This window comes from Nicotiana tabacum, chromosome 23 (assembly GCF_000715075.1).
Source record: "Nicotiana tabacum cultivar K326 chromosome 23, ASM71507v2, whole genome shotgun sequence".
Taxonomy (NCBI): Eukaryota; Viridiplantae; Streptophyta; class Magnoliopsida; order Solanales; family Solanaceae; genus Nicotiana; species Nicotiana tabacum.
In genome coordinates this window covers 70,576,139-70,648,227 of record NC_134102.1, presented here as the reverse complement: position 1 = coordinate 70,648,227, position 72,089 = coordinate 70,576,139, and the positions used below count along the sequence as shown (strand labels likewise).

At 37.3% G+C, this 72,089-nt stretch overlaps 5 protein-coding genes across 11 annotated transcripts in view; 3 read left to right on the top strand and 2 right to left on the bottom strand.

Annotated features, from left to right (window-relative positions):
* Positions 1–23,657: 23,657 nt before the first annotated feature.
* Positions 23,658–24,839, bottom strand: LOC142177209 (uncharacterized). Its single transcript, XM_075245675.1, has one exon. The coding sequence runs from the start codon at positions 24,837–24,839 to the stop codon at positions 23,658–23,660; it is 1,182 nt and encodes a 393-aa protein (XP_075101776.1).
* Positions 24,840–36,817: 11,978 nt separating this feature from the next.
* Positions 36,818–43,061, top strand: LOC107815418 (uncharacterized). The gene is made up of 4 exons (XM_016640990.2): positions 36,818–37,042; positions 40,538–40,689; positions 40,856–41,149; positions 42,190–43,061. The coding sequence occupies exons 2-4, from the start codon at positions 40,549–40,551 to the stop codon at positions 42,823–42,825; spliced, it is 1,071 nt and encodes a 356-aa protein (XP_016496476.2). The 5' UTR covers positions 36,818–37,042; positions 40,538–40,548; the 3' UTR covers positions 42,826–43,061.
* A 402-nt stretch (positions 43,062–43,463) lies between these two features.
* Positions 43,464–49,706, top strand: LOC107815419 (uncharacterized). 4 transcript variants are annotated; one of them, XM_016640991.2, is made up of 6 exons: positions 43,464–43,602; positions 45,096–45,182; positions 45,282–45,377; positions 48,168–48,271; positions 48,351–48,487; positions 49,197–49,706. In XM_016640991.2, the coding sequence occupies exons 2-6, from the start codon at positions 45,123–45,125 to the stop codon at positions 49,277–49,279; spliced, it is 480 nt and encodes a 159-aa protein (XP_016496477.1). In that variant the 5' UTR covers positions 43,464–43,602; positions 45,096–45,122; the 3' UTR covers positions 49,280–49,706. The 4 variants fall into 4 exon arrangements, with proteins under 4 accessions (XP_016496477.1, XP_016496479.1, XP_016496480.1 ...); XM_016640993.2 differs by having other exon boundaries at positions 43,558–43,602; positions 45,093–45,182; XM_016640994.2 differs by lacking the exon at positions 43,464–43,602 and adding an exon at positions 43,686–44,051.
* A 372-nt stretch (positions 49,707–50,078) lies between these two features.
* Positions 50,079–54,382, bottom strand: LOC107764144 (replication protein A 70 kDa DNA-binding subunit A-like). Of its 3 annotated transcripts, none has more exons than XR_012706129.1 (3): positions 53,767–54,381; positions 50,402–52,893; positions 50,079–50,322 (listed from the first exon to the last, which is right to left on the bottom strand). XR_012706129.1 is itself a non-coding variant. In XM_075246783.1 (3 exons), the coding sequence occupies exons 1-2, from the start codon at positions 54,051–54,053 to the stop codon at positions 50,454–50,456; spliced, it is 2,727 nt and encodes a 908-aa protein (XP_075102884.1). In that variant the 5' UTR covers positions 54,054–54,382; the 3' UTR covers positions 50,079–50,322; positions 50,420–50,453. The 3 variants fall into 3 exon arrangements, 2 of the variants coding, with proteins under 2 accessions (XP_075102884.1, XP_075102883.1); XM_075246783.1 differs by having other exon boundaries at positions 50,420–52,893; positions 53,767–54,382; XM_075246782.1 differs by having other exon boundaries at positions 50,079–52,893.
* Positions 54,383–69,503: 15,121 nt separating this feature from the next.
* LOC107764143 (uncharacterized) overlaps positions 69,504–72,089 on the top strand; it is a 7,821-nt gene continuing 5,235 nt past the window's right edge. Inside the window, exons 1-3 of one of the 2 annotated variants that reach the window (XM_016582682.2) lie at positions 69,504–69,802; positions 71,023–71,238; positions 71,339–72,089. The exon at positions 71,339–72,089 is cut by the window's right edge and continues 353 nt beyond it. In XM_016582682.2, coding sequence (XP_016438168.2) covers positions 69,569–69,802; positions 71,023–71,238; positions 71,339–72,089 — 1,201 coding nt within the window. In that variant the 5' untranslated portion in view covers positions 69,504–69,568. The remainder of the gene's footprint in view (positions 69,803–71,022; positions 71,239–71,338) is intronic. The other variant, XM_016582681.2, reaches the window with a different exon arrangement.

The window sequence follows — 72,089 nt, the reverse complement described above, 5'->3', positions numbered from 1 at the left end:
ATAAAATTATATATGAATTTTTCCTTTTATATAAAAAAAAAAAAAGACCCCTCATTGAAATTTTGATTTAGGCCTCCATATTTATTGAGTCGCCCCGACGACATCCTAAGTTATAATCATAATTGAGTTATGGAATGGAAAACGTAGAGTTAACAGTGTGTCGTAGCTGCAAAGCTATTGATTTGGCACAACTAATTAAAAACGTATTCACTTTCCTGTACCCGATTAGTAGTTGTATGAGGTTTTTGATAATAGTTTTACTTGGGAAGTTGGCCAAATATTCAGACTCATCCTCCGTGTTACCTTGTATACTTCCTAGCTATATATCAGTAAATATAAACTATGATTATTAACCAAAATCATTGCAAAGGCGAATCAGAAAGTCGAAGTAGCACAGCAATTAAGCTAAACATGTATATATAGAATCAGTATTGTCTCCATATTTCTGCCAAGCTAATCTATTGACCTAGGGCTCCTTATTAACTGAACAGCTTTTAGCATTTTTTATACCTAATAAAAAACAATTTCTTTCTCACGAATAGAGAAATGAATAGAGTATTTGGGGAAAGAGAGTAAAAAGAGAGTGATGGTGAAGAGTGGGGTCCACAGCTTCATGTGTCGAACAATAGCTAGCCTCACTCAAGTATGACGTGGTGTGCCTCGCACAACATAAAACATTTTCCCCAAAAAGAGAGTTATAGAAAATGAAAGAATTACAAGTAGAGAAAATGACAAAAATGGTTTGTCATGTTTGAGGTTATGCTTAAAATAGTCCCTAAAGTATACATTAAATAGTTTTGATCCTTTAAATTTGTCAAAAGCTAACACTTTCAAGTCTCAAATATATAATTATTTATGTTCATTAGATCTAATGGAAACGGTGGGGGAAAAAAGAATTATCCAAAAATACTAAAAAACTCTCATCAAACTCTAAAATATGCAACACAAAAACTACACTAGACGCTAAAATGATCTAAAATGAAATAGCAAAAATTATGCCTCAAAAAGTTGTTCAAGTCTTTCATGCTCTAAAAATAAATCAAAAATATCAGAAATTACAAAAATTGTATCCTAAATATGAGTTCCTACTAATTTTCTCTTTTTTTTTCATACTCCCTTCGTCCCATTTCATACGAAGGTGTTTGACCGAGCATGGAATTTAAGAAATAAAAGAAATTTTTTTGAAACTTGTGGTCTAAAATAAATCATAGAAATTTATGTGGATAGAAATTATTTTAAGGGTAAAAAGATAAATTTAAAGTTGAATTGTTACTGTAACAACTAAATTTCGTTCCTGAAAAATAAAAATCAAGACAAAATATACAACGACAAATATTATACTTCATCCGTTTCAAATTAGATGAGGTATTTTCCTTTTTAGTTTGTTCCAAAATAAATGACACATTTCTAAATTTAAAAATAATTCAACTTTAAACTCTTCATTTTACCCATTTTACCCTTAATGAGAACCTTTTATAACCACACAAATGTCATGGCCCCACGAAATTTTTACCCCTTAACCTTTGAAACCACAAGTTTCAAAAGTTATTTTTTTTTTCTTAAACTCCTTGCCGAATCAAATTACCTCATCTAAATTGAAACAGAGGGAATATTCGATTTCAAGTGATGGGGTTATAATATCTAGAATATCTCAAATCTAAAGAGATGTAGTCCTCTCATTCTTCTCCTCACAAACGATGGTTCAAGAGCATGATCTTGAACTTGACGGATTTAAGATTTGTGGTGCGTCATGAACTATGTGAAGATCGTTACGAACCAGGATTTGGTGTTGGGTTATCACGAATGGAAGATTTGAAGACGCCCGTCTATGATTTAAGTTTGCCTTTGGGATTTGACCATAGACGAAGATTGCAGATGTGGAGAGAGACCTTGATGTTATTCTTCAGAGCTTCTTTAGCCTTTCCTCCTACTTACCGGATGTACTTCTAGCCTTCCTCCTGCTTTCTAGGTGCCCTTTAACCTTCTCCTTTGAACCCATTATATAGGTGTGGGTGGAATAGCTTCCAAAAAAATCCTAGTATGCCATTGGGCTTGAGGCTTATGGGCCGATCTATTTGATAGAAGAATGGGCTAGTCTAATTTTATTGGACTTTTATTTCAATCAATTTAATTAAATTTAAATAATTGACTCAATCATACTAGCCCATAATATTTGTTTGGCCTAATATATATCAAATTTATGTTAAAATCTAAATTTTGTATGGATTTAAATTAATAAATATTTTATTGTTTACAAATGCCCCTTCTTCAGGACTTATCGCGATGTAGACTTGTCGAAATCAAAGAGAAGACTTGAAGCACCAAAGAAGACAATGTCCTTTTATGAATCACTTAACCAAACAGTCCGATGTACCAAAGTGAACCATCTTATTTTTCTCTCCATTTCAGAGAAGAATTTAGTTGCATCAATCTCCGTCGGTAAATACCATGATAATCATTTGGCATCTTGAATGCTAACTTGCGATGTGAATTAGCCATCAATGTGAAATTAAGCAGTAGTATTACCAAACTCCTAAAATAACCCGGTTGTCGCATAAGTAATTTTAGTCCAAAACAAACTTGGTTGACTTCCCTTTTTATGAAAACAAAGAGATGGACTTAAATTTATTATGTCAAACCCATTTTATGTAGGACCAAGTAAAGACTAGATAAGATACTTACCTCAAAGAAACTAAACTGATACTCTAAAATGGCCTTCTCGTATGAAACAACCTTCGGACGAATCAAATCTAGCCAAAATAACTTAATATCATAAATAAAAATCATAGAAAACAATTACAGATAATAAAACTTCAATTTTTAATGAAAACTAAAAAGCCAACCCAAAAAGTCAATCTCGGACCCGCACATCGGAACCGATAAAATCCACAAATTTCGATAACCCATTCAATTACGAATCCAACCATACTAATTTCATCCAATTCCGACTCCGAATCGATGTTCAAAACTTAATTATTCTCTTTGGAAACATTTTTGATAAAAAAACCCCCCAATTCTCCAATCAAAATATGGATTAATTCAAAAATAAACTTCTGTAATTATATTAAAATACAAAAATTATAGTTAGATACTGACTCCCGTGAAAAGACGAGAAGAACACCGCAAAAATCACCTCAATCGGAGCTCTAGAACTCAAGATATGCTCAAAATACCAAAAGAACGCGGTCTGATTTTTATACGTAGGGATTTTCCCTTTTGCGATAAAATATCCGCACCTGCGCATTTCGAACTGTCATTTCCGCTTTTGCGGACCATTTGTCGTACCTGCGGGGTCGCAGATGCGGACCCAACTTCGCATCTGCGAAGCACCACCACCGATTCTCTTCTCTAACACTAAAATGAACATAACTCCCTCATACGATATTCAAATTCGACAATTCTTTTTGCAATGACTTCATAATTCCGATACGGATCTAGTGATTCAATCAAAATAGAATTTGGAGCTTATTTGGTTAATGTGGTACCATTTATGCTTGAAGAAACGAAGCCGAAACATAAAAAACGAGCGCAACACAACCCAAACCTATCTGAAACTTACCCGTGCCCCTCGGGACTCTGTCCCAACGTACCAATAAGTCCAAAAATATAACGCGGACCTGCTCGATACCTCAAATAACATCAAACAATATAAAAACTAGGAGTCGCATCTGAAATCGAACTTAATGAACTTTTGAACTTTCAATTTCTACAACTCGTGCCGAATCATATCAAATCAACCTCGAATGAAGTCAAATTTTGCATGCAAGTTATAAATGACACAATAGAGCTATACCAACTCGTGGAATTAAAATCTGGACCCGATATCAACAAAGTCAACTCCCGGCCAAACCTCTTAACCTTCAAAACCTTCAATTTCCCAATTTTCGCCAAAATGCATCAAATCAACCTACGGACCTCCGAATCTAAATCCAAATCCAAATCCGGACACACACCTAAGTCCAAAATCACCATACGAAGATATTGGAGTCATCAAGATACCATTCTGAAGTCTTCTTCACAAAAGTCAAATTCTGGTCCACTCTTTTCACTTAAACTTCTAAAACAAGAATTGTTCTTCCATATCAATCCCGAATCATCCGAAAAATCGAACTCGACCATACACGCAAGTAATAATACATAACATGAAGCTACTCGAGAATTTAAGCCACCGAACGGGATGCTAATTCTCAAAATGACCGGTCGAATCGTTACATTCTGCCCCTCTTAAACAAACGTTCGTCCTCGAACGTGCCAAGAACCCTTCCTAAGTCATCAAATCACTGAATGTACTCACCATACATGTACTCGGGGGTTGTTCCTGCGTCACCCCTAATCCACATAGGCCCGACAATACCATCTCAACTGAAAATTATTCCTTTTACCCGCACTAATAAAGCTTAGAACCAAATTTTTACCATCTGATCATTTTCCAAAGACTCGATTCCCACATCAACACACGATATCAGCCTCAACCAGCTGCAAAAACTCATGCCTACACCCACGAGATAAAACCACACGACGTAACACATCACACATATGCCCATAACAACATCTCTGACCATCATCACTGTATATAATCAAATCCAACACCGGCAATTAACCTCATATCAACTATAACCCTGTTCCAAACCTTCACAACAGTGACGACAATGCAAGAAACATGAAGATCCCATGACCATTCACTCAAATCAACAAGGCACACCTAACACCACCTAGGCACATATCTCGCAAGCTAAAACCCAATAAACACAACGCGAATATGACTAAATATGCAAAGAGAAACACATGAGAGAACTATCAAATAAGACCGACAGGCACAACTCCCTATCAGTACCATGCTACGAATCAATTCCACCAGGGAGAATCAAAACACATGAACTAATCACAATGATCTCATCCTAATATAACTCCACCGCGGCAACCCGGTTCAAACATATCATACCACATGAACACGTGAGGATCTTATCCTTAACTCTAAATCGCAAGTAAATTACACATCACACCAATCAAAAACTTCCACTAACTCAATTGTGCAAATAAAATCCAAGAGAGATCTGCTGGCGTCCGCAAACCCTGGAGTCCCCTTCTAGCCATTGCATTTTACTGTTTCTTTCCTTTCAAAAATAGTTGTATTTCTTTCAGACATTTACTTGTAGAAAAATCTTAGAAGTTCGTGAATTGTGACTCCAGATCCGGGTAGTAGTAGTATATATATATATATTGAGGCTATTATATATTTCTGCACTCATTTTTAAACTCGTTTTAGCTTATTTGTTGTTATTTACTGAAATGTATAAGAAGTGGCTTAATGATTCTCTAACGTTGGCTTGCCTAACAAGTGAAATGTTAGGCGCCATCACTGCCCCGACGGTGAAAATTCCGGGTTGTGACACCACGTAAGACTCAATGCCTAAGGGTTAATTCCCCCACTCAAGGTTAGGCAAGATACATATCTTTTTGAAGTTAGGCCGATATTCCAAAATAGCTTTCTCGCGTGAATTGGCCTCCGGACGGCTCCAATCTTTATTGAGCCTTCCTTACATTACTACGAGATTACAGAAATCCTAGAAACTTCAATCTATTTAGATTCATAACAAAAGTGAACCATAATTAGGAAGATATTCATGGTTACAGCTCATTTGAGCATTTTATCAAACACTAGGTGTGCAAATTTGGTTACAAGGTTCTTCTACAAGATTTCCTTCACTCCACAACCCAATCCTTAATTATTTGAGCTCAACAATCTTCCCACAAACCTTATTGGTACAAGCATATATGCATAATACTCTTACACCCAAGAATCATACTCCCAATCACCCATCTTTTACCCCAAACTCAAAATTGAAGACTAGGGGTTTGAATCTTACCTCTTAGATGAAGATCTTGTGATTAGCTTCCTTGATTCTTGAAGATTGGTGGAAGATTGGATGATTAGAATGTTAGGTTCCCTCCTTCTCTCTCTGAAATGCTCTTACCTCTCTCTAAAACCCTCAGAAAAGCACCACAAAATAAGACCCAAAGGCAATTTATCAAAATGGAGTCAGGTTATGAAAATAGAAAATTAACCCTCCGGAATCAGGTCTGCGGTCGCATAATGGACCGCACAATTGGTATGTGGGTCGCACAATGCAGCACAAAACTGATGCCCAGAAATGGGCTTCACTGGACAGGTTTGCGACCAGTTTTGCGGTCGCATATGGTTATATGATCACAGAATTGGCCACAGAATCGCATTCTACCAGCCTTTGGTAATTTGGTCATAACTTCTTGTAGGAGTGTCCAAATGATGAACGGTTTGAAACGTTAGAAACTAGACTCGAAGATCTTTCATTTGATAGGTAGATAATCACATAACTACTTATATATATGTATATATTCTTGTTCTTTGTTCTTGTGCGTACCCATTTAAAACTTTAGTCTATCATGAAATTTCCAGCTTGACTTGGACTTAGGGCTATCCTTAGACCCCACATCACTTATAATATGCCTCGTACACTTATTATCATATCCAATTGATATACATCATATTAATAGTTTTTGTCTGCACACAAAATAATATAATTAGCGTACATCAACTTTCTTAATAGCGCTTAAGTACTTTAAATTTTTTCGGGGTGTTACATTCTCCCCCACTTAAGACATTCGTCCTCGAATGTTTTAAAAGTCACTTTTAGTAATAGAGTTACCATCCTTTTACCTCCAACCATTATGCATAGGCACTTATGACTACATGGGTCTTATACTTCCTATCCAAAATCTCAACTTACTTATGGCCCTTAAAATTTGGCTATCTTTACAAATTCTTAAAAATTTCGGCAGAGTTTCCCCTGTAACTAGGCCTATCCACCTGTCAGAGAATCCCAGAAATCAATCCTAAACAACACATCCACAACTCGACAAAGCATCATAATATATATCAACATCACTAATCTCAACATTACTGGCATTATATTATCAAGAGTGATATTTGGACATAAATTGCACATTTTTAAATCATAACACCTAGAAAGTACCTTTCAAATCAAAACCAATTTCTATACAATCAAGCGAAAATATTTTCTTTCCATAACACTTTCGGCCTTCAAGGTGACCTTCTCGGCTTAAAAACTTTGCCATAGCACATTAACGTAGGCAATCCCAACTTTCGGACTTATCTAACAAGGATGACAATTAGGTACCTCTCATAAGCTAACTATCCATTAACTTCACATCCACTAGCTTCCACTGGAACGATAGACAAAGAATTTTCCAACCACCTTCTTAGATATAGACACATGAAACACCGGGTACATGGAGGGCCATGATGGGGGAAACATCATGCTCATAGTTTGGCCCATTTCCTTCAGATTTCATAAGGCCTAATTTCCCATATTAACACACTGTGTTAGTCTCAAGCGGTTGTAGTAATTTCGTGCCTACACACACATTATACATATGCCCATAATTATATCTCTGGTCATAATAACTGTTCATAATTAATTCCAGCATCCTCAATTAATCTTATATTAACCAAAATCTCGTTTCAAATTTTTCACAACACTGACAACAACACGTGAGGTATGAAGACCTCATAATTATTTATCCGAATTAACGAGTCACATTTAACGCCACCTGGGCACCCATCGCATAGGCTAAAATTCAATATTTACAGCACGAATATGGCTAAATATGCACAGAAAATACATACAAAATTATCAAATAAGCCTAACATGCATGACTCCCTATTAATACTATAGTACAAATTTAATTTCACAAAGGGAGAATTTAAACTCATAATTTTTTCACCAGAAGGACCTCGTCCTTATATAACTTCCACCGTGGCTTGTAGCCCACTTTAAATATTTCACATAATATAAAAATGCGAGGATCTCGTCCTCAACTCCGAATCACAAGTATTTTGCACATTGTGCCAACTGAGATTTCCATTCCCTTTCTTTCTTCTTTTTTTTTAATAAATTTCGTAAATAATTTTCACAACACATAATGAACCCCCATACCAATAGGGCATATAATTCATAAAATTGAGACCAATTATTCCAAAATCACATCAAAACCCACTGTAGTGAGTAATAGAAAGTCACTTTTTGACTTATAGCCCTTGATCGTGTACAAAAATAAAAATGATAGACACGGTCTAACATCATCAAATCTCCCAATAGGGATAAACATATAAGTGTGTCACAAAATTACGAAGCTCACCCATAAGCGGAGTATAATATGAGGACTCGCCTCAATATTTAGAACCGAATCAAATTAAGGAAAATATCCCTTTATAACAAATCGGGATCGTACCTGTAACGACACTATTTGGTGTGGTAGCCTCATCCCCTAATTGGTTGTGCACGTGGAGTATTAACTGGAATAACGCATGTAGCCTGAGTGTTCTGATGAAATCCACCCCTCCCAAGTCTGGGGCAATCTCTCATGATGTGCCTAGTATCACCACACTCATAACAACCCCTCTGAGGTCGCGGATGATCATACTGAGTCTGTGCCGGATAACTGGAATAACCACTATAAGAACCTCGTGCAGGTGGTGTACTATAAGAACTTACTGGAGCACCCCGATTAATCTGATATATGGGTTGAGCTGGCCGACTGCTCGAGTCTCCGCCATAATGGGTCATAGATGAAGAGTAAAATCCATTGAACCCTCCAGAGCTTCGAGACCTTTTGGTCTCTTTAGATTTATTTTCCTCACTTTAAACATGTTCTAACATCCTGGAAATCTCTACAACTTGCTGAAATGGAATGTCAGTTTGCAATTCTCGAGCCATGCTTATTTTAAAATCATAATCGAGCCCTTCAATGAATCTGCGGACTCGCTCTCTGACTGTAGGAACTAAGATAGGTGCGTGTCGGGCTAACTCACTGAACCTGATAGCATATTCTGACACCGTCATGGTGCCCTGACGCAACCATTCAAACTCTGTGCGCCATGCATCCCGTACAGTCTGGGGAACAAACTCTTTCAAAAATATTTTCGAAAATTGAGCCCAAGTTAGTGGTGTTGCATCGGCTGGTCTGCCCTCTTCATAAGCTTGCCACCATCGATACACTGCTCCTGACAATTGAAATGTAGTAAAGGCAACTCCGCTCACCTCCACAATACCCATAGTATGGAGAATACGATGATATTTTTCTAGAAATACCTGGGGATCCTCAGTAGTTGTGCCATTGAAGGTAGGTGGACTATACCTCTTAAATCTCTCAAGTCTCTTTTATTCTTCTTCTGATGCCTCTGGCCTGACCTTAGGCTGAACTAGAATAACATGATGTACCGGTAGTATACCCGAAACCTGACCAATGTGAACCTGCTGTTCTGAAGCACGGGCGGTAGGATTTTGAGTTACTCCCCTAATCTGTGCAATATTGGTGCAACAGAGATCAATCCCGCCTGAATTAATGTACCAAACATATTCAAGAATTGTGCTAAAGCCTCCTGAAGTCCGGGGGTAACAACAGGTGCTTCTGGTACTTGTCCCCCAACTGGAGCTACTGGCGGCTCCTCAACTACTGCTCTGACAGGTGCTCTAGTCGCGGCACGTGCCCTTCCTCAGCCTCTACATCAGCCCCGACCTCTTGCGTCCATAGCAGTATGCGCGAGTGTCTACTCAGCTGACCCGGTAGCACGTGTCCTCACCATCTGTGAGAGAATTAGAGATGCAAAGGCTCAAATGCCAAATTCAACAAATTTCGCACGACAAGAATGAAAGAAGTGGAAATTTCCTAACAGTTTTGTAGCCTCTCGAAGATAAGTACAGATGTCTCTGTACCGATCCGCAAGACTCTACTAAACTCGTTCGTGACTCGTAGAACCTATGAACCTAGAGCTCTGATACCAACTTGTCATGACCCAAAATCCTACCATATGCGTCGTGATGGCACCTAGTCTCTAAGACTAGGTAAGCCGACTATAACAACAATTCAAGCCATTTGTTTTTTTTGAAACATATAATTTAATACAAGTGTCAAAACCAACAGCGGAAATATTCAACAAACTCCCAAGACTGGTAATACTAAGTCACAAATTCTAACTGGATATATGAAATGATCTCAAGGATCGAATATACAACACTGTTCGAATAATAATTAACAGTACAATGAAATGGAAAGATTTCAAGGGACTGCGATGATCAAGCAGCTCTACCTTGAATCCTTGCGATCAACCCAGTAACTCTGCCCGAGTCTGATATCTCCGATATCTGGCTCTACACAAAAATATACAGAAGTATAGTATGAGTGCACCACGGTCGGTGCCCAATAAGTATCAAGACTAACCTCGGTGAAGTAGTGACGAAGTACAGTTAAGACACTTACTAGTCAAATAACCTGTGCAATATAGCAGTATACAATGGTACAGGAAAACAACTAGCAATAATAGCAACAAAATCAACCGGGGATATAAACAGCAAGGCAACAAGAACACCATAATTATTACTCAAACGAATAAGAAACACAAGTACAACCAATTAAACATGTCCTTCAAATATAAATCTTTCACATATAATTCTTTCGAATAAACACCTTCCGAATATATTTCTTTCAAATAAATATATTTCGAATATACTTCTTTCAAATAAATGTCTTTCGAATATACTTCTTTCAAATAAAATTCACTCAGTAACACCTCATTTCATAATCATAAAACACGGGTCTTAGCCCACTTTCATATTTTCGTAACATGGGTCTCAACCCACTGGTGGTACTAGTGGTTGTCCATCCTGCCTGGTAGTACGAGTCCTCACCATCTGTGAGAGAATGAAACAACAGATGTTTAGTTACCAGAATCAACAGATTTGCACGATAAGAATTCAAGAATATGGAATTTTCCTAAAGGTTCCGCAGCCTCTCGAAGATAAGTACACACGTCTCCGTATCGATCTGCAAGACTCTACTAAACCTGCTCATGACTCGTGAAACCTATGTAACATAGGCTCTGATACCAACTTGTCACGACCCCAAAACCTAACGTGTCGTGATGGCACCTATCGGTGGTACTAGGAAAGCCGGTCTTCCCAAAAATACTTCCAAACTAAATATAAAAGTAAAGCAAAGCTTTCCATATCAGAAATTTTTCATAAAGTCAAAGTTAAACTCAAATATGAAACAAAGTGCGAAAAATGAGCCCCAAACATCGGGGTGTCACCAAGTCATGAGCATCTAGAAAACCAAACTAATACAACCATTGTCTAAGTACCAATACAAGATAGAAAGAAACATAGAAGGAGAGACAAGGTCATGCGGACGCTGGCAGCTACCTCGTAGCCTTTGGTACTCGATCACGCCCGAACTCAACGACCTATGTAATCAAACACACCTGGATCTACACATAAAGTGCAGGGTGTAGCATGAGTACAACCAACTCAGCAAGTAACATAAATAAATAAGGAACTGAGAAGCAGTGACGATATATACCGTATAGTTCATTTTCAATAATTCCCGCAAAGAATAGACATACTATCAAATCCGGCAGTTTAAGTCAAATCAATTTTATATAGTTAAAGTGAAGGTACTCCGAATATAGAATCCTTCAGGAATTTCACAACAATGACAGATAGAACTAAGTGCATCAACAAATGAAAAATAAGTACAGCCTCTCAGGGTAACAATCACTCCAACTCTCAACACTCGACACTCAACTCTCAGCCCTCAATGCACACGCTCAATAGGTACATGCGCTCACTGGGGGTGTTCAGACTCATGAGGGGATCCTACAGCCCAAGTGCTATAATCTACATGGATAACTCACGTGTTGCACGGATAACTCACGTGCTATAATATCATATCTGGATCCGCACGGACAACTCACGTGTTACATGGATAACTCACGTGCCATAGTATAAACTATAAGGATCCGCACGGACAACTCACGTACCATAGAACGATAACTCACAACCAGGCCCTCGGCCTTACTCAGTCATGAACCTCACTAGTCTCACAGCTCTCAATAAAGAAAGGGAAAACAGCCCCAAATCAAAGTGTTACAGTATATCATCAGGGAAAAATAACAGAGACTGAGGTAAACATGTACAAGAATCACTATGACTGAATATAACTACCATGAGCAGGAATATAGCCCAAGCATGATTTATAACATAAAAACAGTCAAGTTCTAGTAGAGAGGAATGCATATAAACACAATTAAAGGCTATTAGACTTCATAGTCTCCCGAGACTGATCAAGTCTCAATCCCTCATGCGTACACCCACACGCCCATCACCTAGCATGGTTACCACCTCCAAACAGTCACAATATACCAAACTCCGAGTTTCATACCCTCAAGACTAGATTTAAAGTTGTTACTTACCTCAACAACGTAGAACTCCTACTCCGAAATGCCCTTTCCTCTCGAACCGGCCTCCAAATGACCCGAATCTAGCCACAAGTAATAAAATACGATCAATATGAGCTCAAGAATGAATCCTATAAGGAAAATACCAAATTATGGGCCAAATCGCGAAATTCACTCAAACCCGGCCCCCGGGCCCACGTCTCTAAATTCGATAAAAGTTATAAAATCCGAAAGCTCATTCACTCCCGAGTCTACCCATACTAAATTCATCTAAATCCGACCTCATTTGGTCCCTCAAATCCCTAAATTACTCTCTTCAAAATCCCAAGCCCTAACCCCTTATTTCGCTTCAAAACTCCTACTAATTAGGTGAGAAAACAACGAAAAAATACCATAGCTAGGAGTATTAGAACTCAAGCAACTTACCTCAGTGAATATCCTTGAATCCCCTTCAAAAATCACTCCAAAAGCTCCAAGCTCCGACTTGAAAATGGTGGAAATGAACAAAAATTCGCTGAGTCTTCTATCTATAGGTTCTGCCCAGGTTTTCGCACATGCGGCTCAAAATGCGCACCTGTGGAGCCTCTTTTGCGCACAAATCTCCACATCTGTGGAAAATCACTTAAGTGCCCATCTCCGCACCTGCGCTCCCTAGAAAAGACCTCGCACCTGCGGCCACTGCCAGCCCTCCTCATGTCCGCATCTGTGACTCAGCCTCACATCTGTGGGCTCGCAGATGTGACTACTTCTATGCACCTCCATGTTCGCATCTGTGGCTTACCAAGCGCACCAGCGACCTTGCGCCTGCGGCTCCCCCTCCGCAGGTGCAGAAATACCAGAAGCAGCAACTTCAGCTGCATTTTTCCAATTTCAAACAATCAGTTAACCACCAGGAATCACCCCGAGCCCCTCGGGACCTCAACCAACTATACCAACAAGTTATATAACAACATACAAACTTAGTCGAGCCTTCGAATCACTCAAAATAACATCAAAATACCAAATTACCCTCGGATTCAAGCCTAAGAACTTTTAAACTTCTGAATTCCACAAACGACGCCGAAACCTACCAAACCACGTCCGAATGACCTCAAATTTTAGACACACATCACAAATGATACCACTAACCTACTTCAATTTCCATAAATCCATTCTGACCCTGATATCCAATTTTTCATTGCCGACCGAAATCGCCAAATTTCCAACTTTCGCCAATTCAAGCCTAATTCTACTACGGACCTCCAAATCACATTTCGGACGTGCTCCTAAGTCCAAAATCACCTAACAAAGCTAATGGAACCATCAGAATTCAATTCCGAGATCGTTTACATATAAATCAATATCCGGTTGACTTTTCTAACTTAAGTTTCTAAATAAGAGACTAAGTATCACAATCCACTCTGAAACCACTTCGGACCCGAACCAACTAACCCGGTATATCATACCATAGCTGAAAAGCACAAAAGGAAGCAGAAATGGGGAAAACATGGCTATAACTCTCGAAACGACCGGCCGGATCATTACAGATTAAGACTTGTTTGCCTATTTGCTTCGTGTTTAAATGTTCGGGTACAATATATATGTGAGGTGACGAGTACTTATGCGTTGTTATTGGGTTAAAGCATGCGGGTGAGACTTGTTTCTTGTAATTTACATCCTTCTTTGATTATGATATCCATGCTTAGACTAGTTTATTACTTAATTGATCGTTCTTTCCGCATTTATAAATTATTTGTGATAATTGAGTATTTTTGGAAGTTGAGGTTTGGTATTGTGGAATCGTTGTTTATGTAAGATTTATTATTGCTTATTCTATCTCCCCAAATGTTATATATTCATTGCTACATGGTAAGGGAGAGTGTTAAAGCACAAAGGATGATGACGTGCCAATAATTATTTCATTTATTGATTAGTTCATAGTAAGGAAGAGAGTTAAAGCACGAAGGGTAATGTCATGCTGTATTTATCGTTTTATGATGAAATTGAGAGTTAAAGCACGAAGTGTGATGCCATGACGTATTTATCGTTTTATGATAAAATTGAGAGTAAAAACACGAAGGGTGATGTCGTGCTGTATTTATCATTTTATGGAGAGATTGGGAGTAAAAGCACGAAGGGTGATGCCACGCCATTATTGTTGTTCTATAGTGAGGTTGAGTGTAAATGGGTGATGTCGTGCAGTCTTTATTCATTATGTTATCCGTTTCCATTGGTTGGTGATTTACTTGACAGTTTTATGTTGTTATTTCTGTTATAGCTATCGTATCATGTTCCCCTTCGCGTGCCCCCTCCCAATAGTACATGTTTAATATTTATTGTTGTTATGTTGTATGTATATTTTCGTTTGCACGGGTTTAATTACGTGGGTGTCCTGTCATAGCCTCGTCACTACGTCGACGAGGTTAGGCTCGACACTTACGGTGTACATTAGGTCGGTTGTACTCATTTTACACTCTGCACTTCTTGTGCAGATTTTAGTATTGTTCCCAACTGTACGTGAGGTGCATCAGCTCGGATTGGCATATTTGGAGACTCGAGGTAGATCTGCTGGTGTCCGCAGACCTTGAAGTCCCCTTCCTCTTTCCTTATTTACTGTTTATTTCATTCGAGACAGTTGTACTCATTTCAGACTTTATTTGTAGCATTTCTAGAAGCTCGTGCACTTGTGACTCCGGATCCTGGTGGTACTTAGATAATGGGATTATTATGCTATATCGTATTTGTTTTAGCTTCATTTCTGTTTAATTAGTTAAATTGTTTGAAGTATTTAAAAATTGGCAAAAGAATTACTCTAACATTGGCTTGGCTAGCGAGTGAAATGTTAGGCGTCATCACGGTCACGAAGGTGGGAATTACGAGTCGTGACATCACCGGTTGCAAAATTGACTTGTTGGCTAACGGGGTGCCAATTTGTTTTTAAAATGGTACATTTTAATATTCGTCTACTATAATAAACGCTGAAAATTTAAAGAAGATAGCAGCACATTATAACAGAGCCAAGATTTTGTAAAGCCCATGATAGACTAGTTCAATGAGTCCATACATGTCAATATTTTCTCTTAAAACAAACGGTGTTTCTATGCATTCCTTTTTCTTTTAGGTCTAATTGGAGTGATTCCGCAATTTGTAACCAAAGTTCATTATTAGTGAATGCGTAATTTTGTAGCTCAATAGCATATGATTGCTTTTAAAATTTTAAGTTGACAAGAGATCCTTGGTTCCAAACCAATTCGAGATGGATAAATTATACGAAACTAACTCAAGAATGAAAATTTCTTGTAAAGTTGTGGGTAAGTAGGCAGTTTCTAAATTTTATACAAGCAACTAAAGGTACTTGAATTGTAACTCATAGCATCTCGCATAACATATCAATTTTATTAATTATAGTAAATTTACATCATTTTTGTGTATGTGTTGAATTCGAATAATTCTTTCCAATGAGTAACCCTTTATCCGTCATAACTCTAAAACCAAGGTTCTTTTTATATATATATTTTACAAAACTACTTTCTAAATTGTTGAAAAAGTGTGATGTTCTTGTCGAACGATGCACAAACAGAAATCATAATCTCCTTGTTTAACTAAAATGAGACGAGTTTCTTAATTTTATTTATTTATTTTTCCTGTAGTAGTCGACTAGTGGTTTCCTCACGAACAATATCATTAATATCTTAAAGTAAGACAATTTTCCAGTTTAACTCTTGATGTAGTTTTTAATTATATGCAAATGACTATTGACAAAGATCTCCAATATCTCCAACTCACATAGACTTGCGTGCCCACCATTTCGGTTCAACCAACATTACTGACCGGTCACAGCCGGTAACATCAACCCAATTTGATCTCCTCAAATTGGAAGCCACTAAATCCCACCACCACACCTTCTTATTTGGTTTATTAAAAGGTTAGGAGAACTAGAAATTAGACTGAGAAGTGTAAATTCTTTAGTTTCATTAGTATTTTATTGTGTTCTATTTTTTTGGTCTATCCAGAGAGTGATTCCACTATTTGAAATCAAAGTCGAATGTGATTGGCCTTGTACATCATAGTGTCTAATTGTAGCTTAAATTTCAAGTCAATAAAGGGCTCGCAATTCAAACTCGGTTCAACACAAAATAAAAATAAAAAGAATTGCTAAGAGGACAAGTGTGTCAAACTGATTGAAGAAACAATATTCCTGCTATACTGTGGGCTACCATATGCAACTTGTAAATTTTGTTCGTATTTTGGTAACTATTTGAAATTGTACGTTACAGTGTACCGTGGAAGTACGAGAGGTCTATTTTTCTATATATGTGACGGTAAGTCTATTTTGGTCTCTCAAATATAATTTTGAGCATATTTACTTCCTTAAGTATGTTAAAGTGGAGCACATTTAGTCTCACTGACACAATATGTTCAAAAACTAACGGTGTTACCCAACTCTGATTCATGAAGCAAATCTTCTGCTCTGAAGCAAAACGTTTCCTCTCCTTTTATTGGATAACGTAAATTATCACTTTAATTCTTCATTTTTAGATAATGTCTTCTACAATTTTGACCTTAAAAATATTCCCTTCTGTGCAAGTTTTCAATGAGAAAATGACATTGTATAGCCGCTGTAAAAATAATAGCCGAAAAAATATATAAAATTTGTATATTATTTTTTATATATATACATTTAAAAATTTCGGTTGATTTTTTCAAAAAGAAAAGTTAAAATTTGAAAATAATAGAGCTGCCAGGATCACTTCTAGGCATATTATTGAAGCAAACGAATAACCAGGTTGTATTATCACTTTTAGCCCGTGCCAGAAACTATTTACATCTGGTAGCGAAAAATGTGTGTGTGTGTGTGTGTGTGTGTGTGTGTGTGTGTGTATATATATATATATATATATATATATATATATATATATATATATATATATATATATATATATATTTGGGATGGATTTTTACAGTGGTTATATAGTGTCATTTTCTCATTAAAAACTAGCACATAAGGGGATATTTTCAAGGTCAAAATTTTAGAAGACACTATCTAAAAATGAGGAATTAAAGTGATAATTTGCGTTATCCAATAAAAGGAGAGGAAGTATTTTGTTTCAAAGCAGAAGATTTGATTCATAAATTAGAGTTCGTTAGTTTTTGAACAAATTGTGTCAGTGAGACTAAAGATGCTCCACTTTAGCATACTTAAGGGACTATATGCTCAGGGTTATATTTGAGGGATCAAAATAGACATACCTTTAAAGATAAGGAACAATATTGGTCAAAAACTCGAGTGTATAAGAATAATCGAAAAGAAATATTTACTCTCTCTAGCCATGCTTCCGGCACACGGTAGTTAACCTACGCCACTGTGAATATCATAGTGCCTGGACGAGGACGGGGACGACCGAAAAAAATACCAATTGTTTCGTTTGGAAGCTCAGTTGGGGCAAGGATGCAAGCTGAGACCTCCAAAGCCAAAGCAATAGTGGAGGATGATTCGTTTGAGCATGCAAGTGCATGAAGTGACACAACTGAGGTGGTAGCAAGTGGATTCAACAAGCAATTAGAGCTAAGTGGGCCTACAGCAGCCAAATCAATGGAATTGACCAATAAGGCTATTACCCTAATGGAGAAAACAATGAAACAGTAACGCCTGTGGGAGTGAGCTCCATTTGTAGAACATGTGGGATTTTGCAAGAAAACTTTGAATTTCTATTTTTGGAATTTTACATGAAATTTAGAATAAATTATATATTTGAGTTCGTGATATTATGGGTAATAGTTATCTTCGAAAATTTTTAGAATCCGGGCACGTAGGCCCGGGGGTTGATTTTGTTTACTTTTTGGAGGACTTGGGAATTGTTATAAATTGTTAATTTATGAGTATTCGAGTATATTTTGATTGGTTTGCACGTTGTTTGATTAGTTTTGAATCGTTTGGCATCGGCATGAGGTGTTAGAGAGGCGTTGAAGCCGATTATGGTATGGGACGGAAGCATTTATACTGTGAACGTAGAGGCAAATCAAATAGTCCACTGTTTGGCCATAGACAGAGCAAATGCAACAAACCAATTGGTGACAATAGTCTATGATTTTAATACAGTGGAGCAGAGATTATCATTATGGAATTAATTGAATAACTTGGCTTCTTCAATTAAACCTACATTGGCTGGTGTGTGGAGACTTTAGTGCTGATTTGCATTCTATAGATAGAACAGGAGGCATCCTATCAATGCAAGTGAAATCAAAGAATTACTGCATACTTAGTGTCACTCCCGATCTCGGGGAGCGTGATCGGCGCTTAGCCGAGATAATCCCGACCGAGTAAGCCTGTACAATACCTTCTACCCGAGCTCACTCATGAATAAAGGAAAGATCCATTTCATTAATTAGACAATAGAGAGGATCATGTGAACAACACCGATTCCTTATCATTAGTTACATCATTTATAAAGTTCAAAATACATACTCATAGTTTGAAGTGGAACATGTGATACAAATACAACACTACTAGTTTGACTTCCCCAATACCAACATACCCCTACACTATGTCTACGGAGCCTCTAATAGATACAAAAGAGTACGATGATAGTACTGGCAACAAGGCCCCGGCTATACCTCAAAACATAATACACAAGGAACAAAAGATATACGACCCCGATATGAAGTGACGCTCACCAAGTCAACTAGGAAGAGGGTGTACCTCTATCAATGATCAAAGCCGCATGTTGTGGAACTACCTGCATCCATTAAAGATGCAGCGCCCCCGACAAAAGGGACGTTAGTACATATGGAATAGTACTAGTATAAATGACTAAACACCCTCTCAATAGAACGAATTATAACAAAAGAAAGGACAATCATAAAATCAATGGAAACCTCAAACAATACCAAAACATCAAGTTAGGAGCAAGAAAAGTTTTCAAGTAAATTTTCATATTTTAGGTTGGGAGATCATAGCACCGATATACCACCATGATTTTAGCACGGAGTCTGATCACGGCCCGATTGGCTAGGCTGTCTCACCCAAAGACATCAACCACAATCACAATCATTATCTCAACCTCAATAATTATTTGAATCATAATCTCAAGCACAATCACCACCATGTGTGCGACATGACGTCCGATCACGACCCAACCGGCTAGGCCGTCTCACCACAATGCCGTGTGGATTGACATCACCCTTTTCTAGCAATCATCTCATCCCAATAAAGGAAAATATTCTCATCACATCAATCTCATCCCAATAAAGGGGTACAATTACAATTCACTCCTACACTGGCACGTGTAGTTTCGGGGTTAGGTTATTTCAACCTACCCTTCCTTGGTGACTAACGATACTCCCAGAGTGTTTATTGATTTAAAGGATTGACAACTCATCTCATTATCTTTAACACAATGGCTATAACACAATGTCACTCTTGGCACGTTGGTCGTATTTCATATTTCATGTTCATCTCTTTCACTTTCAAACATCATCACGGATCATCAACACCAAAGCATTTCTATTCAAGACTTTAAGTCCACATGTGAGCAAATAAAAATGTTAAGCACATTGAGATTTCTTACACGATTTGGCATAATAGCTTTCATTTGAATCACGACTTGAAGTTATAACATTTAGATATGCAACTCATACTTTGAACGCATTCTCAAATGGTAACACAACGCAACAAAGAATATTTGAAATACATATTGAACACATATATCTTTTGACACAAGGCTTATTCAGAATAATCAATTTATAATGAACAACTCTGGATTTACAAGGACATTGTGGGATTCAATTCTAAGAGAAAAGTTTAGCCAATATACCTCGCCTCGAGCTTTTTAAATTATAACAATGTTCCGAAATTCTTAGCCACTTCGATCTATTTAGAAATATAGCAAAATTGAACACAAATTAGGAAGGGGTTTATGGTTGCAGCTCATTTGAGCATTTTATCAAACACTAGGTGTGCATTAAGGTTTCAGGGTCCTCCTTTGGTGGATCCCTTCATCCCACTACCCAAAGTTTACCCAAATGAGCTCAACAATCTTCCCACTGCCCTTGATGGTACATGCATGCATAATGAATAACTCCCACACCCAAGAATTGCTTTTCTCATTACCTATTTCCAATTAAATCCCGAAATTGAGGGTTAGGGAGTAGAATCTTACCGCTAGGATGAAGACCGAGTGAGTTTTTCTTGTGAATTCTTCAACTTTGAGCAAGAGTTGATGAACAATAACCTTAGGAACTTCCCCTCTTACTCTAGACCACTCTCATCTCTCTAAATATCAGTTAGGACCAGCCAAAATAACCCACAAGTTGTTTTTATGAAAATGGGATTGGGTGAAAATTTTCAAACTTAAACTCTACAAAGCCGGGTCTACGATCGCAGATCGGACCGCAAAATAGGTATGCAGCCCGCAAAGGAGACCGCAGAAAAGGGTCCTAAAACTGGGTTGTTCGGATCACATAATGCGCCGCAGAATTCCCTTTCGAAAATCTTCATGTTGGATCTGCGATGGATTATACGGCCCGCAAAATGGTTATGCGGCCGCATAATAGACCTCAAAACAACCTCCAAAAATGGGTCATTTCTCTACTTCACTCTGCGGCGGTTCTGCGGCTCGCAGAATGATTCTGCGATCACATAGTGGACCGCAGAAATGCCCTACTCTGCCAAAAATTTTCTTCAACTCCCCAACATATTGTTCTACAATCGTCAATACATGAGTCTATCTTGGCACCACAAAACCTCGGGTTTTAGGTAAAATTTTACAGGGCGGCTGGGGTAAACAACAAGGATTTGATGGAGTGTGTAGCATAATTGATAAAGCATTGGGCAATGGTGATTGGATGATGAGATGGGGCCATATTAAAGTAGAATATGATACTCCACTCATCTCTGATCACTCACCAATGTTATTAAACATGAGGCCTGCTTGCAATGCGGCCAAAACTCATTTCAGGTTTTTAAAGTCTGGACTAAACGTAGCAACTTTGAGATAATTGTCAAAGAGGTGTGACAACAAAAGTTGGATAGCAACCCCTTGAATGACATATGGTTGAGACTGAAGGCCTTGAGACCATTGTGTAAGAAGCTCAACAAGGAAGAATTCAAATATATATCCCAAAATATTGACATATATCTACAACAATTGAAGCCTATATAAGAATGAATATCTACACAGTTCACTGATGAATTGCTGCTAAAGGAGAAAGATACAATCCAGGCTCTAGAAAAATGGTCTTTACTAGAGGAAAATGTGATGAGACAGAAATCCAGAATTAGATGGATTAAACTGGGAGACTCCAAACACAAAGTACTTCACAACAATAATCAAGGAAATAACATATGGGAAGCAAATACTAAAGCTTAATCCAAATCAGGAGGCAAGCTAACTGACACTAGGGGTGTTCAAAACCGAACCGAAATCGAAGCTTAATGGCTTATTGGTATCGGTTTAACGGTTTAACGGACGGGGAACAGATTGAAATTTTTTTATTAACGGCTTATCGGTTTGGGGGCGGATTATTCAATTTTCTTAACGGATAATTCGTTAAGACTTGGCATATAATTAAGGAAGAGGTGACTAAAGTTGTTTTATCTTTCTTTACAACTGGGAAACTAATATAGAGCAATCAACTGTACATCACTTACATTGATCTCTAAGACAAAAAATCCTTTCATAATGAAGGTGTCACGACTCAAAACCTACTACAGGTTGTGATGGCTCCCAACGTTGTTGTTAGGCAAGCCAACGGTGAACCATCTAAATAATTATTTATTTTATTACTTTTAAAATCATGAAATTTTATTAAATAAAGAAATTAATGCATTGAAAATCATGGATACATACAATATTAGTAAGATATAAAATAAAAGGGTGACAATATTTATGCAAAACCATTAACATCTATTAGAATATCCCAAAACTCGGTGTCTCAAGTGTATGGGCATTTACTAGGAAATACAATAATAATACAATATCTATCTGGAATGTAAATAGACAGAATAACATAAATAAACATGATGGAGACTCCGTGTGCTGCGGATCGTATCCTGGGATGCAGCTCACCTTAAAGTCCCCTCAATAGTTGTGCCCTTGCGCCAAATGACCATCAGAGATATACATGCACAATAAGGGCAGAAGTGTAGCATGAGTACGTAAACCAACGCGTACCCAGTAAGTATCTAATCTAACCCCGGAGAAGTAATGACGAGGAGTCGACATTGACACTTAATCATGTTAAAATACACATATAATTCATATATTTAACTCACAATAAATGGGAATCACTTACCTTGCAATAGATGATGAAAATTTCCCCTCCAAGAGCTCTCAAAGTCAGCCAACCCAAGTAAAAAATGAGAGAAGTGAGCTATATTCCAAATTAAATCCATGTTCTGCCCAGATCCTTCCTCTTCGCGACCTCGAAGGCCAACCAGCCCTGCCCCAAATTCTCTTCCTCGCGGACACGATGTCCAAACTGTGATCGCGATGCTTCACAATATATACCAATTGCATGTTGTGCTATTTTGTATAAAATAATCTCAAAAATATTAGCTTCAAGGCTACGAAAGGTGATGCGTGATATTATTTGGGAAGCACAATCATGGTTTATACCAGGTAGGAAAATCTCAGATAATATCATCCTGGCTCATGAGCTAGTCCAGGCTTACACCAGGGAACATATGTCTCCTAGATGTATGATAAAGATATACCTACAAAAGGTATATGATTTGGTCGAATGGTACTACCTGGTGCAGCCGCAGAGGCGGACCCAGGATTTGAGTATGACGGGGGCACCATTATCATTAGAGTGTATTACCCAAAACTTTATTAGCTAGTAAAAGAATACATATAAACTCTAGGATAGACCAGTAAATAAGTAGCATATTCCACTATATAATATAAACTTGCTAAGCAAAAAACTACAATAAAGTAAAAAGAGCTTACGCTTTGATTTCATCATACTCCCCAATTGACTCGCGAACACAAGCTCCAACTTCATCAAACTCCCAAATTGACCTACGAACACAAATTTTAAAATAAGTATTCCAAAAAAAAAAATATTGCACATCCTTGCGCACACATGAACTAAATTGGAATAAACTTTAAAATGTAAAACAAGCTTAGTGGCCTTAATAGCAATTCGCGACATACAAACAATAATCTACTATTGTCCCAAAAAGAGAACTAAAGAAGGCACAACTTAAATTAAAATACAAACTTCAATATTATAGAATATCTTTAATTGATACTAATATAACAAAAGTACATCATCCACTTATACTTGAACTCGGCGCGTTCTCATACTCTGAAAACGGTCAATAATAGCATCATTGCTTACATTTGCAAATACTTTTTTTTCAAAGTAACAAACTAAACAATCATTTAAAAAATGCATCACCAATACTACTACGCAATTTATCTTTGATGTACTTCATGGATGAGAATGCTCTTTCTACCGTTGCAGTCGCGACAGGTAAAATTAGAGTCAACTTTACAAGTAAATAAACAAGTGAATATGCCTCCACAAGATTTGCTTCAACCAACGCTTTTGCCAAATCACCAATTCCTTTCAAATCCGAGAATCTAGGGTCACCATGTTTCATGTGCAATATGAAAGTGTCAAGTTGGTGACTAAGATCTCGAAGCTTCAATTCACCAAACTCATCTGGATAATACTTGGCCAATGTCATTATTCTTTCCTTATCAAAATTAGCAAACGAATTAGCTGGATTCAAGCTAGCCATACCAAGAAGCAAGTTACCACTAACAACATCAAAACGACTGTTAAGCTCCTGAAGTTGCAAATCAATCACTGTGTAAAAAAGCTCAATACGTAAGTGATGTGAATAAGTAACACTAGAAGGCCTACGCTTTGACTTTCCAGGAATATAGAATTCTTCCATATTGGGCACCAAAATGTCATGTTTAGCACAAAACAAAGAGACTTCATCCATTAATGATTTCCATCCTTCATTTCTCATTTGTTGCAACCTATCCTTTGTAAGGTTAAGAAATATCATGGCATTGACAATATCTTGCTCTTTCTTCTGTAAAGCTTTACTCAGCTCGTTCGACATCAACAATACCTTCAACATCAAGTGAAGCATGAACACAAATTTAAATGAATTGATTTTACTCAAAAAGGCTTCTGCTTGCAATCTATCATTAGCCTCAGAACCTTCATATTCAATCACCCCAAGCACATGAACAATAGATGCAAACAAAACAACAAAGTTATCTAATGTTTTACAATGTGATCCCCAACGAGTGTCACCTGGCCTTTGAAGCCCTCGTTCTTGATTTAATCCTTTCCCACTTTGAACTTCACCACTCTCTAGCAACTGCTCCAATAATTCTGCTTGATGGTCCCGAAGTTTATCTCTACGTTTAAAGGATATTCCAATTACATTCAAGACATTAGCAACTATAACAAAGAAAGTTTCCACTTCCTTATATTTTTTAGCAATCGCTACAAGCGTCAACTGTAATTGATGAGCAAAACAATGAATGCAATATGCCGAAGGAGTTTCTTGCAAAATTAAAGCTTTAAGACCATTCATTTTTCTTGCATATTACTAGCTCCATCATACCCTTGTCCGCGTATTTTGGATGGACTTAATGAGTGTTTCATAAGCAAAGAAAGTATTGCTTCCTTCAACGATTTTGCAGAGGTATCACCAACACGAACAAGACCAATAAATGGCTCGTTCACTTGGCCTTTTTTGTTAACATACCACAAAGCGAGGGCCATTTGTTCATGGTGTAAAATATTCTTAGACTCATCAACTAATATCCCGAAATAATCCCCATCTAAATCATTGATTATAACTTTCACGGTTTCTTGTGTACAAGCACTCACAATGTCCTTTTGAATTTTTGGCAAAGTCATCATATCATTTTTTGGAGCATGTTTCAATATGACTCTATCCACTTGAGGGAGCCTCTTTGCAAGTCATTCCAAAAGCCCTAGAAAAAGGCCTTTGTTTTTTGAAGAATCACTTTCATCGTGACCTCTAAAAGACAATCCAAAGTACAAGAGGAACCTTGCAACATCGATTGATGCATTTAAACGAATTCGGTGCTCATTTCTTTGTTTCTCAGATTGCTTATCAAAAGCAACTTGAATTGATTGGGATTGATGTGATAAGTCTAACATCTTGTTGAAACACTTGTGGTGGAGGCTATTTACTTGACCAACATGTAAAGCAAGTCTTTCCGAAGCTTTATTCCAAGCCTTAAAGCCCGTTTTTGTGAAAGAGTCACCCGTGCTTCCATGAACATAATTATTTTTGAATAAATAACAACATAAATAAAATGCGGCATCTTTCTTCACACTATACTCCAACCATCTAGAATACGAATCTTTAAACCAACCCGGACTAAATTGACGTATTTTATTCCCGAATAAAGTCTTAGGAAACTTATGATCAACCGGTTGACAAGGTCTATTTTGAATGTAGTGTCTTCTTACTTCATCCCGTATTCTAGGACTATATTTATCAATGGGTACTCTCTCTCCAGGATCGGGATTGAGTAATTTCTGATCAAACTCCTCTATAAGATGAGAGAAATTGTTTCTAAGAGTAGAAATTGGTTAAGAAGAATTAAACTTCGTCAAAAATACGTCCATCTCAATTCATAAGAACAAGAACTTCCTACAAAAAACGAGTCTAATAAATTTAAGAGTCTATCAAGAATACAAACAAACACAATATAAATAGAGCAATACACCCCTTTTATCAAGAAATAAAATAAATACAACTTATTGAATACTAATACTACAACTCTATAAAAGTACCACTTGATATCTTCACTAACATTTACTTGTAAATTCTAGCTATGTTGCATAATTTAATTATATTTTAATACTTAATATTTTTACTAACCTTTAAATGTAGTGTTGGTTGCTAGCACAGTATAATTGAAATTGCGTCTCAAAATACTTAATTGACTTCTTTTTGTATATCAAGAATCAGAAACTTAAACATAAATTGAAAAATATGGAGACAGTCATTCTTAAACAACCATTCTTAAACAATTTGGAGCGTCTGAAAAATAGAAAGAGAAGCCATTCTTAAAGTTAAATAGCAAAAAATTAAGAGACCGCTAAATTTCAGAGAAAATAGAAGCTCAACCTAAATAAAATTATTTGAATAATAGATTTGGGGTTTACCTAATTACCATTTACTAAGAATACCTTTACTGGAGATTCTTGAACCAAAATTTTTAAACCAATTGCTGCTCATTACATGATAACTCTGCACTATATATATCTTTATGAATATGTGAGTGTGTTCTCGAGTGTTTGATCAAGTTTATAGCTTCTGTAGTTCTGTATCTTGGCTGTTGTTTATTGACTTGATTTTAGTGTTGTATTTATTTAGATAATGATTTAAACAAAAGCAGATATCATTTGTTGTGAGCCCATATTTAAGCTTTCTACAGTTTTACTCTAATATCTTTGAAGAGGTCAAGTTGGTGGAGTGGATGTAAATTAACATCCATCTCTAATTCTCCATGCTCTTAATCTCTTATAATTTATAAATAAAAAATAAGTTTCAAAGTAAGAGAAGCACTAACCAGAGATTTGATGCCTGCTACTTTTTCAAAGTAATGAGAGGAATTGAGATTGAGGAAGAAGGGTTCTCCATCTTGAAGTGAGAAGTAACTGCCTGAGAGATGAGTTAACGGGAGGCGAGCTTTGATTTTTGATTGAGGAAGAACCGAAGAAGTGAAGAACTGGAGAAGGGTTTAGTCTTTAGGGAATTGACATTTGGGGCTTTTGATTAGGGTATTGACTATTATCTATAACTATTAAAAATTTAAAATATAATTGAATTGAGAAAAGGTGAAATAAAAAATTATAAATTAGTGAACTGTTGACTAGTGACTAATAAATAGTACTATTGTACTAGTATATAATTCCAGTTATAAGAAGTAAAAGAAACTTTTAAAAAGAAGAAGTAAAAGGCGGGTTTCGAACCCGCATCGCATGACAAGAAGCAGAACTTATGCTTAGAGGCGGACCATTGCTCCAGGCATAATTTCGTTAATGAGAGGGCCAAGAAAAATATTTAAGGGGTCCCCAAAGTATATACAGCTATACATAAAATATATATACAGGGTTTTTGTCAATGTTAACGGGTTCACGTGACCCCTCAAGGACTGGTGTAGGTTCGCCTCATGCAGGTCATGGAGAAGCTGGCTTTCCCTGCAAAATTCATAGCTTGGGTAATGGAATGTCTCAGAATTGTTAACTACTCTATATTAATCAACGGTGAACCAGCTGAACCCTTTTATGCTGCAAGGGGCTTGAGGCAAGAGGATCCAATGCCCCTTTTACTCTTTGCCATAGCAATGGAATATTTAAGCAGGCAATTGAATAGCCTGAAAGAAGAGAATGCTTTCAAATATCACCCCAAGTGTGCTAAGCTGGGGATTACACATATGAGTTTTATAGATGACCTCTTGCTCTTTGCTCGAGGAGATGTGAAGTCAGTATACTATCTTCATCAATGCTTTACTGAGTTTTCTTAAGCTTCAGGATTACAAGCAAATCCAGGCAAAAACTATTTATACTGTGCGGAATGGTGCAGGAAGAAAGAGATAAACTGATGCAGTTTCTGGGTAATACCCATGGTAATCTGCCTTTCAAATACCTTTGAATTCCTTTATCCACTAAGAAGTTATCATTAATACATGGTAGCCACTTGTTCAGAGGATAGTAAGCAGAATTTTTTATGGACATCAAGGAAACTATCTTATGTTGGACGTATTCAGTTGGTAAAATCAGTCATTTTGGCATCCAAGCCTACTGCTCCCGACTATTCATGATACTCGCCAAAGTCTTGGATATGACTGATGCATATTGCCGGGGCTATGTATGGTCTGGGATCAACACAATAACTAAGAAGTCTCTGTTGAGGTTTTATTTTTTAAGATGTAATATTCTTAAAATGAGGGTGAATGGGAAATGGAGGAAAAATGAAATTTTGAGTAAAATTTTAAGTTTCCCCCTCTTAACAATGAGACATTGTCCCATATTGGAAGTGGAAGACATTTTTGGTGGGTATATATATAATTGCTCTTCTTGTAGCTCTTAAAGAGTTAAGAAGAAAGCAAGCCTCGCGCCGTCGTCGTCGTCGCTCGCTCGGCTTCGGCTTCGGCTTCGGCTTCGGCTACGGCTACGGATTTGGATTGATTAATTTTTTGGAGCTCCACAAACATGTAATGCTTGCTCCACCATGAAGGGTGGACGTTTGGTCTTGCACTCCTTCTTGGCTGCTATATATATACAAAACTCAACATACAATTCGCTCAACAAATTGGCTATACATTGCACTCCTTCCTCTCAGAACTTCCATACGTTTTTCTGAGTATATACTCCTTCGTTCTGCATTATTTTTTAACTTCAAACAAAGCAACTGTAAGTGTGATTTGCTACCGAACTTTGTGTTCGCCGAAACACTGGGGTTTGAAGTACCGCTACACCAGTGTGTTATTCGTTCTATCCTGGGAGGAAATAATCCATTACCTTGGGTACTAGGAGGGGATCAAATTCCTTAAGGAAACACTGTGAATTCAGTGGGCTCGAATTTATTATTATTGTTTCATTACGTTAACTTATATTTTGCAGAATTAATATTTACAAATACAGCAATATTGACCGGGAATAACAATCTTAAGGAATTTAATATTTATTTCTGTACTTGTGTTATTCTTATTATTCTGCAAACTAAAACCTTTGTGGTTTGTGTACTCCCGTTTTGGAGAGTTAAGCCTTCGTGGCGTTTTGTTGGATATTAAAATCTACGTGATTTTTACTCCAGTTTGAAAACGTGTATTAAACGTTTGTTTGTGTCATTCTTTTCTGAAAAAGATGATGACTGAAAACGAAAACCAAGCTGTTCCGATGGCGACTGCCAACGCAACGACAAGCCGAACACCGGCGTTGGCACCGGCAGAAAAACCCGGAAAATTTTCCGGGATTGATTTCAAACGCTGGCAGCAGAAGATGTTCTTCTACTTAACTACGTTATGTCTACAGAAGTTCATCAAGGAAGATGTTCCTGATCTGCCGGATAAAACTCCAGATAATGAACGCTATCTCGTGATTGAAGCGTGGAAGCATTCTGATTTTTTATGCAAGAATTATATTCTTAGTGGACTGGATGATAATCTGTATAATGTATACAGTAGCATGGAGACATCCAAAGAATTGTGGAATGCGCTTGAAAAGAAATATAAGACTGAAGATGCCGGGATGAAGAAATTCGTTGCCGCAAAATTTCTGGACTACAAAATGATAGATAGCAAGTCTGTTATTACTCAAGTCCAGGAATTGCAAGTGATTATTCATGATCTACTTGCTGAAGGTCTTGTAATCAACGAAGCATTCCAAGTAGCAGCAATGATTGAGAAGTTGCCTCCGTTGTGGAAGGACTTCAAAAATTATTTGAAACACAAACGAAAGGAAATGTCCCTTGAAGATCTCATTGTTCGGTTGAGAATCGAAGAGGACAATAAAGCTGCTGAAAGGAGAGGCCGTGGAAATTCAACAATAATGGGAGCAAATATTGTTGAAGCTAACAAAAAGAGGAAGAAGGCTTCTGGTCCGAAATACAACCCAAGCAAGAAGCGATTCAGTGGAAACTGCTACAACTGTGGGAAAACCGGACACAAATCTACGGAGTGTCGTGCTCCGAAGAAAGACAAGAAAAGGGGTCAAGCAAACATGGTAGTAAACCATGATGATGTTGATAACTTGTGTGCCATGCTCTCTGAATGTAACTTGGTGGGAAATCCTAAACTGTGGTGGTTTGATTCAGGAGCCACTTGCCATGTTTGTGCAGTTAGAGAGGCTTTTGCTACCTATGCTCTTGCTGAACCCGGAGAGACAGTTTATATGGGAAATGCTTCAACAGCAAAAGTTGAAGGATATGGAAAGGTATTTCTAAAAATGACTTCTGGCAAGGTCATGACTTTGAACAATGTCCTTCATGTTCCCGAAATGAGAAAGAATTTAGTCTCTACTGGACTTCTTGTTAAGCACGGTTTTAAGTGCGTTTTTGTATCCAACAAGGTTGTAATTAGTAAGAATGGAATATTTGTGGGAAAAGGTTACCTCACCGAGGGCCTTTTCAATCTAAATGTAATGGTTGTTGAAAATAATAATAATATTTCAGCTTCTTCTTACTTACTTGAGTCAAATGATTTATGGCATGTACGTTTGGGTCATGTCAATTATAAAACCTTGCGGAAAATGATTAACTTGGAAGTACTGCCCAAGTTTGAATGCGAAAAATCAAAATGTCAAATATGTGTGGAATGTAAGTATGTTAAACATCCTTATAAGTCAGTTGAAAGGAATTCAAATCCTTTAGACTTAATTCACACAGATATTTGTGACATGAAGTCAATACCATCTCGCGGTGGAAAGAAGTATTTCATAACTTTTATTGACGATGGTACTCGATATTGCTATGTTTACTTACTGAATAGTAAAGATGAAGCAATAGACGCATTCAGGCAATACAAAAATGAAGTTGAAACGCAACTTAACAAGAAAGTAAAAATGATAAGAAGTGATAGGGGTGGTGAATATGAATCTCCTTTTGAAGAAATATGTTTAGAATATGGAATTATTCATCAAACAACAGCCCCTTACACGCCCCAATCTAATGGGATTGCGGAAAGAAAGAATCGCACATTAAAGGAGATGATGAATGCGTTGTTGATAAGTTCTGGTTTGCCACAGAACTTGTGGGGGAAGCCATTCTTACGGCTAATCGAATATTAAATCGAGTGCCCCATAGCAAAACACAATCCATTCCTTATGAACAATGGAAAGGAAGGAAGCCCAACTTGAATTATTTTAAAGTATGGGGGTGTTTGGCAAAAGTGCAAGTTCCTAAACCCAAAAGGGTAAAGATAGGACCGAAAACCGTTGATTGTGTTTTCATAGGATATGCGACAAATAGTAAAGCATATCGATTTCTGGTTCATAAATCAGAAAATCCCGACATTCATAATAATACGGTTATAGAATCAGATAATGCTGAGTCTTTTGAAAATATATATTCGTATAAAAAGGAATGTGAGTCGTTTGGTGAAGGATCTAAACGACCTCGGGAAGAAACAAAAGAAAGTACATGTAATCAGGAGAATCCAAGACGTAGTAAACGTCAAAGAACGTCTACTTCATTTGGACCAGATTTTGTGACTTTCTTATTGGAGAATGAGCCTCAAACATTTAAAGAAGTTATGACTTCTTCGGAATCATTGTTTTGGAAAGAGGCAGTCAATAGTGAAATAGAATCCATATTGAACAACCATACATGGGAATTGGTTGATCTTCCTCCTGGAAATAAACCTTTGGGTTCTAAATGGATTTTTAAGAGAAAAATCAAAGATGATGGCACTATTGATAAATTCAAGGCAAGGCTCGTAGTCAAAGGGTATAGACAACGAGAAGGTCTAGACTACTTTGATACATACTCTCCAGTTACAAGAATTACGTCCATACGGATGTTAGTAGCATTAGCTGCAGTGTATGGTCTTGAAATTCATCAAATGGATGTTAAGACGGCCTTCTTAAATAGAGAGTTGGAGGAAGAAATTTACATGGAACAACCTGAAGGGTTTGTGGTTCCAGGTAAAGAAAAAAAGGTATGTAGACTTGTTAAGTCTCTTTACGGACTAAAACAAGCACCCAAACAATGGCATGCGAAATTTGACCAAACAATGTTGTCAAATGATTTTAAGATAAATGAATGTGATAAATGCGTGTACATTAAAAATGTTCCAAATCACATAGTCATTGTTTGCCTATATGTGGATGATATGTTGATAATGAGTAATGACATTGCCAACATAAATGCTACTAAGCGTATGCTCAATAGCAAGTTTGATATGAAAGACTTGGGAGTTGCTGATTTAATTCTGGGAATTAAGATCAATAAGACTCCTCAAGGTCTGGCATTGTCACAATCTCATTATATTAAGACAGTACTTGAAAAATTCAAGCACTTGGGCTTTAAAGTTGCAAAGACTCCAATTGACGTGAATCTTGCATTAGCAAAGAACAAAGGCCAAAGCATATCACAATTGGATTATGCTCGTGTATTGGGATGCTTAATGTATATCATGAATTGTACACGATCAGACATAGCTTGTGCTATAAGTAAACTGAGTCGATATACGAGCAATCCAGGCCAATCTCATTGGATGGCAATGAAACGAGTTTTGGGATATTTAGAACATACCCAGAACTTTGAATTGCACTACAGTAATTTCCCTGCGGTGATTGAGGGATACTGTGATGCAAATTGGATCACCGGTTTAACTGATTCTAAGTCCACGAGTGGATATGTATTCACTATTGGTGGAGGAGCGGTATCTTGGAAGTCGTCCAAACAAACATGTATTGCCCGCTCTACAATGGAGGCTGAATTCATAGCCTTAGATAAAGCCGGTGAAGAAGCTGAATGGCTCCGGAATTTCTTGGAAGACATTCCATTTTGGCCCAAACCGTTGGCACCAATATGCATACATTGTGATAGTCAAGCGGCAATTGGAAGGGCTGGGAGCGTCATGTATAACGGTAAATCTCGTCATATACGACGAAGACATAAAACCGTTAAGCAATTACTCTCTAGAGGAATTATCACAATTGACTATATAAAGTCAAGTGATAATGTGTCGGATCCACTTACAAAAGGCCTAACTAGAGAGGTAGTTGAGAAATCATCAAGGGGAATGGGGCTATGGCCGAGAACAAGTCATTGTGGCGGTAACTCTACCTAGAAGACTGGAGATCCCAAGATCTAGGTTCAAAGAGATCAAACAAAGTCATTAATGACGGTTCAACATTGTCAAATAAAATTTTAGTCCATTCTCGTGATGAGACAATGTTCAGTACCAAGGATAAAGCATTAAGGCTTTTTAATGATTTCTAAATTTGATACGGGGTATATCAAATAGTGTATCTACAGGATGACACGTTTAGGAATCACCTATTTAAGTGTGAAGTGTGAGCCGCTTCAAGGAGAACTTTGTAAGGCCAGTTCTCTACGCACTTATGAAACCAGGCGGTGTTCATGGCTGAAACGAACACAACAATGAGAACCAAAGACGGTTAAGGGTTGATTGTGTGACTTATGGTTGTCTAGGTATACACCAAAGATCGACGGTTCAAAGATATCAAATCTACCGATTGACCGAGTATATCCGACATAAGTTTACTACGGAAAGTTCAAAGGGAAACCTACTTATCCAGATGCAATTAATCCTTGCCTGTAAATCACACAGTTTTTTCATGCATACTTCCGTGATATAGCCATTCCCCATTCATGTGGGGGATTGTTGAGGTTTTATTTTTTAAGATGTAATATTCTTAAAATGAGGGTGAATGGGAAATGGAGGGAAAATGAAATTTTGAGTAAAATTTTAAGTTTTCCCCTCTTAACAATGAGACATTGTCCCATATTGGAAGTGGAAGACATTTTTGGTGGGTATATATATAATTGCTCTTCTTGTAGCTCTTAAAGAGTTAAGAAGAAAGCAAGCCTCGCGCCGTCGTCGTCGTCGCTCGCTCGGCTCGGCTTCGGCTTCGGCTACGGCTTCGGCTTCGGCTTCGGCTTCGGCTTCGGCTTCGGCTTCGGCTTCGGATTTGGATTTGGATTTGGTCAAATGATCGATTGATTGATTAATTTTTTGGACCAAATTTATTTGTTAATAGTAAATATTAACGTAAGATTATCCGTATTTGTAAACGGATATTTTCCAATCCGTGTATTGATAATTTGGCAGCCGGATAATGGTCTTCCCACCATGAAGTGCTTGCTCCACAAACATGAAGTGCTTGCTCCACAAACATGTAATGCTTGCTCCACCATGAAGGGTGGACGTTTGGTCTTGCACTCCTTCTTGGCTGCTATATATATGAGCAGCAAATGTTGAAGAAAAATACAAAACTCAACATACAATTCGCTCAACAAATTGGCTATACATTGCACTCCTTCCTCTCAGAACTTCCATACGTTTTTCTGAGTATATACTCCTTCGTTCTGCATTGTTTTTTAACTTCAAACAAAGCAACTGTAAGTGTGATTTGCTACCGAACTTTGTGTTCGCCGAAACACTGGGGTTTGAAGTACCGCTACACCAGTGTGTTATTCGTTCTATCCTGGGAGGAAATAATCCATTACCTTGGGTACTGGGAGGGGATTAAATTCCTTAAGGAAACACTGTGAATTCAGTGGGCTCGAATTTATTATTATTGTTTCATTACGTTAACTTATATTTTGCAGAATTAATATTTACAAATACAGCAATATTGACCGGGAATAACAGTCTCTAGTGGCATGGGAGAGAATTTTCTCACCCAAGTCTACAGGTGACCTCAATCTCATGAACTAAGGTTATGGAATAGGGCTGTAGTTGTTAAAAATTGCTGGGACTTAGCACATAAAAATGATAGACTATGGATCAAGTGGATCCATAGTTATTACATCAAGGGACAACAATTTTTAACTGTAAGAGTGCCTCAACATGCATGTCATATGATTAGGAAAATCTTTGAAGCTAGGGATACCATGATGCAAATACAAGACCAAGCTGCAATTAGGAAAACCTTAATTAGGCAGACCTACTTGCATCTCTTAGGAGATCAACCAAGGATTCCATGGAAAGCTCTAATGTTCTCCAATGATGCCAGACCTCGAGCAAAGTTTACCATGTGGCTTCACATGCATGAAAGACTGCTCACTGCAAATAGGCTAACTAAATGGGACATCAATGTGGAGATAAAGCGTAGCCTTTTTCAGGAACAAAATGAGACAAATGAACACATATTTGTACAGTTTAGATTCCCGAGGAAGGTATGGGAAAGTGTAATGACATGAGTGAAGAAGTGAACAAACATACTAACTGCATGGGCGCAATAACAACAATGGACTATTAAGAATGCCAAAGGGAAGTCTTCAGCTGCACAGATCTTCAAGATTCTATACGCTGAGACAGTGCATGCTATATGGATAGAGAGAAACTAAAGGATCTTTGAGAAGAAGAGCAAAGAATGGGTCAACATTGCAAGAGAAATAACTTATATGTGTAGTACTAGGTCACCTGTTTATTCTAGTTGAGTTAACTGATTAGGGCTTTGTAAAGACATCTTTAGTGATCAAAAAAATATTTAATTACCAAAAAAAAGAGTTATATGAATAGTGTTGAATAGAGTATGTTACTAATGGTGGTATTAGTTATGCATGCATTAGTTATGCTGAGATTATTTCTTATCGACAGTTTGGTTTAGTGTATTAATACTTACATGCACTGCATAATATTTTTAGAATTTTATTCATTTACAAAAATATCCTCCAAATTCTTCAGGAATATTTACATTAACTTGGTTTATAGAGTTTATGCAATTGCCGATCCAAGACTATATGTCCATGGAGCAATTGGCTTCACAGGAGGAAAAGAGGAAGAATTCTACGATTGTAGAGAAAAGTACTTTAATATTCAGAAAAGAAATTGTGATTTTTACTATTTTTTTTAAATATGATATTTTAATAGAATGGATGATTAATTAAAAGAATTTAATATTAGAAAACACGGTAAAAAAATTAGAAAAGGCAAATTTTTCAACATGTATCTTATTTACATGAATGAAAAATAGGTAAAAAGAATTTTAATCAAGCACAAAATTTAAAAGGGCGATTTTGTCTTTGACTAAGCTTATGCATACATTAATAACCTTGGTATTATTAATACCATGATTTGTTATGTATTAGCTACACATAGGATAATATCAAATAAGGTGTGCAACTAATGATTGTATTAGTTATACATAGGTTGAAAAGATGTATCAAACAAAATATTACTAATACACACAAAACTAATGCATGTATTATTTTTTCTAATGCACCCTATCAAACGACCTCTAAAATGAGGTAAAAGGAAGAAAAGTTTAGTCCAAAGATATGAGTATTGAACTTTTTAATTTGTAATAAAATCTCTAAAAAGATGAAAAACAATTAAAGAAGAGAAATATCTACCATCTAGATACCTTTTCTTTGTAGTTTGTACACATTAGAATGAATTCTAAACTTGTTAGCATGAATTGATGGTTAGGTTGGGGTTGAGGCCCCTACTTTATAAATAATTTTAGGACTAAGATTGCTCAATGTATTTGGACACTTTGCGCATTTCGGCTTTATATGCCTGGCCTTTTGAAAATGAGTTTCAAGTTTGAAATAAGTTTTTCTCCTTGTAAAATTGTAATATTTTTTTCAAGTGAAATATGTTCAAATATTCAAAAATTATATATATTCACATCTCACATTTTTTTTTTTTATGTAAAACGGCTACTAAAATTAGGAAATTACTATACTAATCAACTTTTTCCTATTTTGAACCAAATTAGGTAAGTTCCTATTCTTATAAAAAAGAAAAATTATTTTTGGTAGTGGAGTTAAATACAGTTGTATTATAAATTGAGAAAGGACAAATTAGACTCCCAAGATCTTCAACTCCCGCGTGTTACGGGTGCAGCAACCATTTCGGTTCAACCAATACTGCTAGACCGGTTATAGCCAGTCACAATCTATTGACTTTCTCAAATTGCTAAAAAAGAAGCAGAAAATTCACAGCACCACAATCTTCCTTCCTCTCCGATCTGTGTTCACCACACGCCTTCATCGCTTGTGGCGGCCTTCTGCAACCTCAAATCATCGGAATTCGGAAGTTACCAACTTTTCCGGTATCCCCAATTCCATTTCTAATTATTTAATTATCTTTTTTTTTCTTTCATATTCCATTGTTCCAATACTTTCTGCTTTTTTTTTTTTTAGGGGGGGGTTTGGTGGGTGTGTTTAGGAATTAGAATAAATTCTAGGGATACTGATTTCTTCTGTATGTGTTTAGCTGAGATGAGTTTTTGGTATTCTTTTTGTTATTTCAAATGATTTGGGATATTGGTGTATTTTGATTTTTGAGCTCAATTGTAGTTGATGGTATGCCAACAGGGGGAAAAGAAATTAGCTAAAAAAGGTTATAACTAAAAAGGGGGGTGGGACAAATGACAATAGGGTCCTAACTCTTTAAGTGTTTAGGAAGTTGAACTTAATTGATTGTGCTACCATGATTTACTGATTTACTCCCACTTGCTGTTAAATGGAAAAACATCGTCGGATTCATATAGATGATCCCAACTTGTTTGGGACTGGGACATAATTGTGTAAAAGTTGCAAACTTGTGTGGACGAAGATTACACAGAGAGGAATAGATGTCTTTAACATCTTGTAAAAGAGTTCAAAAGATACATGGAGCTTTACAATCTAGTTGATAAAGGGGTTATCTTGAAGGAACCTATTGCTGAACACCTCAGGGAATACCAAACTAGGTGTAAAAGACTGCTGGAACATTGACCTATATGCGTTTGCCCAGCAACTCGGTAGAATACGGAAAGCACGTGCATTTTCTAGTTTTAGGCATGATTTGATATATGATTGTTCAGCCCCATATAATGTGGCTCATTCAGGTATCTAACTCTTCTCGTTATAACCGATAAAATTTCCTAACCCCATTTAAACACCCTCCCCCCACGCACGCGCAAAAGAAAAGGAAAAAAGGGAAAGAAACAGTATTTGGAAAATAAAGGCGTGTTTCTTACAAATTATTGGAACGATAAATATCAATCAACCATGTCTCAAAGCCAAACTAGTTGGCATTGGCAGTTTGACCAATTAAATAAGTATGTAAAGTCTCGTAAAGTTCCCCTTTCTTTTGGATCTACCATGGTTTTGGGGTGTTTGGTGGAGAGAGATGCATAGCATATTCAACTTATGGTATGTGAAGTTAGTGTCATTTTGGATATATAGGTTGAGATAATGAAGAGTTGAAATGAGAAGAAAGATAGGTAAATTAGGATAATAAAGCTAGCTCGAGGTTTTGAATTAGTTCTCTAGTGACTGCTTGAGTTGAAGGTCTTTGCACCAAATATATTCTTATTTGTTCGTTTAGTAGATCTTACTGCTTTAAAAGAGTTATACAAGAGGTAGAGAACCTCGAGCAAAAAAATGGTTCTCGACAAAGAGATACAAATCATCTCTGCTAATATCTCATAGGTGCTCCTTAAATGTACAAGAACATTAAAGTTTCTTTAATCTGTAACAAGGTATTTTCTACCTTTCAGTAGCTCGTCGGTTTTTTGCTCTACAGATGGGTCAAAAAGTTGTAATGTTCTTGTGCCGAGGGTCTATCGGAAACAGCCTCTCTATCTTCTTAAGGTAGGGGTAAGAGGTCTACGTATACACTACCCTCCCCAGACCCCACTTGTGGGATTACACTTGGTTTTTTGTTGTTGTAAAGCTAGCTTGAGACATCAAACGAAAAGAGATGAAGGAAGTTGGCTGAAGTGAAAAAATGAAGTAGATACAGCTTAATGGCTTGGAGGCTTGGAGCTATACTGAGAGAAGTTTCAATTCATTGAAAAATATACTCCAAATAAGTCTATGTAATCATAATTATACTGTCGGTGAGAAAGAAACTATGTTAACAATGGAGTGAAAATAGATGCATGAAATAAGTAAAAAAGAAGCAGCAGTCAGAATAGAGAAAAACCTCAGTGAAGAACTGCAAGACTAAATAATAAAATCTAGTTAAGGTAAATTTGCAATTTGCCCCAGAGTTGTTAAAGCCGCGCTTAAAGCGCGCTTAATCCCTGAAGCGAGGCTCAAAACATGTTGAGCGCTTTGCCTCGCTTAGCGAACACTTCAGTGTCGTCATCAAGGCTTTAAGGCATACTTTTCCTAGCCAATGAGCATAATCCTGAAGAGGCGACATGAAACAATTGATATTTCACTTTATCGTTATTTTTTCTCTTTTACACATGTTTGTTATTCATGTTATAATTATTCGTCTTGGATTACATATACATATTTGTATTTTTTTCTCTCTTGCGCCTTTTTTCATTATTGCCCACGCTTTATTTGCGCTTTGGGCTTAAAGCCCCAATGGACTTTAGAGCTTTTTCGCGCTTTTCCCCCTTTGATAACATTGAGTTGCCCACGAGTTTTTAGTAATTATAATCCAAACCCATGCTACTTCATTACCTGAGATTTGGTCAAAGTCCCTCTTTTTCAAAAAGAAACTTATAGGGTTGATCCCAAATGTCTCAGGTAATAAGTGGTTTGGGATTGGATTATAATTACTAAAAACTTGTGGGTAACTACTAAAACTCCCAAAATGCCCAAGTGTTGTTCTGCACAAACTCAGGTTGTTTTGCTCAAACAATCTAAGTGCATTTGAGTGATAGATTCAGATTTCTTGAAGAAACTGAAGGAGGAAAAACATATTAAAAGAAGCATCTCTGATATCTGGTATTGCATACTAATGCTAGTGACATCCTTTTCATATTTCCCCAGTTTAACAGTGTTTTCGAAGGCTCATTTCAGGCGCTTAAGCCCTGAAGCTCAGAGTAGGCGCTTCGTGCCACTTAGGCTACCTTGAGTATAGGCAAAGCATAAAGGCATGCGCCTAATTGTTATCTTGAATAGAATGATACTCCACTAAACAATAAATATGATTGACAAAAAGATATATTAATTGGAGGGAAATCATTATCGGCCATTCTTGTTCGTAGTGGTTGAGAGAGTCCTCTTCATGCCACTAGGTCAAGAGTTTGAGCCTGGTATCCTGGCAAACAAAAAGTTGTTAAGGAAATCATTAAGAATGAAGTTGTTAATTTTTTCTTGCATTACGTATTCTTTTTTATTTTTTTCTTCGCTGCGCCTTTTCTAGCTAAAGCCCACACTTTAATTACGCTTTGCGCTTAAAGCCTTGATAGACTTGGAGAGTTTTTAACGCTTTTCGCCTTCTGACAACGAATGCCCAGTTATAGGTGGCTGGAGGGACATATAAAACAAGTCTAAATCGAGGAAATTATATTTTATGTTGTCTATTCTCAGTTCATTTCTTGTTTCTTGCTTTGATGCTAAAGGCTCTCCTGTTCTACTCTTTTTCTGTCCTTTCTTTCTCTGTCCTACTATGCATCATTATGGTCTTGGAAATTGCTTAGTGCTAGTTATATTGAAAACTTGTTTTTCTATCTGCTATCTTTTGTGTTATGCTAACAGAGTTTTGCCGTGAGCGGCATCTTAATAAATTTGGACATAAATACTACATCCGATTCCAAAATGTGTAATCAACCCTCATACCCGTTCTAACAGTTTTCTTTGCCTATATATTCATTCAGGATCAGAAGAAATGGAGTTCTTCAGGACACAGAATGAGAAGGCATCTGATTGCTCCTTCAATGGGCAGGACATTCAAAGATGCCCATTCTTGAGGAACATCAATAAGCCGACTAACTTTTCTTTCTTCTCTTCCTTGAACTTCCCAACACCTGTAAGTTGTGATTTCTTATCGTTGGTGCTTCAAGTGATATGGTTATCCATTTGCTGTAGTACTTTTTAAGCATAAACATCCTAGTTTTTTTATTATTTGCTTTTGCTTATGCTGTTATTGCTTCTAATGCTTGTGTGTCTCACGCTTACTCTCTATTACCTTTCAGGTAAAGGGGGGTAAAGGTCCAATTTTTGAAGATGGCCCCAACTTCGATATGGCATTTAAAGTCTTCCATGGAAAAGATGGAGTTGTCCCACTTTCTGGAAGATCTCAACCTTCCAATGACAACACGGAAGCAGAATCTGCTCCTCAATTTCATCCGTTAGCAGCAAAAGCTGCCACCATAAGTTTGTCAGCATTCGGACCAGGAGGCCCTTTTAGTTTTGATTCTTTCTCTCGGAAATGGAATTCACAGAAGAAGAAGCCTGAGTCATCCAAAAAGAAGAAACCTTCTTCTCAGGTTTGTTTGCTGAATTAACAAGGATATGTGGTATTGAAGAAGCCAAGAATGTTATATTGTAATTAATAGCAGCAGTTATGATCATGATTCTAAATTCCTGTTATTGACTATATACTTGAAGACCGAAATGTTCGAAAAATGAATTGGTTAGCTTGCCTGGAAATGGGATTTCTGAAATTTATTCAGTCTTGTGGAGTCCAAATTGTGATTTTCAAAAGATGAAAGGAAATGAAAAGAATGGTTAGGTGATAAAACTATAGTTACTAGAGATAGAACTGGATATTCTCGATCTATTGATACTTAAACATGAAAGTTATTCACTTTCTGTATCTTAATTGTCTTGTCAAATGATATTGTCATTCTTTTTAACTGTTCATATTATGTTGACTGGATTTTACTGGTTTAGTTGCTCTGTTGAACGCTTTTGTTTTTCAATGAGGATCAGAAGGAAATGGCACAAAACATAGTAATCTCCTTGGATACTGATAAGTTAACATTATTTTCTCTTTGATTCTTTAAATTATCATTATAGAGTACTTGCACTTGTTGATTGTTTTGGGTGGTATGTTTGTTTTATCTTTGGGCGTATCAATATTCAAATCTAATGCTAGTTGTCAAATGGATTACTTTAGGATAATGATGACCTTAAAACAGTGTAGGTAGAGTTGCACAACATTGGGAAAAAGAAAATTGTCTGGCTGTATGGCCCTTTCAGATTATTTTCTAATCTACAGGAGGGACTTCATTAAATTAACTGTGTTTGTCAACTATAAGTCTATAATGTTGGACTTTGACATTAACTAAATGGTATAATTGTCATAGTAAGTTGTTGAATTTGATACTCTTCTTGAATATCACGACACAACTTATTTTGATAGGTCTTCTTGTTTCTGAAAGTGAAATTCAATGGGATATAACTTCTTCAAAGAAATTGATGAGTGTTCTCCTTGGTGAAGTGCTACTTCATTGCATTCTTATCTGCAAAAACGGCATCTTATAAACTTCGCCGTATCTTTAATTCATCCTTTTTTGTTCTTCAGGACAATTCCTCTAAGCACGAGGCAATGGGGAACGAGTGGTTGGAGACAGGGAACTGTCCTATCGCCAAATCTTATAGAGCTGTGAGCGGTGTCCTCCCACTTGTGGCAACAGCTTTTCAGCTGCCTCCTGGAATGAAGCTCAAATGCCCACCTGCAATTGTTGCAGCCAGGGCTGCCCTTGCCAGGACTGCCTTTGTGAAGACTCTGCGGCCACAACCACTATCTTCAAAGATGCTTGTTATTGGAGCCTTAGGTATGGCAGCCAATATTCCTCTAGGCATATGGAGAGAGCACACTGAGAAGTTCTCATCATCTTGGTTTGCTGCTGTCCATGCTGCTGTTCCTTTCATAGCTATGCTGAGGAAGTCGGTTGTGATGCCCAAAACAGCTATGGCATTAACCATTGCTGCTTCTATCTTGGGACAGGTCATTGGCTCAAGAGCAGAGCGACTTCGAATGAAAGCAAAAGCCGAGAGTCTTAAATTGGTAGCGCAGACTGGCTCAGATGGGATTATTGCAGGTCTCAACTCGATCCAGGTCAATAGTATGCATTGTGGCAAACAGGGGATGATTAAAGACCAATCCTCGAATGAACCCGCGAACCCTATCACTCCATCTGCCAGTCTTTGTTTCTAAAGGAGGTTTATAGAACTGGTAAATAAGTAGTAGAACTATAAGCTGCATATAAAAAGTGGCAGAGACCGAGGGATTTAATTAACTGTAATATGCATTATTACATATTTAGTTAGGCTCTATGTAAAGGAGAAATATTACCATGACCTATTTGGTCCGGTGTTGCAGAAAATACAAAGTACTATTGGATGGAACCTTTATAATATATTTACCAATCATATTCCCACAGTTGATCTCTATATCACTCTTCTCACTATTTTATTGTGTTGAATATAAAATGACCACTAAAGTGTTAAGAAGTGAAGACTTTCTGACATATTTCAGGAACTACCATATTGCAGTCTTATATCCAAGTCCTTTCAGCAGATTGGTGGCATACAAGTTTCAGTTTGTGTTTTATCATGTGACTACTAGCAAATTATTAACTAGAATATGTTTATCAACAAATCTCTCTGCAAATTAAGGTTCTCAAGACTACAACATTTTCTCATCTAACTTCAATAAAAATTAAAAGTTTCTGTCGATCATTCTGTCATAGACGGAGGGAGTGTTTAGTCTTGTGGATGGAATAAAGCAAGGGAATCCATAAAAGGGTTGAAGCTTATCAGGATTTGGGCCAACATTGGACCTTAAAAGTAATTGGATCGCTTAGACAGCCCAAACAAAAACAAAAGCCCAAAACAATAAAAGTGAAAATTCCATTTGCCCATCCTAATTAAACCCCCCCAACCACCTTCTCAGGCTAAAACCCTGCAGACGCTGAGCTTTGGCAAACTTGAGGTATTTTCTCCTATCTAATCTAATAGTTTGAAATTTGTTTGTGAAGTTAACGACTTTTTCTCATTTTTATTTCTGGTCTATCGAGATATTTTGAATTTAGGGTTAGGCGCCATTTGATTGGACTGTTTTTTAATAGATTTTGTGATTTTTTTCTCACAGAAAAATCAACTTTATTTGGATTTATTGGAACGAGTTTGCAAAAGATTTGATTTTTTCATGATTCTTGATAGTTTTAGGCTCTTTTTCTTTTTAACTTTATACCCATCTGCTTTCTTTGCTTACTTTTTCTGCTCTCTTAGAAAACAAGTGAGAGTACAAATCTCTTTCGTTCTCTCTCTATATATATAACAACACTTCTTCGATTTGTTCTTTCTTTTCTTTTTCTTCGTAAGAGAAATTTCAGTTCTTGAAACTTGCATTCCAGCACAGAAGAAAGAAATTAAAGAAAGGTAGAGAAACCAAAAAGGTCGCTAAATGCTTGAAGAAACAGAGAAGTTTACTTTTTTATCTTATTTTGGTGTAAAAATCTAATATTTTTTCTCTTTTTGTATGTTTGGTGATGAAATTGAACTGGGTTTGTAATGTGGTACCCGGTTTTGTTATAACTGGATCATCGAATTTTTCTTTGTGGGTTTTTTTTCCTTCTAATAGATGCATTGGGTTTTGGAGTTTTTGTCGGTACTATTTTTTTTTTTCTTTTTTGATGATATCAATGCCGGAAAAAATGCATTGGTGTTTATTTGGGTCTGCATGTGGTTGAAAGATAAGATCTAAGTGTTGGATTGGCTTGTTTTTGGTTTTCGTTTCAGAAAGATGTGTTTTTTTTACTTTTCAGGTAAATTTAGCTCAGCATTTTTTATAGCTGTGTATTGAATTTTTATCTTTAATTAAGTCTTATGTTTGTTTTTTTAAGTTTCTTGTTAATGGGTTTTCTTCTTTTGTTAATGGGTTTTAACTTTCATTTCAAAGTGTTATGGTTTTTATTTATCTTTTTGTGACTATGGTTGAGGTTGGATTGTGGTTTCTCAGTCCCCCAGTAAATTTTATATATTAGTGTTGTGAAAGTCAGAATTTTTGAAATTCTCTTAACTGGTTAAAAAAAAGTCAAAATTTTGAAACAAATTGATGCCTTTTAAGTTGTGGGGCTTGTTAGTATTTGACACCTTGTAGTCTCTTCTTTTTGGATATTAACCAGCTTATGTTAATTGCAAATGGATGTTGGTGCATGCATTTGTGTATATATCTGTGATATTTTATATAAATGTTAAAGCCCTTTTCTTTTTTCTATTTTTTTAAATTTGTGGTCTTTTCTTTAGCCGAGGGTCTATCGGAAACAACCTCTCTGCGCTTCCCGGGTAGGGGTAAGGCTGCGAACATCTTACCCTCCCTAGCCCCCACTTATGGGAATTTACTGGGTTTGTTGTTGTTGTTGTTGTTGTTGTTGTATATTCATCTGATTAATGGATTTATTTTCACGTCTGAATGCAAAGCAGGGAGCTTGTACTTTGGGGAAGCTCAAAATGGGTTGGAAAAGTTATCAGAAACTCATTCATCAGTGGAGAATTCTCAGAGGTGATAATGTAAGCTCATTAATCACTGCTTCCCTGGCTGATTGACTCTATAATACCCTAGGGATTTTTCTAATTATTTCCTTTTTTTGTTTTGTTTCCAATGTTCAGGTCATGATTATCAGAGGAAAAGATAAAGGCGAGACTGGTACCATTAAGCGTGTCATACGTTCCCAAAACCGTGTAATCGTTGAGGGCAAAAACCTGGTTAGCATTTTTCTTGGCACATTCTTTATATCCTTTAAACGTGTCTTGTGATAATTTACCCTGGTTGTCAAACATATCTTGTCATAATTTAGTTCTTTTTCACTTTTTTTTTCATTGTTTCCAAAATCCTGTTTTTATCTGTTTACTTGTTATTATGTATTAGGGAGTCCTATTGTGGAATTGATACTAATGAGTGGGAGAAGATTTAACATCAATTTGAGAATCTTAACTCATAAAGTTCACCTAATTCCAACTTTGAAGTTGCAACTTGCAAACAGATTTCAAGTCATACAACTGTTTTTGTTTCCCCACTTCTGTATCTCGTCATCTATGAGGGTTATGCTCATCTTTGGTTATATTTTTTTCAATGCAAGGGTTATGCAAGAGGTTTTTCAATGCTTATGCTTATCTTCGAGTTATTTTATTGCGTGTAAATGAAATGTGGAACCATAAACTGAAATCAAGTATTTTTTGGATTCTTTATTTTATTTTTTAATTTTATTAAGTTCAACTAATTTCATTTATAAAGGAAAAGCGTATATATCTAATACATAATTTAGATGTGAAAAATCGTCCTTAAAAAATAGTGAATGAATTGATCATAAATTATGAGATTTTAAAAAAAAATGCCTTCGAAAGAAGATATTAATGGTAGAGAAAACGGAAAGAGATTGTCTCTCAAGTTTGAAGACATTTCTATCTAATCTTACACAATCTTCAGAAATTTTGGGAAAGTACAAATCTACAATGAAAAGTTATGATGCTCTTAATTCCCTTTTTGTCTTTTGTCCTATTCATGTTCCATTCCCCCACCATGAGTACCTGATTTTAGCTTAGTACTTCAGAAGCCTGAGAACCTGGTTGTTTTGGCTTGAATCGAGAATTTGACAGTTTGACCTTTGGGTCATCTAAAGCCTCACTGGTAGTCTTCTGGGAACGATTTAACATTATGAGCCTCTTCGTAAGTGTGCAAGTATAAAATGGTTGTCTCAAAAATAAAATCCATGCTTAATGATAAAAAAAAGAGTAGAAGAGGCTAGTTTAGTATGTTTAGCCTCCCGCACAATGTAAAAAGGACCGAGGAGGATCCTATCCTAAAGTAGGAGGCGGCGGAGTAGGAGCTATAATTGATTGTTGAGTCCTAAGTGTTGTGTATCATCTATTTTAGTTTATGAATATGTCTACAGTGTCAGGATATTCAAAATTAAGTATGTGCCATATTTCATGGTGGAGCCATCATAACCATGTTTGTCTGACGTTCAGACATATGCTCAAAGTGGAGGGGTTGTGTATTTAGAACTGAGGACTTGGGTTATGATGAACTAGAAAGTTTGTTGTTGGAGTTTCCTTTGTGTTGCCTTTCCAAATCTTGACTCTTACATGAATGTTTTCTTTCTGATTGTTGTGGTCCAATATATGGTGTCTTGTGAATTTTACATAGAAGATTGATAAGTGGTTCTGACAATCTGATAGTTGGTTTTTTGTGGTATGATGTTGTTTGCAACTTAAAAAAATAAAATATCCCTACTTTTAAAGAAAAAGGCATGTTGCAATTTGAAGGTACAGCTCACTATGTACGAAGATTACTAGATTTATAGCCTTAATGAAAATATTGAAAAGAAAAGAGATGTTTTGACGCTATAAAGTCTAATGCAGATGAGCTGTTTTCTTCTAAAAAAATGTCTAATGCAGCTGAGCTGTCTGAATTTTCTGCATAATAATAGTAGTTCTACATATAGAAACCTTGAGAAAACACTAAACAGTAGACTGTTTGTGAATATAAGAAAAAGTAAAGTAATAGGTAAAGAAAAGAAGTATTAATTTTATATCATTAAGTGCTGGTTAGTCAGTTAAGAGCATATACCATTGTTAGGTTAGTAGATGTAGCAATTCCTAGCAAGAAAAGCTTTAAATTGAAAAGCTCATACTGGATAGAGAAGGATCTTGAGAAGTTAACAGTCCTATATGATCCTATCAGACTTTATGCGACCTTCATGACGCTACTCTGGTATGCCATGATGTAACGTTATCTCTGAATTTGGATTATTTCTCTCTGGGTTCAAGTGGTGATAATATCAGCCTTTGTCGTGCTTTCTTTTGCATTAAGTTTTAGTGGTGGTGTTGGAGAATGGGTGTAGACTGAAGAATGTTTAGGTTCTAATTTCCCAACGGTATACGTCTATACGACTGTAATCTGAGAACATAAAAATAATTTCAATGTAGTAAATCCTCATTGGTGACGTAATATAAAGAATATGAGATAGACTGATTACACCTTTGTCAAACTATGTGGGAGGAGTCGCCATCAAGATTGTTAGATTGAACAAGAAACTGAGTTGCTCAAGGTGGTTTTGTTGATATATAGCTCGCTGTAGGAGTCTGCTTCACTAGTAAGAACTTCAAGACAACCTCTCTACAGATTGGATTTTTATTAATACGCAAAGCTAATGCATGCATTAGCTTATCTAATGCATCCTACCAAACGACCCCTTAGTGATAGCTGTATTAAGGAAGGGAGCTGTTAATTGACTAAGAAGCGCTTCAAGCTATTCTTTTTATGTAAACAATATATTTAGACTGTTGGTGTAAGAGGGATTCTTTATCTAACATGACGATATTTTGGCCTTAGACTTTTCTAAAGCTTTGGCAGAGGACAAATCACTTACTTTTGTTACATATTTCGGTACCCACTTGGTACTGTTTATAAATAAATTTATGTTATTTTATCAAAAACATAATTAGTATGTAAAACAAAACTACCCCTTACTTGTATTATATGCCCTTTTGCAGGTCAAGAAACATATTAAACAAGGGCAAGGCCATGAAGGTGGAATATTTACAGTTGAAGCCCCGCTACATGTATCCAATGTTCAGGTTGTGGATCCAGTCACAGGGTATGGATGTATTTATTTTTCTCTTACCATTTGTCTTTTGCTCTTAGAACATGGTGGTAGCTCATGTCTTCTTCCGCAGGAAACCAACAAAGGTCGGAATTAGATACCTAGAGGATGGCTCCAAAGTAAGAGTCTCAAGAGGTATAGGAGCGTCAGGTTCTATTATTCCCCGACCCGAGATCTTAAATATAAGGACCACACCAAGGCCTACAGTTGGTAATTATCAAATTCTTTCACATTCGCCTGAGTATATGCTTCTAGCTGAGTATTCTGTTGCATCTCAAACGTAGTATATGCCATGTGTTTCTTCTCTTTTACTTTTTTTTTTTTTTGAAGAGTTGGGGTTTTTTTTGGGGGGGGGGGAGAGGGGATATAGCCGTAGAGGTATGATCTGATTTCAACTGGAAGAAGAAATTAAAACTTAAAACTTTGAAGAGCTAAGAATCAATTTATGTAGACACAACTTTATGATGCAACTTTAATGCAGGATAGGTTTCATTTAAGACAAATTGTTGAAATATGCATGACACGTTATGGTGCGGTTTTAAGAAGTGTAACCTAAAATTAGATTGTAAGTCAAATTTAGATGAAGCGTGGATCTGGGGAGATCAATAATATGGTTTATTCTTCTGTTACTTTCCTGTGGGAGTACTGTTTGGGAATATGGAAGGTTGAAGGTGGGAATGGCTTGAGAAATATGTGTGCTGAGTGATGATGGATGGTTCCTGAGGTGTGCGACTTAAGTATTCTTTTTGCTGTGAGTAGATGGTGCTTGTCATTGTTGTTTACCACGTTCCTTCTCTTGACATAGAGTTGGTTCAACCAAATTTAAGATGTTTGATTACTCTTCCAGGGTCAATTTTTGTGTGTATTCGGCTGACGTCTGATCCTCTTTCTTCTGGATGTTCTCCTTTTCTTTGTGCAGCTGGTCCCAAGGATACTCCAATGGAGGTGGTCATGGAGAGGACGTATGATCCAAAAACAGGAAAAGGCATGCCAGATCTCTGAGAAAATTATCTGTATTTACACATCTCAATGTGATGTAGGTGGTGCAGATGCTGGTTACCTGCATTACTTTTGTGAAAACTGACATTATATGGTTATTTGTTTCATTCAGAATCTCAATGTACACTGTTTGGCTTTAGACCAAGAGAATTTGCTGCTCTCATTAAAATCGAGTACGCACCGTTTTTTTAACTTAAACGAGTCATCTGGAGATTCTTCAATCGAAAAATTGATAGGATGTTCACAAACCCGATTCTACAGATATTTGTTCCTGGTTTTAACAGATAAATATCTCAACCACGAGAATTATGTACTTAAACAATCTTTGAGTTGTTCGTGTGGACACTCGACTCTTTGTCGGTTATCTGATAAAAAGCTTGAAGATTGTAAATGAATCGTGCTTTCCGTTTTCATATCTTGGTTTATATTGGAATCTCCTTGTCTAACCCCCACCCCTCCAAAAGGAAAAAAATAGATATACGATTAATCAATAAAATCATTGTGGATGGATGGTAAAACAAGGCCAGATTCCTCACCTTTTGCACCTTTCAGATGCAGCCACAGAGCAAGTTTATCGCCTACTACTTAACAGAAACTATTTTGTCGGATAATAGGAAGGTGAGAACCTTGAGGATTTAATAAAATCCGAACTATACGTTAAAAGAAATACACTGTTCATCTTGGTCTTCTCACTGTCATAAAAATTGGTCAATACCAGAATCACTTTTGAGTGCTATCGAATATGAAGCTTATTACCCAAATTATTAGGTATTCAAGACATGAATACAGATGACACATCACAGATGAAAAAAGACAAATAAGTAACATTAATATAGCAGTCTACACTATAACACAGAAATTTTGCTCTTAAAAGGACGAAACCACAGACAGATTACCTAAAAAGAACAATAAAAGAGATCAAAAAAAACTTAAACAGGAAATAATTTACAGGGAAGAGCAATGACATGTCGCTCCTCAAAACTGAGGACAACTTTAAGCCCAGGCATCCAGGAACACTAGCGCAAAATTTCAGCCCCAAGTAGTCACTGTATAGAAAAAAGGCAAAATGCAAGCGTCAAGAAGCTTTCTCTAAAGCAGAAGATGATCCATGAAGGTACTACCTACCTAAGAGAAGGCATCTACCTGCACAGGACAACTTTATATGCTCAAAGGTTGATCAAAATCCACCAACACGTTGCCTTGGAGGATTCCCATATCTTCCAGGAGTCATGTTATTGGCAGCAGGTGCACTGCTTACACCTGGGCAATCTCTTGCCCAATGTCCAAACTGATGGCATTTATAACACTCACTGGAAGCACCACCACTGCTCATTCCTGAAGCAGGTGTCATGTTATTGGCAGGGGGTGCATTGCTTACACCTGGGCAATCTCTTGCCCAATGTCCAAACTGATGGCATTTATAGCACTCACCAGAAGCACCATCACTGCTCATTCCTGAAGTTACCCTATTGCCAAAGCCACCTCCATATGCCTGGCCCTGACCACTCATGATGCTTGGACAGTTTGAAGCACTATGGCCTGTTCCACCACAACTATTACAGCTCATATACATGCCTGTAGAACCAGGTGGAGCAAACTGCGAGCCAGTAAACTGATTTCCGTATTGACCTTGCTGATTTCCCTGCAGTCCACTTTCTCTGCTGATACTGCTATTGCTGCCACCATAATTTGCAACAGGATTCATCGGTTCTATGGTTCTACTCCCAAATCCAGCATTATTATACCCTGAAGTTGGAGTTGCATTATCTGTCTTAGGAGGCAGAGTACTGGATTCCTGCCCATTGTTCTTGTCTATCAAATCCAACAGAAACCGGATCTCTGATTGGAAGTTCAGCTTCTCTGCTTTGACCACTGTTGACTTAACGCGCTGTTCATCGCTAAACATCTCTTCTTTCACTTTCAATTTGAAGATAAATTTGTTGAATAAGACATTACGCATGATATCTGTAAATTTATCATCATCCTGCCCTTCATATTTTAGGAAATACAGTTCTTTTGCAGACACACCCATGATCTGGTCACCACATTCCTGAAATGCAGTAACCCAGGTTAAGCCAGTATGGTCCTGAATCTGGAACTGAAGAATGTACCTATATTCGCATTCATCAACAGTCTGATCACACCTGTCACACCGCCATTTCCCATCCCCATTATTTGTCACTTTTTTGTTGCACTGTCGATCTCCTATCATGAGGGGACAGGCAGTATAGCAAAAATTCTCACCCTTTATAAATGTAACAGTGGCACTTATTGTGATCCAATCTGGTTTCTCGGAAGTGCCCAATCGTTCATCTTTGATTTGAGATATAGTTTTTCGCACATCTGTCCGACCAATGCTGCTCACTTCTCGGGAAAGAGATACTGATGGCATGTTCTTTCCCTCCCTTTCGAACCATGCCTTCAGTTTTAAAGCTTCAGGAAAATCCGGTTCTATAAACAACTTGCTTGTAGATATAGTACCTACAGATTTGCCATTAAAATCATTTACTCTACCAGCTTTGACTGCCAAAACAGGGGAAGCTCCAGAATCACACATACTTTGAAGTGTTTGACCTTCTGCATTGCAGAAATTTCCCCACAAAGTTAATTCAACACTTTTGCCAGACATATCCTTCAGCTGGAGAACTCTTTTCTGAGTTTCTGTACCATTTTTCCTCATTATTGAGCTAGATGGACTTATTGAAGACACCACACCAATCACATCTACCACACTATTGTTCTCCAAGGCCTCAATATCACTGATTGGCCGAAAATGAAATTGTTGTTGAGGAATAGTCCTGTCATCCTCAAAACAAGGTTGAACCACTGATGTGCTCTCGAGCATAATTTCATGGTCATTTGGAAGGTGATTGTAAGATTTCTGAGCTGGTCTCAAGCTACCCTTGGAAATCAAATACACTCTACCTGGCTCAATCTGGTGGTAAAATTGGTCAGCTACAGAGTTAAAGCATGTTACTCTTATTTCTCCTCCATCAGAATCAAGAAGATCAAAAGAGAATACTTTTCCATCACCCCTTTGATTGTTGTAGTGTCTGAGTTCTGCCTTAGCAGTAACCCTGGCCTTGATAGTCCATCGACCCTGATATGGATTGAGAGCAGCAATTGGAACAATCCTCGGCGGTGCTTCGTTCTTGGCTATAGGTCCTCTGTTTGAGTACAACGGCGGTGGCTGCTGATAAGAAGACTGAGGATGCTGCTGATAAGAAGGCTGAGGTGGCCGCACATAATTATTCATCGGAGCCCGTGAAATCGCTGGACCAGATTCTGCTTTGGGGTAAAGGGGTGCACTTGTTGAACTATATCTTCCAGAGTCAATATTACCAGCAGAGGAAGTATTAGAACCAATGCTACGGTTTGACTCAGGAGATCGCATCCCTCCAGGCATATTTGGTCTTGGAGCTGAGCTTGAAGTAGCTGCAACAGCAGTAAAGGATTGAGGGCTGCCACTTAAACCACCTGATTGATTGGTGGAAGGCTGAAGTGGGGCAGCTGGTCGTGGCACTGAAGGACTAATACCATTTGGGAGATAATGCTTTGGTTCTCCAATGGTATCACATGTCTCAAGTAAAATATCTAATTCAATGATAATGATGATCCTGTTTGAAGAATTAGACAAGAAAAATCAATAAACAAACACTGAAAGCTACAAGTATGGTTCTCAAAGACACTTACAAAAAAAAATAAGTGTGTACATATAGTTTCTTATTGGAAAGTGTAGCTGGAAATTACTGGCATGGTGGGGTTGCAGGTCAGCTGTTTGCTAATTATTTTTGAAAGAGCCAATCTCAGAAAGTTCATCATACAAAAATGTCATCCACTCACCTTAGAGGAAAAATTAACAATTAGGGTCTAACTATACACATATAAGCCGTGCTTCAAATCACAGCACTGTCACTAGAGGAAAAGCCGATCTACAAACCTAAAATGTTGCAACACCAGCTGCAGGAGCAATGCATATACACAGAAGTTTACCATATACACATTTAAGGAACCCTGTTATAATAGGAAAAAGTTTACCATATACACAGAAGTTTAAACCCAAGTTGAGCCTATTCTTGAATTAGGTTAATAAAGCAATCCTAGGTAACTAAGCTATAAGCAAGCACGCAATAACAGCCCCTAATAACGATCAACAAAAAAGAAAAAGTCCACCACTCTCCCAAGATTTTTGAGTTTATAAGGTAAAGAAGATAAAAACAAATTCACAGACAAATTATTGAACAGAATCACCTTTTTTTCTCCCATTGCTTTGACCGTCCTAAACAATACGGGAGTTCGTGCTAAAATTTGCGCATGCAATTGATTTTCTCAAACCTAATAATCATATATATCTTCAAGCAAACAGACACAGTTCTTGTGGCAAAGCATCTTAATGAAAAAACTAACTCAAGGTGCACATATGCAATCCGAAATTTCAAGCATTTATATCACATAAATTGACAAAATTGAAGGAAAATCAGAGAAATTACATTCGATTTTGGATGTTATTACAAACGAACTGATTCATCTGAATAATAGATCCTTTTTGAATCTGTTGGGACCGAATAAGATCGTTTTTTTGCGTAGCTAACATCCCTTGCTGAAGAAACTCCCCGTCCGATAAAAGAATCCGGTAGCGTTCGTTATTGTTATTCTGATTCTGAGTGTTCACCAACCGAATATCTGTGATTTGTAACACCGGTTTAAAATCCTCCGGATGTGCTTCGCCGTTCGTTAAAATCGCTATCGCGCCTTCCGTCAAGTTTATCGGCGGCATTTTTTCCGGCGAAATTACACTTTTTTTCTCGAGAAACTGACAGAGAAAGAGAAAGAGTGAGTTGAAAGTGAAGCGGAAGAGCTTTTCAAAACCCTAAAAAAGGAAGCGGGATAGAATAGAACTGAGCGGGCGCGAAACTGAAATAAAAGGGGGAAGACGTTCTTTTTTTGTGATGTGGGTAATGACAGGATTGGCCTTTTATTCGCTGCTTGAGGCTTCTGAGAGAAGCTTGGAAGTTTTGATCGGAGGTTCTACAGAGTAGAGTAATTAGTAATTGCAGAGGAAGCGTCAAGTTTTTTATGCTTAGCAATTTAGACTATCAGGTTTCAAAAAGAAGGAAATGAACCACAAAAGTAACTATAGCAAAATAGGTCGTGGGGTTGCTGGCACTTCGACTAATTTCACGAGGTACCCGCTATCTCCTACTAGCACAAGTTAATATATGTTTAATCTACTAGTATACTTTAATTTAGGCTTATATTTAATAATAGTAGACATTTGATTTAGGTTTTATATTTAGCAAATATTAGTATACTACTCCCTCCATCCCAATTTATGAAGCAAGCATTGTTTGCCTATGCACAAATTTTAAGACAGAAATAAAGATTTTTGAAACTTATGATCTAAAATAAATCTTTGATATTTGTGTGGCTATAAATTATCTCATTAAAGGTAAAATAAAAATTTAAAGTTTAATTATTTTTAAATATAAAAATATAATATTTTTTAAGAATAAATAAAACATGAAAGTGTGTCATATATATGGGGAATATATATAGTAACAAATAGTAATACCTTAAGAAAAGATAAAATTGATTTGGGTGAAGTGTTGTTTACTATTAATTACGTTACAACTCTTTTATTTATATTTGTTTGTTTGTTTAGGTTATCTTCTCATCTTCAAACTCTAGCATCGGTGCTCGACTCAAATCAGGAGTTAGATAAGAATAGGCAAAGATGATGTATTGTGGCCATGGTGTTTGTATTTTTTTAGTGGTGGGTAAGAATAAAAGAAGAGGCATGTAGTGGGTGTGAGAGACGATGATATTGCGGTATTTCAGTGATAGAGACGATGGATAGAAGATTAAGAATGATCGTAAGGTTCCAAAATTTTTTACAATTAAATTGTATGAGTTTCGAGCCTAAAAAGTACAATTTAAGTAAAGTCCGAGCCACATGGGGCCTACACGAGTGCAATAAAGTTATGAAAACACTTGGAGAATAATTACTTTATCAATGGATAAGTGTTAGATTAATGAAAGCATGAGAGAAGATTGCGAAAAATAAGGGGTTAAACTAAAAGATCATAGATCAAGCCTAGACGAGCTTAACAGAGTAATTAATGTAAGGATCTACCCGAGAGAAATAGAGTCGTTAGAATACTTAGACATCACCAAAATATAAGTTGGATGGATTTAGGTTGGATAGCCAAGCACATAACTCATGACTATTCGACTAAAGATAAAGTCGAAGGAGGACTGAGGCAATTGTGCCCTCCATCTGTTGCCATGGTTCAGCCATGTCATTTTTCATAGAATACGAGCGGGGGAAGCCTTAGCTAACCGTGGTCGTTTCTCAATTGTGGCCATCAACTATTACCACGGTTTAGCTGTGGCCATCAACTACTGCAATGGCTGAGCCAGGTCTATATATACCCCCCAAGTCGGGAAGAGAGAAAATGAAGAGGGTTTGAGTTCTAGAGGTTCCAGTAAGAGAAAGAGGTATCCTGCCACCATTGATGCTTGACAAGGTTAGTCCTTATGGATATTTATGTTAGATTTCATCACATGAATACAAGTATTTTTTTTTCCATTTATATTAAAATTTTTAGACTTTTAAAGAATCACTAAGAACACTCAAGAGAGAAGATCTCTAGGGTTTATTCGAAAAGGTAATGTCACAAATCCTCCTATATTTATGTCAATAAAATAGGTCTTGAGAGATTATAAAATTAGAAAAACATGGTTTGGTTGAGCTATTTAGTGAATCACAGAGTTTACGAAAACTTCACCGTTATTGGGATGGGTGAAGAAGTAGATGAATAGTAACAATAGATATTGAAATATAAGTTTGGGATTACTAAGGGTTACTAACAGACAATAGACCTCCATGAATAGACTCGGAATGAAGTAACATCTTGGTTTAAATGGGTCAAACCCAATGAGTTTTATGGTTGTTGTTGAACAATTCGTGGCAAAAATAGGTATTTCATATAGATATTGGCTTTTTGGCGATGTTTGGGTATTTAAATCAAATTGAAGCTTTTTAGTATTATTTTGGATTTGGGGCTTGAAGTAAATTTATTAAACTTACTCGTCTTGAGCGATTTTTCTAAAGCATGATTCGAGTCAACACGTGAGTTATTTATAAATATGCGTCCGCGCTTGTGGGGGCAAGTGGGTGTGGATGTCACCATGTGTCTTTGAGTTGTGTTGCATATGAAATATCATTATTATTTAATAAAAAACTTATTTGTAAATACTTGTTGGTAATAATACTTTGAGGCAAATATTTTAAGACTTGATAAATGTAATAGCACTTGTTGTACCTTTAAAAAAATTAATGTTAAATTGCTAAAGGGCTTAACATGAAAATGGTTATTTGTCTAATTTTGTTTGAACAATTTGGATTGGCTATGAAAAATTATTGGCTATGAACGTAATGATTTGATCAATATTTGAAATATTATATATTTTGAAGTTAATTTGTGAATACCACCGAGATTGGTACGAATGTTTAGTTTGTTATCATGAAACTACACGTGCTGGTGTAGGGTCATATTCCACGGCTAACCAAAATTTGTTGAACAAAGTCCCCCGTCATGAGGACAAATGATCACTACTTAAAGTAATAAGGTTAATTCGACTCGTACGGTACTACGAAAGCCGTCTGGGCGAGTAGAGTTAAATACTTGTGGCTAGGTTAATCATGATCACCCAATGGTTATGTATTATGTCGGTGTCGCTATAATAATCCTAGTGAAAGGTAAAAGAGAATTTTCTTATGCTAGGTATAAGGAGCAGAAAGTAATTTCAATGACTTAATAATATTAAAAATTATTTTGTGTGATTTATATTTAAATCACGGATTAATATAGATATTTTTAAAGTGTCACGACCAAAAAATCCACCACATGCATCTTGATGGCACCTAATCTCTAAGACTAGGTAAGCCTATTACTAACAATGATTAAGCCAGTTTTAACAATGGTAATTTGAAACATAGTTTAAAGTAAATACCAAAACAAAAGCGGAATAAGCTTATGCGACAATGATCATCGGGGACGGATTTACCAAGGGCGAAGCGGTGTCACGTGACACTGCTTCGTCGAAAAATTTAACAAATTATATGTATAAAAATGATATGCGAACATTAAAAACTTTATAAATGTAAATGGATGACATCACTTGCAGAACACATTCCTCTGGTACAGCGGAAAGGACGCTACATTTTATCATAGAGGTGGCAGGATCGATTCTCCCAACCAATGTAGTTGGGCTTCTTTTTTTTTTCCTTCTATAGCAAATTACTCAATATATCAATAATCTTGCTAGTACTGTCATATTTTCTTGCTTGTGACGAAGATTTAGCTTTATTTAATGCTTTCTTCTTCTTTTTTGAAATATCCCCCCCCCCCCCTCTTCTTCTTCTTATTGAACGTTAATGACAATTACACTAGGGCATTTAAATTACTTTTTGTTTATATGATCTTCTTATAACGATTTATTTATGTGTTCATTTATTTAATGTGACACCGCTTGTAAGAAGTTCTGCGTACGCCACTGATGATCACAACAACCTCCCAAGATTTTGTAATACAGAGTCACGAACTCTAGTTGAATACATGGAATGATTTCAAGGATCGAAATAAAAAATTGTTCAAATAACAACCGACGGTACAATATAAGGAAAGGACTCCAGAGGACTGCAACGACCAAGCAACTCTACCTTGAATCCTCGCCCGAGTTCGATATATCTAATACCTGGCTTTGCACAAAAATATACAGAAGTGTAGTGTGAGTACACCATGGTCGGTACCTAGTAAGTATCAAGACTAACATCGGTGGAGTAGTGACGAGGTACAGTCAAGACACTCACTAGACAAAATAACATGTGCAATATAGAAATATAAAGTTAATAATGGAAAGCAGAAATTAGTAAAATGGCAACAAAAGCAACATGTGATATAAACAGTAAAGCAATAAGAACACCGTAAAAATACCATTGAAACCAAATAAGGAACACAAAGGACAACCAATTAATCAAGCCATTATAACACAAAATTCACAACGAAATCACTTCATGATAGCTCATTCATAGTCACGGGCCTCAACCCACCATTACATACTCACGGCACCTCGTACCCGCATCTTGAATCACAAACGCACGGACAACTTACGTGCCAATATCTCAATCCACTCAGCATGATCACACGCTCATATTCACAATCCGCCCAACGTGGTCACAGGCTCACAATCACAATCCGCCCGGCATGGTCACAGGCTCACAATCACAATTCGCCCAACATGGTCACAGGCTCACAATCACAATCTGCTTGGTATGGTCACATGCTCACAATCACAATCCGCTGGTATTGTCACATGCTCAATAGCAACATAAATACGGATAATCCAAAAATACATGGGCATGATCAATAAATGTCAAGTTTCATACTCTTCAGCTAGTATATGTGGCATGCTACGGTGTATGCTTGTGCGAGTGCACTACTGTAGCCCCAGTCAACAAGTAACATCGAGTAGCTCATCGAAGCAATAAAACAAGTCACGTAAGGTGTATGGCAGACACAAGGAAAAGCACACCATCACACGAAAATCACCAACACAATGTCCTCATTCCATCACACATCATCCCTGACATTGCCACCCTTATCTCTCTGATAGACACCCGTATCACCCCGCCCTGATAATATCGTTAGCCACCATTATCTCTCCGATAGCCACTCGTATCACTCAGTATAATAGCCACCCATATCACTTCGTATAATAGTCACTCGTATCACTGCGCCCTGACAATAACACAATAGCCACCCTTATCACTACGTACATTCAACAACAGTGAGATGCCACCCATAGAGCTCACCAGAAAAAAGACTGCCCCGCATAACAACAACGGTGAAATTCCACTCTTATATTCCGCATAACAACAACCAAACCACACAATAATTCACAAATGCTAACATCACAACAACACGATGTATCAACTCATAACACAAGTGTCCATAGGCCACAACCTTTCCAAAGATCCAACAATATCAATATTTTCACAACATATAGCCCACGGCTCAAACACAATGTGTATAAAATCTCAATAATAACAAAACGAGCGGGAAAGTAACTCACAAAGAACAACACCCGCTTTAAACACAACTTCAATTTAAAATAGATTAATGATTTTCGATAACCTCAATTCCATTTAATTATTTAAGGATAATCTCAATAGTGAAAGTATCTCCATGAAATGACAAACTTTGGGTTACAATATATGAGTTAGGCTAACAATGAAAGAGAGATGACACGAACTAGAACTACGTCTAAATACATAAGAATAACCCAGCAACAAAAGGATATCATGTACAATAATTTCGACTAAGAGTATCTCAACAATAAAAGAAATCACATAATGATAAAAGTGGTAACAACTTCAAATAAAGCATATAAGGGCTAACTCAACAAGTAAAGGATGTGGCATGTAACGACAACAACAAATAAATCATGTGATAGTAGACATGGCGAATAAAAGATATAGCGTATGCTAACAATTCCAAATAAATACATGAAAGAAGCCTAAGAATCTAAACCGGTCAATTTCCACATATAAGCCCGAGCTCGCCACTCGTCACCTCGCGTACACGGCTTTCACATCACACAATTAGCACAAACGACTCAAATCCTAAGGGGTAGTTCCCCCATATAAAGTTAGGCCCCCACACAAAGTTAGGCAAGATACTTACCTCAAAGAAGCTAAATTGATACTCTAAAATGACCTTCTCGTATGAAACAACCCCTGGACAGCTCAAATCTATCCAAAATAACTTAATATCATAAATAAAAACCATAGAAAATAATTCCGAATAATAAAGCTTCGAGTTTTAATGAAAACTAAAAAGTCAACCCCAGGCCCATACCTCATAAGCCGATAAAACCCATAAATTTTGACAACCCATTCATTTACGAGTCCAACCATACTAATTTCATCCAATTCCCACTCTGAATCGATGTTCAAAATTCAATTACTCTATTTAGAAAAGATTTTGATAACCCCCCCCCTCCAATTCTCCAATCAAAATATGAATTAATTCAAAAATAAACTTATGTAATCATATTAAAATACAAAAATTATAGTTATATACTGACCCCCATGAAAATACGAGAAGAACACCGCAAAAATCACCTCAATCGGAGCTCTAGAACTCAAGATATGCTCAAAATACCCAAAAATGCGGTCTGATTTTTTTATACACAGAGATTTTCGTTTTTGCGACAAAAATACGCTCTTGTGCATTTCCACCTATCAGTTTCACTTTTGCGGACCATTTTTTGCACTTGCGGGGTCGCAGATGCGGACCCAACTTCGCATCTGCGAAGCACCAGCACCAGTTCTCTTATTCGACACTAAAATAAGCATAACTCCCTCATATGATGTCCAAATTTGACGATTCTTTTTGATATGGCTTCGTAATTATGATACAGATCTAATGATTCAATCAAAATAGAAATTAGAGCTCATTTTATTAATGTGGTACCGTTTATACTTGAAGAAACGATTTCGAAACATAAAAAACGAGTGCAATACAACCCAAACCTATCCGAAACTCACCCGAGCCCCTCGAGATCCCGTCTGAAGATACCAATAAGTTCCAAAATATAATGCGGACCTGCTCGAGGCCTCAAATAATATCAATCAATATCAAAACTATGAATCGTATCTCAAATCGAACTTAATGAACTTATGAACTTTCAACTTCTACAACTCGCCGAATCATATCAAATCAACCTGGAATGACGTCAAATTTTGCATGTAAGTCCCAAATGACACCACAGAGCTATACCAACTCCCGGAATCAAATTCTGAATCCGATATCAACAAATTCAACTCCCGGTCAAAGCTTTCAACCTTCCAAACTTTTAATTTTCTAACTTTTGCCAAAATGCATCAAATCAACCTACGGGCCTCCAAATCCAAATTCAGGCATACGCCTAAGTCAAAAATTACCATACGAAACTATTGAAATCATCAAAATAATATTCTGGAGTCGTTTACACAAAAGTCAAACTCTGGTCAACTCTTGACACTTAAACTTCTAAAACAAGAATAATTCTTCCAAATCAATCCCGGATCATCCGAAAGCCGAATTCGGCCACACACGCAAGTCATGATACACAATACGAAGCTGCTTGAAACCTTAAGCCACCGAACGGAATGTTAATTCTCAAAACAACCGGTCAAATCGTTACAAAAAGTTTATGTTAAGGTTTACATTTCACTTGTATTTTCATTTAAAATGATAAAAAGCAAGAGTGATATAACTATTTATCATTTATATCAAATACTGATTGCATTACTTCTGTAAAGCATTATCCTAGGAAATTAAGTTAGAGAGAGTCTATAACACTTATTGAGTGTTGCAATGGTATACTCAATCCTCGTGGGTCCCTCTCTAAGGCTCTTCCTACTATACATATTTCAGGGTGAGGTGTGGCACGTGATGAGTGGACATGGCTCAGATGACTCTTTTTTCGAGGTATATAGTGATGCCCCACTCTTATTCTATCGTAGATGACATCTAGCGAGGTGCCTAAATTGCCAGCAGGTTAAGTATGAGCATCAGAGGCCAGGTGGCCTAGTCCAGTAGATGGTTATACCTGAGTGGAAATGGGAGCACATCACTATGGACTTTGTAGTTGGGATTCCGCGGACCTTGAGGAAGTTTGATATAGTTGGGGTCGTTGTTGATAGGTTGACCAAGTCAGCACACTTCATTCCAGTTGTGACTACGTATTCTTGAGTGAGATTGGCCCAGATTTACATTCAGGAGATTGTTCGGTTGCATGGTGTGCCTGTTTTAATCATATCAGACAGAGGCCCTCAGTTTACTTCGCATTTTTGGAGGGCAGTACAGAGTGAGTTGGGGACCCAGGTAGAGCTCAGCATAACCTTTCATCTGCAGACCGACGAGCAGTCGGAGTGAACGGTTCAGATCTTGGAGGATATGCTCAGAGTGTGTGTGATTGACTTCGGAGGGCAGTGGGATTCTTTCCTTTGGCCGAGTTTTCTTACAACAACAGTTATCAGTCCAGCATTGAGATGTCTCAATTTGAGGCTTTATATGTTGCCGGCCATCAGATGGTTTGAGCCCAATGAGGCTAAGTTATATGGTACTGATTTGGTGAAGGATGCCTTGGAAAAGGTAAAGTTGATCCAGGAGCGACTTCACACAGCACAATCCAAACAGAATATTTACATGGATCAGAAGGCGTGTGCTTTATCATTTATGGTGGGCTAGAAGGACCTCTTGAAAGTCTTGCCGATGAAAGGAATCATGAGATTCGGCAAGAAGGAAAAGTTGAGCCCAAGGTTTATAGGTCCATTTGAGGTGTTGGGACAAGTTGGGGAGGTTGCTTATGAGTTTGCTTTGCCTCCAAGTCTATCAGGAGTTCATCTAGTCTTCCACGTGTCTATGCTCCAGAAGTATCATGCCAACATGTCGCATGCGTTAGACTATAACACGATTCAGTTAGGTAAGATCCTAGGTTATGAGGAGGAGCCAGTTGCCATTGTTGACAGGCAGGTTTGCCAGTTGAGGTCCAAGAAGATTTCTGCGGTAAAAATTCAGTGGAGGGGTCAATCGGTTGAGGAGGCGACTTGGGAGACCGAGGAGGACATGCAAAGCAGATATCCACACTTATTCGGCACTCCAGGTACGATTCTAGACTCGTTCGAGTACGAACGTTTATTTAAGTGGTGGAGAATATAGCGACCCGATCAGTCATTTTGCTTTATAGATCCCCGTCCCCCTAATTAAGACTCCGCGTATGTGCTTTTACTATTTTATGACTTGCGGGGACGGTTAATTCGGGCTTGGAAGGGTTCGTGTCGAAATCGGAACATATATTTCCTTAATATTGGCTTAAAAGGGTTAAGTTTGACTTGGGTCATTTGTAGTAAATGACCTCGGAACCGATATTTATGGTCCCAATAGATTTGTATGATGATTTGGACTTGGGCGTATGTTCGGATCGGGTTTTGGATGACCCGGGAGTGTTTCAGCGCATACAATTGAAAGTTGGTGCATTGAAGGTTTTAAAGTTCTTTAAATTTGGTTTGAAGTAGGTTTTGGTAACATCGAGGTCCATTTGGGATTTCGAGCCTAGGAATAGTTCCGCATGGTGATTTAAGACTTGCACGCAAAATTTGGTGTCAATCCGAGTAGATTAAGTATGATTCGGCGCGTTCGGAGCGTGTTGGAAGAACTCAAAGTTCATAAATTGATTCGATTTGGTTTGGAGTGTGATTTCTTAAGTTAGATGTTATTTTACGCATTCCGAGGGTTCGAGCGAGTCCGTTTTATGTTTATGAACTTGTTGGTATGTTTGGACGAGGCCCCGGGGGCCTCGGGTGCTATTCGTGCGATGCGCGAATCAAATTTGGGCTTGAAAGAAAGGCTGAAGCAGCAGGGTTTTGGTGCAACCTCACCTGCGAAGAACCTTCCGTAGGTGCGAGCTCGCAGAAGCGAGCTAATTCTCGCAGAAAAGGCTTGGTGTGGGCTGGCCAGTGATTGCAGAAGTGGAGCAGGAGCCGCACCTGCGAACGCGCATGTGCGAGAGAGTTGATCGCAGAAGTGGGGAAGGTTGGAGGAGCGACGCGTACGCCGCAGAAACGGGCTCGCAGAAGCGAGCCATTGTCCGCAGAAGAGAAGGAGGCGGACCTGGTCTTGGTCCGCACCTGCAAAGTTTAGTCCGCAGGTGCGGCAGTGGCATCGCATGTGCGAAAATCCGCTGGGCAGTGAGATTCATTTAAGTCGGGACTTAGGCCATTTTTGACTCATTTTCTTTCATCTATCCGGCGATTTTGGAGCTTCTTGGAGAGGGTTTTTTACCTAGCTATTGAAGGCAAGTAATTTCTATCCAATGTAAGTTAAATATATAGATTATGGGTAGATTTAAACATGTAAAATTGTGAAAATTATGGGTTTAGTTGAAAAACCTAGGTTTTGATAAAAATAAGATTAAACCACGAAAATGATTATGAAATTGGGTGAAATTATATATTTGAGTTCATGAGGTTATGGGTAACAAATATCTTCGAAAAGTTCCGGAATCTGGGCACGTGGGCCCGGGGGTGAATTTTAGGAATCTTCCAATTTGGGTTGGGTAATTACTCTAATAGCTAAATTATTAACTTTTGAGCGTATATTGATTATTTTATATAACATTTGGCTAGCTTCGGATTGTTCGGCACCAAGTTGGGTCCTTAGAGTGAATTTGTGACCGGAAAGTGAGCTTTGAGACGAGGTAAGTCTCTTGCCTAACCTTGTAAGAGGGAACTTACCCCAAAGGTGATTTAAATTACTATTTGTTTCTAATTGTGAGGGCTACGTACACACAAGGTGACGAGAGTCCGTGCGTAGCTACTAATTATGCTTAAGTCCGGGTAGTTTAGGACTCAAATCATGAAATACTTGTAATGTTTGCACCCCTACTTATTATTAAAGTGCCTAAATTATATTGAAACTTGATAAAGGATTGGTAAAGACCGAATTTCACTTACTTGAGTTTTGGCGGGTTACTTGACCGTTAATAGAAATTGTGCTTCTTGTGTATTAGCATTATAATTACTTTTAAATCGGATGTTCATAAAATATTCTCTCTTCTTATGGAGTGGGTCGAACGCCTCAGCAGTATAATAGATAAATCTATGGTTATGGCGCAAACCTCGACAGTGTACACATTATTCTGGATCGGGCAGTGCGACCTCAGCATAAATTGTGCGTGTTAATGCTTGGAGCCGAATACACTTGATATTATTTTCATGGATTGAGAGATTATAATTTATTTAATTGTACAAAATTTATTTGGAATTAGTATGTGTTAGTGGAAGACTTTTAGAATTTACTATTAGTTAAAGAATTATTTAATCACTGTTGTCTTTGTGTTAATATTATTATTCACATATTCTATGTCTATTTAGCATTCCTGTATTTCATTGTTAGCTCATAGTAAGTGTCGATGTCGACTCCACGTCACTATTTCTTCGAGGTTAGATTGGATACTTACTGGGTATATGTTGTTTATGTACTCATGCTACATTTCTGCACTAATCGTGCAGGATCTGAGGTAGGTGCATCTGGCAGTCATTCCGGCACGCACCCCCTTACCCCGAGGCCTAGTGGTGAGCTGCTTTATGAGTCTGTTCTGCAGCACCCTAAGTCTCTCTTTTGTATTTACTTTCTGTCTACTCTACTTCAAACAATAGCTTAGTATTTTGTTTATTCTAGTAGTCGCTCATGCACTTGTGACACCATGTATTGGAACACATGCTAGTAGACATTATGGTTTTGGAGTATTTATTTCACCGCATTTGCTCTCTTATTCGATTTTGCTTCACTTTATTAAATTTTCTACTCCTTATTTTCTTATTAAATGGAGTTTCAACTACTTGGAAATTTATTAAAAAGAACAATTACATGGTCAGTTCACCGTTGGCTTACCTAGCGGCGATGTTGGGAGCCATCACGGCATATAAGAGAAATTGGGTCATGACATTAACTTTGTTGGAGGAGGTGCAAAGATCTTCTCGAGCTTGAGTCAATGCCTGGATCAGATCACCAGCGTACACTTCTTTTTGATTTAGAAGTTCTATTAAACTTCGAATCTCCTTGGTTACCCTTGAATGTTGCTCAGAAATAGTGGCCAACATCCTAGCTTTCCCCTTCTCTACCTGATTGGAAGAAAACTTCATTATTGCTAACTCAACAACAGTGATCCTAAGTTGTTGCTCTAGTGTCTCTTTGTCACCGGCCAAGACATCCTTCTCTATTTGAAGGCTCTTGAATTGCTCTTTCCAGTTATCAGCTTCCGTTCTTAACTCTGCAGCTTGTTGCTGAGTCCAAGATAATCTTCTCATTAGCTTTGTACCTGTTAGGTTGATCCAAAAAAGTCAAAGAGAAATGTGTTATAAACCTAAGGAAGGAAGAAATGAAAAAAGTAAAAGAGGAAGACATACCTTGAGAGCAGAATGAATTACATCATTCATTAGAGTAATAGAGGAGTGAGAGTCAAGTTTTCTTCTCTCGAGGGGGTCGATCAAGGGCTTCAATTAAACCGTAGCTCGGTGAGATTTCTTCAGCAAACTAATACCCTCAGGGACTTCGATCATAACTTGTTTCATACCGCGCCCGGTGGAAGGACCAACTTCATCTCGAGGGACAACAACGGGAGCAACCCAACTCATAGGAAGAGTAGCAAGATCCAAGAGGTGGCTCTTCAGAAATAAAACCAAATTCTTCCTCTTCAACCTCAAATCATTGAGCAAATAGTCTTTTAACAAGGCTCGGGGGGGGGGGAGGGGGGTCTAAGCAAGCTCAACATCTTCATCCTCCGAAATTTCCAGAGGGACACCCTCAGGTTCATCAACTAAGTGAAAAGGCACAAAGTCTAAAGGATGATCTTGAGGAACGTTGTACTCATCATCCAAAATGACTTGCCTCCTAACTCGAGGCCTCTTCACCAAGGAACCTTCATCTTTATCCTCTTCATCGGAGGCAAGGGATTCTTTATTCTTCCTCTTTGAAGAACACATTCAAAATTCGCTCCCGAGCAGTGTTATCATCGAGTCTAACAGCAGGAGCTGGAGCGGGACGAACTCCGTGGATTGCAAATCCTGAAAATTAAAAAGGATGTCAAATTAAGAATAAAAAAGGAAAAAAATTAATGGTAAAGTAAAGTAACATATTATGGGTTTTAACTTTCCACCATATTTTTTGGGATAGAAACTTACAAGATCTTTGCTCAATATGAGCAGCAGATAACATCATTTCTACCCAATTGTGGAAGTCGGGAAGCTTACCGAAGACTTCCATGATTGCTGAAAAGGAAGAAAATACGAGTAAGAAGGTTAGTATTCTAACAAATGAAAAATGGCAGAACGTAAAAGTAAAGGAAAACACTTACGTACAAAATTTCACTTTTCGGGAAAGGGCATATTTTCTTCTCCCACTAAAGCACAAGTTGGGACAGCCATGAACCGAGCATACCAGCCTCGATCGTGATCATCTTCAGGACTAACCAAGATGCATTTACTTCTTGTTGCGAGTATGAAAACACCCTCGCGAAGAAGCTTCAGAGAATACAGATGGAGGAGATGTAGGAAAGTGAAATGGGCGAAAACTAAACCCGCCAAGTAGCGAAGGTAAGCTACTGCCATCCATATTATCGTTCCTATTTTCCGAAGGCAAATGTTGAAAACAATAGAACTCTATAATCACTTGGTCAATTGGAGTCTTGAATCCTAAGGTGAAAGGATAAAAGTAGATGAACGAATAGCCTTCATGGTAGGTGGTTATTCGGTCATCAGCACTAGGGGCTATGATTGGGAGGTCAGGTTTCTAGTGGCATTCTCTACGTACAAGAGGAAGAATACCGGATTTGATAAGAGAAGGATAACGGCCAGCAGGATTAAGTACTGCTATGGAGGAAACTTCTTTACTCCATGCCTCACAATCAGAGATGAAAGAAAATTCTTGAGGAACAATCTCTGAAACTAAAGGTTCAGGCAATGGTTCATTTTGATCCCTAATTTTGGAAGAAGATTTAGGAGTAGTTGTGGATTTAGCCTTAGAAGAAGAAGAAGGCTTTGAAGATTTCTTCTTAGAAGAATAAGTGTTCCGACTAGGTATAGAACCTAGACTACGAGGTCTACCACCTCTGTTCCTACTTCTAATCGGAGCCATAGAAGAAGGGAGTTCGTCTACTATAATAGCACGACGAGAATCAGAGGATGAGGAAGGGTTTGAAGATTGAGAAGTCATTGTTTAGTAGAGAGAGAAGCACGAAGAGAAAGAGAAAGTTGCAAAGAGGATTCAATAAAATGAAAGAGAGTACATGAAGTTTTGGAAGACGCATGATGCGGTATTTATAAGGAAAAACGTCATCATGGACCGTCACGTCGAACTGACACAACCATAGAAACTCTAAAAAGCTGCTGCAAACTGCAGAGCCACTCACGATAAGACACGTGTCTCGATCATTAAATGAAACTTCTGAAGCAAATCATAATGATATCGGGAAGAGGCGGCAAGACATTCCCACCATAAATAAACTCCCCACTTCCCGAATATTCAGTTGAGAATATTCAGAAAGTGGGGGACTATCTGTATTGGTGAAAAAATAGACTCTCCACATGGACTAATAATATGTTGACAGGTGACATAAGAGTCAAAACAATAAAGGAGAGTGAAGATTAGAGAAGGCATGAGTAAAACACCCACGGGATCGTCTACAAAGATATCATACCTGACAGTTGGAAAAAAGAAAATAGGTGCGGGATGGATAACTAAAGACAAAGAAGAAGGAAGGTTCATTAATAGCCGCGAATATGGAAAGAAATCAGCATAATCCTTGATTTTGCGCGATTGGTTGTTATTACCATAACTATTACGTATAAATCACCCATGTAACGCGTAATCAATGTAATAAATATTAGTAACGGATAGGAATTAAAAAGGACAGGACAATTACATATTGTACCCTTATATAAATCTCCTTTACCATATCTTGTAAGATCATCAATAAATTCCCGAAATTATATTAGTGATCGCTTATATTTTCTTTGCTACTTAAAGATCTTATTTACACCTTTTGGAAGAAAGCTGCGATTATCAATATATTTTTTTTCTTATTCTCTTAATATTTTATTTTTATTATTTGCGATTCATCTATATTAGAAAAAGTGAAGTAATATTGGTTATTAGAAACTCGGATTATTCTTTTATTTGCTTTGACCACAAAACTACTTTTTGGTTAAACAAAAACTATAGCCATTGTGGAAGGCGATATATACTAGCTACTGTATCAGAAAAGCTTATAAAAATCCAAAGTGTTCTCCTATTAATTATCATGAATAGTACTATGTAAGAAGGAACGAAATGCATGGCCATGCAGCCGGGACGTGAAAACAAGTAGGTTTTCAACTTAGGCAATGCATAACTCTTGCATTAAAGTAAAATATTGGTGTATATATTTATCAGCACAATTTGAAGGTATGCGCTATTTTGATTTAAAATTAGACGATAGTTTAGTCATTCTATTGAAAAAACGACTATAGACATGAAAAAATTGACATAAAAAATTATTATATATAACATAATTGACTGAAGATTTAAGGCAATGTAAAAACTATTATAAATAAAAGCATATGAAAAAAAACCCAATTAGAGTTTAAACCTAGCCTAGCGGTTTCAACTATAACAACATACCTTACCTACAATACATTAATCAATGGTGAAGGGTTACCACAGGTACGAGCCGGCGGTCTCGTTTGGAGTTATATCATCGGGAGTTATAGCCTATGACAGCTCAGGCAAACACCTGCTAGCTGCGGCGTTAGAGAAAATCGGTGTATGGCATGTGAGGCAAGGTGTTTGTACCAAAACCCTAGCTCCGTCATCTAACTTAAAAAAAGGACCTTCCCTTGCCGTTACATCAATTGCTTCCTCTTCTTCATCATCCCATGTAAATCATCTATCTCTCTTTCCTTCCTTTTTTGTACCTGTTAATTATAGTGCTGGAGACAATTTCGAAATTTCAGTTGTATTTGTCATTGCAACACTGCTTTGTTTGATACAATTGTTAGAACTCTCTATAGCTTCGTTTGTTTTGATAGTTTTTTTTGCTGCTGCTGTTATAAAGAATACTATATAATAGGAGTATAAAATTACATGAAAAATTAAGTAGAGGATGAGACCGACCAAAGGTGGTCCTATATAGGTCTAACACTTTTACAACTCATACTATTTTATTTGAACCTCGAAGCTGTCTAAGTCTTGTAAGACTCCGGTCATGGTATGGAGGGAGGATTTCGTAGCGCAATTCCACTAACCTAGACTGTACGCTTGACATGAAAAGTAGAGGCAAACAGAGACCAGAAGATGACATAAAAAAGAGCTGAGTTGGAAGCTCTGGAAGCATTGATAGCCTTTCACTCATTGCAGAATAGTTGGTAAATACTGTTATGGAGGATAATTTTTATAGAGAGGTCAGGCTATACTTGTTTTTATTTTCTTTGGTCATGTCTTTCATAGACTTGCAGTTGAAGTGGAAATGGATGTAGATAATTGGTGCTAGAAAGGGAATGGGGTAGGCCTAAAATCATAAAGTTAATGCGATTGACCTAAAAAATGTAGCTAAGATAATAACACAATGAAAGCAAACACTCTATCATCAACCTACTAGCAATGGGGGAAGAAAATATAGCATGTCTTATAATAAAAGCTTGGTTCAAGCAGTCTATGTGGCAGGCTATACCAACTAGTTTGAGAGTTATTAGTTGTTATTTTCTCACTTACATTAGGTAGTGTGTTTCTAGGTTTTATTGAGTAGTGGAATGAAATGGGTCCAAATAAGCAGAATGAACTTGGAAGTTTTCATATAACCAATCCTAACTAGTTTGGTCTTGAGGTGTATTTGATTGATTGATTTGTTTTTTGGATAAGTTCTGATACAGGTATGGTAAATTGGGAAATATTATTTCAAGTATGATTTTTCCCGGTAATTATTATTATTTCCCGTATGCTCCTAGGGATTTTGTTCAACAATAAAAGTGGTGTATAGTGCATGACGTGTTGTATGGACACATCATGTGTTTCTTATAGTGGTTATTTCATAGGAAAAGGTTGTGAAACTTAAGATTTGTTTTCATGGTTTTAGTAGTGATAAATTGGACTTAATTGCAGATAGCAAGTGGTTATGCTGAAGGAAGCATTAGAATCTGGGATTCCGAGAAAGGGATATGTGAAACAACACTGAATGGGCATAAAGGGGCTGTGACGGCCCTTCGATACAGTAAGCTTGGATCATTACTAGCATCTGGAAGCAAAGATAATGACGTTATTTTATGGGATGTGGTGGGTGAGACTGGCCTGTTTCGCCTTCGGGGACATCGTGATCAGGTTCATACTATCTTCAATCTAGGAATAATTAACGTATTTTTCATTTCTGACTTCATCATGTGTCTAATTATGTTCCATTAATTGCCATATGCTGCTGCAGGTTACTGATCTTGTTTTCTTAGATTCTGGCAAAAAACTGGCAACAGCTTCTAAGGACAAATTTTTAAGGGTATGGGATCTTGATACTCAACATTGCATGCAGATTATAAGTGGCCATCATACTGAAATTTGGTCCATAGATATTGACCCTGAGGAAAGATATCTAGTCACTGGTTCTGCTGACCCCGAGCTTCGCTTTTACACTATAAAGCGTGATTTTGCTGATGGACAATTGATAGCTAAAAAAAGCGAAACAAATGTAAATAAGGACTTGCCTACTGATAACAAATGGGAAGTACTCAAGTCATTTGGTGAAATTCAACGCCAAAGCAAGGATAGAGTTGCAACAGTGAGGTTTAACAAGTGTGGAAACCTGTTGGCTTGTCAAGTTGCAGGGAAGATGGTGGAAATATTCCGTGTGCTGGACGAGTCTGAATCTAAACGCAAAGCGAAAAGAAGAGTCAGTAGAAAGAAGCAGAAGAAAGCTGCCAAAGAAGGCCTTGAGGCAACGGATAAAGGAGAGGCAGATATTGGAGGCAGCAATCCTGTTGTTACAGTTCTGGATATCTTCAAGCTTCATCAGACTCTACGGGCTGGAAAGAAGATCTCCTCAATTTCTTTCTCCCCAGTTACTTCAAAGAATTCACTGGCTACCTTAGCATTGTCGTTGAACAATAATTTATTGGAATTTCATGCTATAGAAAGCAGTTCAACTACTGAATTGAGCGCTATTGAGCTTCAGGGGCATCGTG

What these genes read in the sequence shown, in the direction of transcription:
- LOC142177209 (XM_075245675.1), bottom strand. Translation starts at nt 24,839, where the DNA reads ATGAATGGTCTTAAAGCTTTAATTTTGCAAGAAACTCCTTCGGCATAT.
- LOC107815418 (XM_016640990.2), top strand. Translation starts at nt 40,549, where the DNA reads ATGGAGTTCTTCAGGACACAGAATGAGAAGGCATCTGATTGCTCCTTC. An exon ending in CCTTGAACTTCCCAACACCT is followed by an intron (nt 40,690 to 40,855) that starts GTAAGTTGTGAT and finishes ATTACCTTTCAG; the next exon opens with GTAAAGGGGGGTAAAGGTCC. An exon ending in AGAAGAAACCTTCTTCTCAG is followed by an intron (nt 41,150 to 42,189) that starts GTTTGTTTGCTG and finishes TTTGTTCTTCAG; the next exon opens with GACAATTCCTCTAAGCACGA.
- LOC107815419 (XM_016640991.2), top strand. Translation starts at nt 45,123, where the DNA reads ATGGGTTGGAAAAGTTATCAGAAACTCATTCATCAGTGGAGAATTCTC. An exon ending in TCGTTGAGGGCAAAAACCTG is followed by an intron (nt 45,378 to 48,167) that starts GTTAGCATTTTT and finishes GCCCTTTTGCAG; the next exon opens with GTCAAGAAACATATTAAACA. An exon ending in CACACCAAGGCCTACAGTTG is followed by an intron (nt 48,488 to 49,196) that starts GTAATTATCAAA and finishes TTCTTTGTGCAG; the next exon opens with CTGGTCCCAAGGATACTCCA.
- LOC107764144 (XM_075246783.1), bottom strand. Translation starts at nt 54,053, where the DNA reads ATGCCGCCGATAAACTTGACGGAAGGCGCGATAGCGATTTTAACGAAC. An exon ending in AATAACATCCAAAATCGAAT is followed by an intron (nt 52,894 to 53,766) that starts GTAATTTCTCTG and finishes TTCTTCAAACAG; the next exon opens with GATCATCATTATCATTGAAT.